Source organism: Syngnathus scovelli, chromosome 15, assembly GCF_024217435.2.
Source record: "Syngnathus scovelli strain Florida chromosome 15, RoL_Ssco_1.2, whole genome shotgun sequence".
In the NCBI taxonomy this organism is placed as follows: Eukaryota; Metazoa; Chordata; class Actinopteri; order Syngnathiformes; family Syngnathidae; genus Syngnathus; species Syngnathus scovelli.
Window position 1 is genome coordinate 9,504,767 of NC_090861.1, and position 66,456 is coordinate 9,571,222.

The 66,456-nt window shown below is 50.2% G+C and overlaps 5 protein-coding genes and 2 long non-coding RNA genes across 21 annotated transcripts in view; 4 read left to right on the top strand and 3 right to left on the bottom strand.

The window, feature by feature from the left end:
* Positions 1-6,612, top strand: part of LOC125982517 (uncharacterized) — a 6,846-nt gene extending 234 nt beyond the window's left edge. The window contains exons 1-2 of the long non-coding RNA XR_011088241.1: positions 1-3,234; positions 3,312-6,612. The exon at positions 1-3,234 is cut by the window's left edge and continues 234 nt beyond it. This is a non-coding gene — a long non-coding RNA (uncharacterized lncRNA). The remainder of the gene's footprint in view (positions 3,235-3,311) is intronic.
* Positions 6,613-14,957: 8,345 nt separating this feature from the next.
* fryb (furry homolog b (Drosophila)) lies at positions 14,958-40,061 on the top strand. Of its 7 annotated transcripts, none has more exons than XM_049743087.2 (65): positions 14,958-16,407; positions 17,953-18,146; positions 18,348-18,401; positions 18,475-18,614; positions 18,679-18,769; positions 18,855-18,934; positions 19,105-19,185; positions 19,346-19,514; positions 19,590-19,682; positions 19,844-19,942; positions 20,581-20,682; positions 20,742-20,845; positions 20,979-21,087; positions 21,167-21,253; positions 21,326-21,630; positions 21,734-21,841; positions 21,963-22,203; positions 22,402-22,566; positions 22,638-22,724; positions 22,802-23,061; positions 23,177-23,366; positions 23,440-23,564; positions 23,667-23,724; positions 23,797-23,888; positions 23,986-24,158; positions 24,320-24,480; positions 24,542-24,652; positions 24,798-24,952; positions 25,056-25,155; positions 25,231-25,402; positions 25,518-25,780; positions 27,452-27,598; positions 27,673-27,841; positions 27,911-28,001; positions 28,075-28,157; positions 28,233-28,383; positions 28,615-28,718; positions 29,015-29,106; positions 29,276-29,369; positions 29,437-29,650; positions 29,862-29,983; positions 30,095-30,282; positions 30,356-30,450; positions 31,092-31,290; positions 31,362-31,583; positions 31,695-31,893; positions 31,962-32,059; positions 32,132-32,302; positions 32,383-32,523; positions 32,621-32,806; positions 32,867-33,031; positions 33,132-33,206; positions 33,315-33,488; positions 33,668-33,676; positions 34,182-34,376; positions 34,677-34,817; positions 34,898-35,109; positions 35,196-35,400; positions 35,504-35,653; positions 35,721-35,819; positions 36,159-36,242; positions 36,789-36,806; positions 36,936-37,046; positions 37,124-37,353; positions 37,416-40,061. In XM_049743087.2, exons 1-65 carry the CDS (start codon positions 16,146-16,148, stop codon positions 37,672-37,674), a joined length of 9,324 nt encoding a protein of 3,107 aa, XP_049599044.1. In that variant the 5' UTR covers positions 14,958-16,145; the 3' UTR covers positions 37,675-40,061. The 7 variants fall into 7 exon arrangements, with proteins under 7 accessions (XP_049599044.1, XP_049599045.1, XP_049599049.1 ...); XM_049743088.2 differs by having other exon boundaries at positions 28,084-28,157; XM_049743092.2 differs by lacking the exon at positions 36,789-36,806.
* On the bottom strand, positions 16,683-17,956 carry LOC137840942 (uncharacterized). The gene is made up of 2 exons (XR_011088127.1): positions 17,840-17,956; positions 16,683-17,620 (listed from the first exon to the last, which is right to left on the bottom strand). It is a non-coding gene; the product is annotated as an uncharacterized lncRNA (long non-coding RNA).
* On the bottom strand, positions 38,555-40,040 carry LOC125982528 (zygote arrest protein 2.L). 5 transcript variants are annotated; one of them, XM_049743285.2, is made up of 4 exons: positions 39,501-40,040; positions 39,160-39,252; positions 38,906-38,980; positions 38,555-38,788 (listed from the first exon to the last, which is right to left on the bottom strand). In XM_049743285.2, exons 1-4 carry the CDS (start codon positions 40,038-40,040, stop codon positions 38,645-38,647), a joined length of 852 nt encoding a protein of 283 aa, XP_049599242.1. In that variant the 3' UTR covers positions 38,555-38,644. The 5 variants fall into 5 exon arrangements, with proteins under 5 accessions (XP_049599242.1, XP_049599241.1, XP_049599240.1 ...); XM_049743284.2 differs by having other exon boundaries at positions 39,105-39,252; XM_049743283.2 differs by having other exon boundaries at positions 39,081-39,252.
* A 611-nt stretch (positions 40,062-40,672) lies between the features above and the next one.
* pds5b (PDS5 cohesin associated factor B) lies at positions 40,673-51,252 on the top strand. 3 transcript variants are annotated; one of them, XM_049743129.2, is made up of 36 exons: positions 40,673-40,839; positions 42,464-42,592; positions 42,658-42,861; positions 42,930-43,016; positions 43,142-43,239; positions 43,320-43,446; positions 43,628-43,708; positions 43,783-43,923; positions 44,148-44,263; positions 44,334-44,428; positions 44,672-44,817; positions 44,888-45,039; positions 45,108-45,221; positions 45,305-45,386; positions 45,463-45,511; positions 45,600-45,739; positions 45,849-45,964; positions 46,033-46,138; positions 46,281-46,441; positions 46,569-46,692; positions 46,767-46,925; positions 47,031-47,099; positions 47,229-47,365; positions 47,440-47,563; positions 47,630-47,834; positions 47,917-48,031; positions 48,119-48,251; positions 48,325-48,444; positions 48,630-48,692; positions 48,778-48,923; positions 49,014-49,086; positions 49,188-49,597; positions 49,675-49,698; positions 49,853-49,933; positions 50,082-50,181; positions 50,739-51,252. In XM_049743129.2, exons 2-36 carry the CDS (start codon positions 42,485-42,487, stop codon positions 50,769-50,771), a joined length of 4,239 nt encoding a protein of 1,412 aa, XP_049599086.1. In that variant the 5' UTR covers positions 40,673-40,839; positions 42,464-42,484; the 3' UTR covers positions 50,772-51,252. The 3 variants fall into 3 exon arrangements, with proteins under 3 accessions (XP_049599086.1, XP_049599088.1, XP_068509159.1); XM_049743131.2 differs by lacking the exon at positions 49,675-49,698; XM_068653058.1 differs by lacking the exons at positions 49,675-49,698; positions 49,853-49,933; positions 50,082-50,181; positions 50,739-51,252 and having other exon boundaries at positions 49,159-49,370.
* Positions 51,253-53,512: 2,260 nt separating this feature from the next.
* kl (klotho) lies at positions 53,513-63,024 on the top strand. Of its 2 annotated transcripts, none has more exons than XM_049743167.2 (13): positions 53,513-55,700; positions 55,990-56,420; positions 56,718-56,797; positions 56,861-57,023; positions 57,354-57,459; positions 57,744-57,890; positions 57,986-58,209; positions 58,285-58,480; positions 58,554-58,732; positions 58,875-59,015; positions 59,085-59,190; positions 59,438-59,564; positions 59,755-63,024. In XM_049743167.2, the coding sequence occupies exons 1-13, from the start codon at positions 54,954-54,956 to the stop codon at positions 60,075-60,077; spliced, it is 2,970 nt and encodes a 989-aa protein (XP_049599124.1). In that variant the 5' UTR covers positions 53,513-54,953; the 3' UTR covers positions 60,078-63,024. The 2 variants fall into 2 exon arrangements, with proteins under 2 accessions (XP_049599124.1, XP_049599125.1); XM_049743168.2 differs by having other exon boundaries at positions 53,519-55,700; positions 58,908-59,015.
* Positions 60,333-63,067, bottom strand: rfc3 (replication factor C (activator 1) 3). Of its 2 annotated transcripts, none has more exons than XM_049743277.2 (9): positions 62,880-63,067; positions 62,131-62,268; positions 61,973-62,040; positions 61,792-61,889; positions 61,539-61,720; positions 61,279-61,415; positions 60,998-61,096; positions 60,715-60,784; positions 60,333-60,567 (listed from the first exon to the last, which is right to left on the bottom strand). In XM_049743277.2, exons 1-9 carry the CDS (start codon positions 62,964-62,966, stop codon positions 60,376-60,378), a joined length of 1,071 nt encoding a protein of 356 aa, XP_049599234.1. In that variant the 5' UTR covers positions 62,967-63,067; the 3' UTR covers positions 60,333-60,375. The 2 variants fall into 2 exon arrangements, with proteins under 2 accessions (XP_049599234.1, XP_068509160.1); XM_068653059.1 differs by having other exon boundaries at positions 62,131-62,222; positions 62,880-63,045.
* Between the last annotated feature and the right edge of the window lie 3,389 nt (positions 63,068-66,456).

Sequence of the window (66,456 nt, forward strand, 5' to 3'; positions counted from 1 at the left end):
CTGCACCGAGCCGCCAGCCGGAAGTGAAGTCTCATGACGTCCCAAGTTGTACGCGTTTAGCTTCAGTGAATGTAAACAAAAAGAGAAGAGGGGCCAGCGCGGACACGTCGGGCCAGGCTTGCGGCCAACGCAGCTCGCCCAGCCGTGCCTTCCATTCTCCTGGCGTACGTTTGTTCGCTGGACGACAAGATGGGTTGCGTTCGCCTGATAGGATCCACGAACCGGACAGTGCGTGCCTGCTGTGTGCTCGTGTTCACAGTGGCCTGGTTGACTGTCATCTTTCCGGACTCTGCTGTGCATCGGGAGCGGCTAGCATGCTATCACTCTTATTGTTCATCTTCTTGTTTTATTTTTCCTGTGTTGTTTACTTGTATGTATGTTGTGAACTCTGTCTTATCTTTCCGGACTCTGCTGTGCATCGGGAGCGGCTAGCATGCTATCACTCTTATTGTTCATCTTCTTGTTTTATTTTTCCTGTGTTGTTTACTTGTGTGTGCGTTGTGAACTCTGTCTTATCTTTCCGGACTCTGCTGTGCATCGGGAGCGGCTAGCGTGCTATCACTCTTGTTAGGGTTTTCCAGGTTATCTTTATCATAGGATTATGTTGGAATGCAACAGGTAATAAATACCTTACCTTGTCCTCCTTATCACAAGATCGTAAAACATCCCCTGAGATGTTTAGACTAGAGGACAAGGGCTTTCTATTCAGCCCACTCATACCCCCACTCTGTTCCTCCTAATAAATATGCCCTTGCAGGAAGGAGACCTTTCAGACTTCATTCGATAATCGCTGTTCAGACAGCGACGAATGGACTCTCCACCTGCAGGTGTCTAAAAGAACTTGCTTGTCTTCTGTTTGGTTCTTGCAAAATAAGTTGGAGTGAGCAAATCTCTAACATTTTGGTGCCGAAACCCGGGATCCTCATACCCACCATCTGACCGGCGAAGGAGGACGTGCTGCATTGTCGACAAGCCAGCGTCCATTAGGAGGACCTGGAAAAGAAAGTCCTGGGAAGAGAATTCTTCGCTGGGCCAGCATCTTAGGTCTGCCTTCGTCTGACAGAGGTGGATTGACGGGATCCGGCGGTGCAACGAACCAGGGGACAAGTAAGTTAAAGCGCTAAAGATACGGCTTTGGTTTGTCCGGGCTATGAGATTCGGCTTTGGTTTGTCCGAGCTATGAGATTCGGCTTTGGTTTGTCCGAGCTATGAGATTCGGCTTTGGTTTGTCCGAGCTATGAGATTCGGCTTTGGTTTGTCCGAGCTATGAGATTCGGCTTTGGTTTGTCCGAGCTATGAGATTCGGCTTTGGTTTGTCCGAGCTATGAGATTCGGCTTTGGTTTGTCCGAGCTATGAGATTCGGCTTTGGTTTGTCCGAGCTATGAGATTCGGCTTTGGTTTATCCGAGCTATGAGATACGGCTTTGGTTTGTCCGAGCCATGAGGCCTAAAAAAGCGCTGGAGTTAGTGTGATTGAGTGTGTGACTGGTAGGATAAATTGACTAAAAAGCAGTTCTAGCGTTGATCCATGGCAATAAAACAGGCTAGTAATTTGTTGAAAGGTCAATTTAAACCTGCATTGAGGATCCTCAAAGAAAAAAAAATTGAAAAAAAATTGTAAAACCTTAAGCGACTAAATTAAGATGGGAAATAAGAATGGTAAATCTCTTGCTCTGCTCTTCTTTAAAACGAGAAGTTCATGGCAAGTAGATTTCTTAATTGTATGCAATGCATGCTGAAGTGGAAGAAAATGTATGGAGTACAAGGAAATTTGACAAAGAATTCAGGGTGCATAGTGGCATCCCATTCAATGATACAGCTGAGAGTGCTTATCAACAACAGCTTAAAAATGCGCTCCTCACTAATTTCCGCCCTGAAATGGGCAGTTGGGTGAGGAAACACTTGGTGGAAGCGGACACTGCTTGGTTTACAAAAAACATGCAGTGGCCCGGAGACGCTGATAAAGGGATTGAGAAAGGCAAAAGTTCTGATGTATTTCATCTAGATGATGATAATGATCTAAATGAAGATACAACGATCTTCTTCCAAAGTTCCCAAAGGGGCAGAGGAAGAGTTAGATACCAACAAGGTCGCAGGCCGCCATATAATTCAAAACCCCCACGAGATTCTGACAACTGTTGGAACTGTGGGAGACGAGGACACTTCGCACGAGAGTGTCGTTTTGCAAAACAATATCAATCAAAGGGTGGAGGAAGGAGCAGAGAAAAAGCCAAATTTTTAGCATGACAAGCTTCCTCCTCTTTGACCGCTTATGCTCATACAGAGAAAGAAAGAATAGATGCCCATATGACAGCAAAACATGTCATTGTCAGATTATTAGAATTTTTTTTAGATTATTAGAAATCCTGTCCATCCAAGAAGTATGACAATGCTGTTTGTATGCCTAAATTACAAATGACTAGAGCTCAAATTGTGTTACACCGAAGTTAAAATATGCAAATCAAGTGGTAAAGGAATGCAACTTGCTTCTAGAAGATAAATAAATAAAATTAGAATGTGCTGTCCTCGTGTGCATGGGAGGGACCAGCTCATGATCGACCACAGGAAATGGCCAGCCTGTGACGAATCATTGTTGCTGGGAACTACCTTTTGCATGCGAGAGCTGTGCATGTGTGTGCGTATATGTTAAAATGATGAACATTGGCTAAAGTTTTAGTATAAAAAATTTTTGCTAGACTGTGGTCTATCCAATTTGCACCGCAGAACAGAAATGATTTTGAAAGATAAAAATGAGAGGAAAGAGAGAAATCTGTTTGCGAGCAGAAACTAATCCACACTAGTGCATGTTAGTGTCAAGCCCTCATGAGAAATTCGGAGTTAACAAAACAACGGAACATGCTTTCAGGAATTGGAAGAAGCTAAATTGTGAATTTAAGATTTTGCAATGCTACATTTAATAGGAATAATTGATTGGTTGTGTTATAAGATTATACAAAATTCTAAATGCAAGCTAAATCTGAGAGATTGAGTTCTTCAAATTTAAAAACAAAGGAAAAAATCAGATTAATTTGCCAGTTGGTTGTTTTAGTTAAGTCTTTTTTGAATTGGTGGATTGCTCTACCAGGAAACCTAAGTTGGAAATGATATATGAATGTTGTGTGGTGAGCTTGGATGAATTGGGACCAATGTGATAGAAAGACTCCTTTTTGGAGACTGCGTGTGAGATGCAAATGAACATTGATGAATGATAGCCTGAATGAAAAGAAATTACAGGTTGAATGGTTGAAGTTGTTGGCGACTACTATAGAAAATTAGTAGAGCGACTTTGATGAAAGAGTGATTTTGAGCAGGTTGAATGTTAGAAAGAAACACGTAGCTTTTGGATTGATAATTAACTAGAAAAAAAACTGGAGAACCAGTAACACATGTAGAAGATGTGTGAACTGAGAAATTGAGAAGCGTTTTGGAAAGAAAGTCAAATTAAATGATGATGGAATCGTATGTAGTAAAGAACGCATTCTCCCAAAAAGTTTGTCAAGGTGTGAGGCATGGGCGTTGCCAAGCCTCAGAAGGGGGGGAGTGAGTAGGACTAGGACAGATAGTGGAAGATAGTAATAATACAACACTTTATGACAATGAATTTTCGAATACATTTGGTGTTATATTGTGGTAAATTTTTTGTTCTGGTGTAGATAGTTTAGCAACACGAGAGATTTAGAGGTTCAAAAGAAAGACAGTAAAAAGAAAACATTTTTGATTTGGACAATTGCAGGCTAACAGGAACATGAGAAAGATAAGAACTACGAGGTGGGATCCAATTTCATTGGGGAGATTGAGAATTCACAGCACCATACTCTAAGTCACATTTTTGAGCAAGCATGACAATAACATGTGAGAGGTCAAGACATACAGATCAGGGCTTGATGTGGAAAGCAGACCTCGATGAGTTGATTTTCAATAATGATACTGAAGACAACATACTGTCCGATTAAATTGGAACTATAGATAAAATGTAGCTCAAAAATAGGATGAGTTGCAGGATTTACGATATAAAAACGAGACCGCTGTTATTAGGAGAATTTGAAGTTTGGTAAATAAATGTTACCAGCAAATTGATGGAAGCAGCTACATTTGGAAATAGTCTTACAAGTGTTCAAACCAGCCTGTCATTCTCAGTGTCAGGGCCCCTGAAACCCAATCCAAGACTTCGCCTGCAGCCGTGAACAACCACAAAATGGTGCCTGGCTCTGAAGCACCTTTGACCTTTGGCGAAGGACAAGAAAAGACTGCTGTTGTGCTTGGAGGAGGACAAGTACACTCCGGAGGAAATACAACATCCTCGGGGACGAGAAAAGACAGTGAAAAGCGGAGGAACTCACAATGATGAAAATTGACTCATTTGAACAATAGACTCATTCAAGAGTGATGGATGGGGTCACTCTGAAGCAACAACAAAAGAACACCAACTTGATAGGGTGAAGTGCGGCAAAAAGATATGGACTTGGAGTGTCTGACAACCAAATCGCACTCCTTGCTACGGCGTTCCCAAATTTGGTGGAGCTTGGTTCAAAGTGGAAGGGAGGTTCATTGTGCACTGAGTTTGACAGAACTGAGGAGATTTGATAAATAAATAATTAAAAATTTGAAAAATACGTAGGGGTACAGATTATAATCAGAGATTGAACGGATTTGGATAAAACAAATAGGCTAAAACGGTAGGAAACAAGAGCAAGATCTTATATTTTGGCTCATCAAGCTTAAGACGTAGAGGTCGAGTTCTATAAATTTTAGAACAGGACATTTGGCAGTCAGGAGGAAGCTAGGTTGCTCAATGTACCTACTCAATACAATAGTAAGTTTTTTGCACCACAGTGGAGGTTGGATGGTCAGAAAGTTAGGTACGTTCAATTTTTGACATTCACACAATCATGCATAGGAGTCACAAGGCAACAGTTAACAAGACAATGACTGCAATAGGGGCCACCTACGACTGCACCGACATGGAAAAGTAGAAGTGAGAGAGCAGAGTATGGGATTATATGCTAAAACGTCTGCTATACAGTTACCGATAGGAGATTCTATCAAGAGAAGCTACATGAGAGATGGATTAGAATCTCTTTGTCTGCGTGGGTGCGTGTGCGTGTGTGTGTGTGTGTGTTCACACCCTGTGTGGATGCGAGCGTGTGAGGAGAAAGAAGGCATGGGTAAGACAATCTCTTTTAAACCAGGAGGCAATAAATGGGAACGCCCCTGTCATAAATAGTTTTTGGTTAAAGGGAATCATTAGGAAGTGTTCAAACTCTTCCCGCAAACATTCCTATTTGCCAGTTAAATGGGCACTACAATTGACTACGAGAGTTGCAAACAACAGATGAAGAGCAGTCCTTGGCAGATTATATGATCAGGACGCTCAAACTGTGTCAAAGACAAATTTACTGCCGCTTGATCTTTCCTCCTCACAGGTCGACAACCCCATCAATCCAGGAGACTGGGTCTACATCGAGGTCATTAAAGGAAGGAACTGGGCCAGCCACGACGGGAGGGACCATTCCAAGTCTTGCTGACTACACATGTTGCACCCAAGGTTGCAGGACCCACAAATGCATTAACGATGACTGCTCTCCAGGAGGAAACTGGATGGGAGCTTTGGACATCACCGCTGTGTGCCAGGATGAGAGAGCCGTTTTCAAGGTGTAAGGGCTCTACTACCAACATGGCTGCACCATCGGACGGGACCTACTTCATTCAGAAGTTCAGAGGCACTGCCTCACCTGCATCCTATGAGTGCACGTGCCTGTTCAGTACGGATCATGGTTTTGTGGTCACGAGAGTTGTCCGATGCTGCCTGCCAACTGGACACGAGTGTGTGCGCCAGTGTGTGTGACAGACCTCACCTACAGACTAGAACATCAGCAGCTGACGAAAATGCGAGCACATATACAACTTCTTAGACGTGACAGATGTGATAATGATAATGAGACGTGGATTGCGTAGATGCTGTTCTGTTGAGCATGTATTACGGAAACTTGTTGATTTGACCATCAAATATGCTTCGCAAGTAATGGATACGCTGATGTACTGTTTCTTTGTTTTTCTTTTTGTTTTTATTGATAGCATTCTGGTCGCCTTAAGGCAAAGGGACCGTGTAAGAATTTTCCTGCTAATAACATCTGGCCAGCAGGTTTTTCGCTTACACAATAAGTTTGATCTGGGGTATTAAGGTAATGCCTCATCTTCACTGGAAAGTGTTGCTATCATTGTTTGTTGTTTTTATTTTTCCTATTCTTCTTTCTTCATTATACATATATATGTGTTTTTTTCTTACTTGTCTTTGTTGTTTGGGGTAGCATAATCATATGATAAAACAGGAGGGAGATGTTAGGGTTTTCCAGGTTATCTTTATCATAGGATTATGTTGGAATGCAACAGGTAATAAATACCTTACCTTGTCCTCCTTATCACAAGATCGTAAAACATCCCCTGAGATGTTTAGACTAGAGGACAAGGGCTTTCTATTCAGCCCACTCATACCCCCACTCTGTTCCTCCTAATAAATATGCCCTTGCAGGAAGGAGACCTTTCAGACTTCATTCGATAATCGCTGTTCAGACAGCGACGAATGGACTCTCCACCTGCAGGTGTCTAAAAGAACTTGCTTGTCTTCTGTTTGGTTCTTGCAAAATAAGTTGGAGTGAGCAAATCTCTAACAACTCTTATTGTTCATCTTCTTGTTTTATTTTTCCTGTGTTGTTTACTTGTATGTGCGTTGTGAACGCTGTCTTGTCACCCTGGGATAGTGAGAAACGTAATTTCGATCTCTTTGTGTGTCTTGACATGGAGACTTTGACTTTGAAAAGTATGTGGAAGCGTGACGGGAGGGGCACAATTCAGAAAACGTGCTCAGCTCGACGGAAAAATGCGATTTAAGCAATAAAAGTAAAAATGTGCCTAAAACCTAAACCAAACGCTGCAGATGTTCATTTCTCCATGCGCAGTGGTCAACTCGGCACTCTAAAGCCCCGTGAGAACTTTTTACTATGCCAACCTAACCACAGTGACGGGAGAGACACAATTCAGAAAACGTGCTCAGCTCGTCGAGAAAATGCGATTTAAGCAATAAAATTAAAAATGCTTATAAAACCTAAACCAAACGTTGCAGGTGGTCATTTCTTCATGTGCCGAGATCAACTCGGCACTCTAAAGCCCCCAAGAGCACTTTTTACTATGCCAACCTAACCAGAGTGACGGGAGGGGCACAATTCAGAGAATGTGCTCAGCTCAGCCCAAGTGAACTGCTAGATTCATCATATTCTGCGTCAAAAGAGGTTTCTGAATCGGATAAAATGATGCTAATATTGCCGCAAGAAACGGAGCTGTCGCTATCATCTGCCATATTGTTTGGGTTTGTTGTTGACATCCAGATGTACAACTTGTGACATCACAGTAATGGCGCCGCCAGTGTGGCTTCGTGCGGGACCCGATCGATAAACTGGCATTTCATTTTAGCTTTATTCTTAGTAATCGGTGTCCATTTTTAATTTCCAATGCGGCAAATGTGTTCACTTTATACATTCTATCAAATTCTGTTCTAATTGATTGCTTTCTTTGCTATGGAGGCATGATTAGGGGTTAATACAATCCTCAAAGTAACGAAAATACACTAACAACGGAGTCAGTCGGCATCCGGGCTGCGTGGTCGGGTTTTCTTGGGTCGAGGTTCGACCTCCGAATTTTGTTCGACAACCGAAGCAAAAAAATCTCGAATTTTTTGTTCGAATTCCGATTTGTTCCGGGACGTTGGAAAACCGAGGTTTGACTGTAAAATAAATAGATGCAGCTCACTGACAAGTGCCGCTATTTGAGCTCATTTTGGAACAGTCCTACGGGCGACCTGGTGCCCGCGGGCACCGTGTTGGTGACCCCTGCAAGACTGACACCGTCGGTCTTATCTGATGCATACACTTAAAAACAAATAATTAATCTCTATTAACTTGTCAGTTGCCTTATAGTTAACAGAATTAGCTTACAATAACATCAGTCTGTATTACACACATATACAACTGTACTTAAAGAGATGTGTCATCAATGTACAACTAACATGTAAGCCTGGAGCCTACTGCCTAGTCATCGGGCAGTAAGCGGGGGACACCCTGAACCAGTTGCCAGCCAATCGCAGGGCACACAGGGGCAATTTAGAGTGCTCAATCGGCCTACCAAGCATGTTTTTGGGATGTGGGAGGAAACCGGAGTGCCGGGAAAAAACCCACGTGGCATGAGGAGAACATGCAAACTCCACACAGGGAGTGCCGGAGGTGGAATCAAACCACCACCCTCGTAACTGTGAGGCGTACGTGCTAACCAGTGCGCCACCAAGCCGCCCAACTTAATACAGCTAATAAAAATTCATTCAACTTTCATAAAATTGTTTATTTGTAATTAATTTATTATTATTTTAATCTTTAACTTTTCCGGTAGTGCAATTGACAATAGATTCTCATTTGCAATATCAACATATCTGTAGACAGCAAAGGATATAGTTACATATTTACAAGTTTATTTACAATGGTTATGGTTCGAGGAATGTCGGTGTGAATGGTCGGCCCCTATAAATTTTCATCGAAGCAAATCTGGCCAACTTTGCAAAAGGTTTGGACACCCCTGCCTTAAGTGTTTTACCCAGAGTTCATTACGGATTTGCCCAAAATAGCGGGAAACTGTCGACGTACGGTAACATTTTATTTGTTAGGCGTTAAAATACCACCAATTATAGGGGTTTCAAATGACATTTTATGGAATTACAAGCTTTGCTTACGAAGGTTTAAATTATGATTTAAACCTTCGTAAGGAAAGCACCTATGTATTTTGTCCTAGTGTAGTCTCCGTTCATTACCGACCTTGTGCGCAGGCGGCGTACATCGCGCAGAGACAGCAAACAGTGCATCAGTGGAGCCATGGCCCCCCCGATACTGGGGGTTTGACTTTACTACGACTCTACTGAAGTTTTAACATTATTTTAAGCGGCAAAAGAACCTAAACAAAGACCGGTTGCTGCATGTTTGACGACACAGATCCAAAATGGCGGCAAATCGATGACGTAACACACACTGCACTGTGGTATAACCGCTATTCGAAAAAAATGTATTTACTGTCCAAATTCCGTAGTTTTCGCAAGCTTGCACCATGTGCGCTCACACACTTGGTGCACTTCCACTAGAGGAGCGTAAAGTGTAAAGTGCGCCCCTGGGCATTTCCTTAGGTCATTGAAAACGAAACGCCCGGCAGTCTGCCATTGTACTGCCCAAATACAAGTCAGCCATATTATTTGTTTGCACAGCTGCTTTGCTTCAAATCCAGAAACACATTCCGCCTTTCCTTTTTGTCCGCAGGGCTTTCTTCCATCCGTTCGCCGCCTCGCTCAGCATCCTCCATAGCAGGTGTCCTGCCCTTGGACCGAGGTGCGCCCCTAGCGACACGTTGACGAGCACCTAACACCAGCCAATAGGAGACGTTCCTGGTGCCAGTTTCCCGAACAGGAGCCCTTGATTGGTTGCTAGGGGCACGGCCCGGCCATCTCCATGTCTTGTGCTCGTCGTTGCTGTCGTGCTGTTAGCCGGAGCGAGGAGGCGAAACAACCGCAAAGACGGAAGGACGGGTGAAAACAAGCCAGACGAACTGCACTATAGCAGTCTGAATAGATGTCGCAAGATGGCCCAGTGACCGCACACGTCGACGTCGAGAAGGTAAGTTGGAATTTCGTGTCACGTCGGGGCTGTTTAGCGTGCCAGTGTGCCTTGGCGCTGCCCACAAAAAGGCTGAGGCGGGCGATGTTTTGGTAGATGTGTCGACCACCGGGGCTCTTTGCTAGCTCGGTGGCTAACGACGTAGCTTCGGCCACGAATGGTCGAAAACGAGAACCCTTTGTAACATTGAAGGTGAATAATGCCGACCGGCTGCGAGAGGAAGAGCTACGCGAATCGCACATTTCATGATAACGGTGCCCGTCACCAAAAAGGGACCAATTTAGCATTGCCTATTCCTAATATGTAAGCGGAATGGAGACAACACCAATGTAAAATGAGTGTCAACGGGCCAGGCTTTCAACTGCTTGTAAGAATTGGTTGCTAAGTGTTGCCAAAATAATTACGTGATTGCATTGTGTGACAAGTGCAGTGATTTTATTGGGGGGGGGGGGGGGGGGGGGGGGTTAAAATTGGTGTAAAATGAGTGACAGTACAGCTTGCCAAGTCATGTCATGAAATAAACTCAAAAGTTTCACAAATTAGTGATACCGGACAATATATCTTGTCTTTGAGGGACACCTGGAAATGGACAAAGTGACCCTAAAATGGCTGCTTCAAAGCAAAATGGCAGACCTCCTGTGTATTTTCACGCAGGCCTTCAAACTTGTAGGTGTCTACTTGACATATCACCCAACTGTCAGGCTGTTAAGTGAAACTGGCTTCAGGGGCTGCATTTTCTAAAAATGAAGGCCAGTCATCCAACTTTGCTGTCAGTTCCATGTGATGAAATGAAAGGGGCTGAATTCAAAGAATCAAATCTGTAGCAATAAGAGCCAGGAAATGGCCAAAGTGACCCAAAAATGGCTGCTTCAAAGCAAAATGGCAGACCTCCTGTGTATTTTCATGCAGGCCTTCAAACTTGTAGGCGTCTACTCGACATATCACTCAACTGTCAGGCTGTTAAGTGAAACTGGCTTCAGGGGCTGCATTTTCTAAAAATGAAGGCCAGTCATCCAACTTTGCTGTCAGTTCCATGTGATGAAATGAAAAGGGCTGAATTCCAAGAATCAAATCTGTAGCAATAAGAGCAAAATCTTGTCTTGACATGGCCAAAATGACCCTATAATGGGCGCTCCAAACCAAAATGGCACATGTCCTTTGCGCTTTCAGGCATGGCTTTCTCAGACGTTGAGTTTACCTGCTGCGAGCTTGCAGTTTGTCTCTCTACTGGCAAGTGTGCAGAGTTGCTACCAGATGTAACATGGATCACGTCTTGGTTTTGATTTTTTTGATATTGCCACACGCATCACCCATGCACGTGGCAGGCGGCATAGAAGCGGCTCACCCGTCCATGATGACGACGGCGATGTGGGTCATGAGTGGGTTGTTTGCTCCCACCCCCGGGTGGCACTGATGTTGCTGAGTTTGTGTTTTTGATGTTGTTGGTGGCCGCTCTTTGTTGCTTGCAAAACATCCAGGTTGTACATTTTCTTTCGCCGTAGGGACGGCTGTCTCGTGCAGTTTTCAGAAACAGGCAGATGATCTCACATGACTTGGTTGGTAAATTTCACTTGTATATACAAACAACATTCAACATTTTACTGAATATGTCCCTTCAGATTGTTTTGCGGGCCTTAAGAGATTGAGCGCCACCGGCTGGTGGGTTCAGGAGCAGACTTGAAAAAAAAAACCACCCCCACCACCGTGTTGTGAACTCGCGCCCATCTTTACTCATTGTCACCCTTGTTGCCATGGATACCACTTGGCAGCGCGCAGCCACCGTTTTTTTCGATGTGGTTTTTCTCCTGGGCAATTCTGCGTGCGCACACGTGCACATTCCTCGGAATCCACTGCATGTCCTAATCAGGCTGATCAGGTGCCGCAAATGTTGGCCCACAAGGCAAGTGTGTTTTATGGGCGGAGTAGATGATGAACGCAGCAGAATGGGTTGTTACTTACGCCCACCGAGAAGCTTGGGTCTGCATTTCTGCTTATTGTAAGTTTTGTAATCATTTTTTCCTCTCCATTTGCCCCAATTTCTCACCGTATGAAATTCATTGACCAAAATCTGCCATTTTAGTTGAAGTGTCAATTTTAGGACCCGCAAAAGTTTGAATTCAGTTCTTCGGTTTTGGATTTTAGCATCCACGTACATTTTGACATCAGCGTGGTTGTGTCAGCGACATGGTGTCCATTTCCATGCAGGAGCTCCGATGGCTGAATTCAGCCGTTTGTCATAATTGAAGTTTCCATTTATGGAAACTATTTTGTAACTGTTTTGTTTTGGAGTGCCCATTTTGAGGCTGCTTGCCGAGGTTATTGAGGTCTCCGTCACCTTGACAATAACGAACGTGAATGGACTCAAGCGGGCGCCATCGCCGTGTTCAGAAATGAGGCCTGCTCACGGCGACAACGCGCAGGGTGCGGACACGACCGGTCAACTTAAACAGGGCCGATGTTTGGATGACGCATGGAGGTCGAAGGAGCTAACGACCCGATTGTGACAATGTAAAGTACAAATATAAAACAAAAAAATAGAGCGAAAAGACTTAGACGAAAGCAAAATAATTAACTTCATCGTTCCGAGCAAGCCCGTTACGCCGGCCAAATGAAACGGCAGTTGCCGCTTGCAAAAGAATGAAAGAACTGCTGAGGGAGCAAGCGCCATCGGCACAGCCGCTTCAGATGAATTCCAATCACGAAAAGACACAGCCTTTGCTTTCATCATTACTTTCAAGGAATCATTTCAAAGTTGGATCCTGAAGAATAATGTATGTATGTCTAAACGATTTTGTTTTTGTCTCTAATGTTTTCCATCTCGTTCGGCTGAAATGTCAAGTGACTTGTTTTCACACATTGGTTCTCTTGGGTGTGACACTCGATGGGGGTGATGTCATGACAATGGTGGCATCAACAGCGAGGAGAGCCCCGCGGAGGTTGGATGTGGGAGATTTTCTCCAGAGAAACAGAAGCTGATGTTTTTTGTTGTTTTACTGGGACAAAGACCCTCTGCAAACGCTTGATGTTTCTTTGCTTGTTGGTGCTCAATTGGAAAGTGCCAGCAGAGGCATGGGGACCATTCCTTCTTTTTATTTCTGCTTTTGAGAGAAGTAGAAGGCATCACTTAGGGTGTATCCAAACCAGAAAAGTCCTTTAGTCCGCTTATTTGGTCCAGACCAAAAACGAACTTAATTTTTTTCTTTTGGTGCGGTTCCTATTCAGACTGTACATTTTGCAAGCAAAGTACTATATTTTGTAAACACATCCACGCTTGTGACGATCTGTGCTCCTATTGGACAGCAATGACCAGAGCGGCACACAGAGCACAGACCTGGAATTGGAGGAAAGCATGCGGGTCCTACGCGTTGGATTCCTGCTCTGCATATTTGTGCTGTTGGTTCGGATCTACGCTGTTTGTATTGAGACCTGAAGCGAACCGCACCAGAGTTCATTTGGAAGCGAACTGAGACCACTTTAAAAAGTGGGTCTCTGTCTGTTTCTTTAATCCACACCAGGATTAATTTGCGTGTATTCACACCTGCACAAAAGGTCCAGACCAGCGTTACAATCGAACCCTGGTCCATTTAAAGTGGACCAAACAGTCAGGTCGGAATATACCCTTAAAGGGCATGTAAAGACACTATGGGGTCCCAAAATGTATTTGATAAAGATGGACTTGTATTTTTGGAAACTGATGTGAATTTTTCAATAAAATTGCGAATTGAGGAGTAATAGATGAAAAATCAACGGTTTGTATGTGATCGTTGAAGTTCATCCCGGAAATTGACGAAGTGACTGTGACGTAGATTATAGGAGGCCGAGCGTTGCCGAGTTACTTAGCCCATGTAAGCATAATGGCGGATACAGAAGTGGAAGCGATGTCGTCTGATGAATCTCCCTCAGATGATTCTTCACCTTCTGACGAAAATGAAGAAGAGTATGATTTCTTTCTTGGGGTACAAGGCTACCAATTTGAACCAGTGAGAAGTACCCCAGCGACTGAAGCATCGCAAAACAAAGGCGCGGAAGGTATAGCCGGAGAAAATCAATGGCTTTATTGTCATGGATCGGAATGGAGCAGGGCGACCAAATGCAGTTTGGACCAGGGTTTATTGAAGCAAACTCAAAAGACTCGACAAACTGACACGACTTAACAAACCGACAGGGACGCGAAACAAAGTACGTGAAGACATTAAGACAACAGGAACCAAAAAGACATCAAGACAACAATGATCCGACAGGGTGTGAGGGGCAGACAGGACTTATATACATGACAGGTAACAAGAGGCAGGTGAGAATAATCGAACTAATCATGGGCACACAGGAGGGGAGGAGCGAGCACACAGACAGAAACCATGACAACAGACACGTAGTGGAACGGCTGGGGACGAGACGTGACATATATACTGATATTGTTTTGGGTGCCCAATTTAATAAATTCTAAGAAAGTTGCAAAGAAAATTTCTTTTAATAATATATTCGGCAACATATTTTTTCATAGGGTAGAAAACAGTAGGAAAATTAATTTTTAGGACTGGGAAAACCCATGAACGACTAGTCAAAGTCAAAGTCCCAATGATCATCGTCACACACACATCTGGGTGTGGTAAAATTTGTCCTCTGCATTTAACCCATCTCCATTTGATCTTAATCCATCCCCTGGGGGAGAGGGGAGCAGTAGGCAGCAGCGGTGCCGCGCTCGGGAATCATTTGGTGATCTAACCCCCCAATTCCAACCCTTAATGCTGAGTGCCAAGCAGGGAGGCAATGGGTCCCATTTTTATAGTCCTTGGTATGACCCGGCCGGGGTTTGAACCCACAACCTTCCAGTCTCAGGGCGGACACTCTACTACTAGGCCACTGAGCTGGTACTATTACTTTTGGTGTGCTAATTCTTATTTTCCCTTTGCACACAGTATGTTACTACCTAAGTTGGAATTGGGGGGGGGGGGTTAGATCACCAAATGATTCCCGAGCGCGGCACCGCTGCTGCTCACTGCTCCCCTCTCCCCCAGGGGATGGATCAAAATCACATGGGGATGGGAGGACAAATTTCACCACACCCAGATGTGTGTGTGACGATGATCATTGGGACTTTAACTTTAGCGCCTATAGTTATAAGCCTAAACTTTTTTATTTTTCAAATAACATAAAGGTAACATTTTCATACCCCAAGAATCTCCCTTTTGGCAATTGCACGGCTCTGTCTTGGCACTTTCGAGGAGGGGTGGGTGAACTATGGGGGGCTCCGTTGTCTCTATTATGCTTATATGTGAAGTATTGGGCCCTGCGATTGGCTGGCAACCGGTTCAGGGTGTCCCCCGCCTACTGCCCGATGACGGCTGGGATAGGCTCCAGCATGCCCGCGACCCCCGTGGGGACTAAGCAGTTCGGAAAATGGATGGCTGGATGAAGACAAAACACCAGGAAATTGTATGGATCTTCGTGCTATCAATCGGTAAACAATGGGGGGAGTCCTATCATCTACGTCACGGTACCATGTGATCCAAAATGGCGCGGTTCATGACAGGGGCAGGAAAGATCGAGAAATACACACAAATTGACTGCGTTTGGCTCACGAATGCAATTTTATTTCAAATTCTATGATATTATTTGGATACAGGTGAATATAATCGAACATTCTGAGTGGTTTTTAAAACATGTTAAAGGTGCGTTTACATACACTTTAAGTAGCTCAATTTCATACCGACTGTCAGGATGAGTTCTGTTTGCTGTCATGTTATTGTTTCCGAAGCTTCTCCAGTTGAACCGTCAACATGCAGTTCCTGTTTGGGTTTGGCTCTGTCCCACCCTCTCTGCCGAGGGATGTGTCAGCTGGGCTCCCGGTAACCCTACACCGCCGACACATCGAGGTTACTGTAACTGGCTAAACTGCCCTGACTGGTCAGCCCCAGGAACGCTTGCTCGCAACCACAAATCGCATGCGTCTGCCATTTGGATCCGGCCAGCGTACGCATGCCCTTCTATCGTGCTGCTGCGTCGGGAGTCCTTCTTCACGTAGGATCTGTGGGAAAATCCCCAAAGAGGGAAGATGAAAAGACAGCAAATGGAAAAAGAAAGGCCAGGGAGATCCACCCAAACGTTTTCATGAAACCAATCACATCGCGCTTTTGGAGCAGGTTCCCTCCCTTGTTCACCACCTGAGACTTGAGAATTGTGCCTCGTGAGAGAGAGACGGACAACAAAGGCCAGGCCTGACACATCCGCTGAGCTTTGACAGAAAACAAGGAAGATCTACAGCCACTCGGGACTCTGACAGAGCTGGAATCCTCTCGGTGACACTGAGGAGATGGACGATTTATGAACACTTAAAAGTTTTCCAGAGCCAGCTTTTCATGGTTCCCCTCCCAAACATTATGCAAGCTCTTCCTCTGAAGGGCGACTTAACGGCAAAGCACTGAGAAAAGGACTTGCCCAACAAGGATGTCCTTGGAGGATTTTAGAAGCATCGCCGGCCTCGTGGCCGAAAGCAGAACATCAGACTACGGCGACAGCCTCTCGCTGAAGAGCCAGAGCCCAAGTCTGGATCGGGACTCGGATGATCAGAGCCAAAGCCAGGACGGCATCGTCATGGAGCGCATCGCCTCGTTGCCGTTGCCTTTGCACATGTACGATCCCGTTGACTTTGTTGGGAGATTTCCCAAGTTCCAGTCCAGGTCCAGAAGGCGAACACGGCTCATCGTAGGTAGGTGACCACATGCAAGATTTGGATGTTGGGACGGACACGGGCAAGGAGAAGCTCAAAGTCGTTGACCTGGTTTGAGTGTGATGCACCACAGCAACCGCGAGCCCAGCGGGATTCAGGCTTCTTTGACGTCTGCCTCATTTCTATTTTGCAGCGAGATAACTTTGATTGGCATCGGGACCATGGATCAAAATTCCACCAAAGGTTTGAAAATCCCCGGTCTCCCGTGGCGGGAGGGCCCCCCGAGCTCAGTGAGCGGAGCCATTGTTAGCAGGTTGATTGATTGATAGAACTTTATTCATCCCACAGCGGGAAAATTCACTTGTCACAGCAGCGCATATGAGTGCAAGACTAATACGAGTGCAATAATAAAACAAGTGCCAGAATTACAAAAATGGTAAATAACAGACAAGGACAAACACAAGTGCTGCTAGTAGAGACGAAACACATTCATTTTATCAGGTGGCATGCATGTTGTAAAGTCTGACAGCAGAGGGAATGAAGGACCTACGGAACCGTTCCGTCCTACACCGAGGGTGCAAAAGTCTGCCACTAAAGGAGCTGCTCAGGGACCGCACAATCTCATGGAGGTCTTTTCATCCGCTGCATTTGATTCTTGGTCCAGTTTCCTTTGGTCCACATGGCTCGGTTTTGCACGTGTACACTTGTGTATGAGGTGGGTGTCGCGGGTGTGGCGCTCTAAAAATAGTGCCCCCCCCCCCCTTCCTCGTGCTTCTCTTCGGGCAGTGTTGAAATTCTTCCGCTCAATCCGCACAGGGGGACTCGGAACACGACCTGGGGACAGTTTGAAAACTCAACAGCGACGCGTTTCCAGTTGACTTTCCAGGCGGCAACCGTGCATTTCAAAGTTGAGGTGGCGAACTGAAAGCCCAAACGCGACAACTGCTCCGAGGGCTCACGTGTGCTGCGCCAAGTTTGGCGATCGTTTGTTGACGGGTCCTTTTCCTCCGAGTTGAGCTCACCTTGGCCTCGGAATGGGGAAGAAATGCGCCGTTAGCAGACTCTCTGGAGTTTTGGGAACTTCCCTGCGAGATGATGGAGCTTCTCACCCTTAGATTTGGGTAGCCATGCCAAACAAGCCGGGCAAATCTTCTTTTTGACTCGCTTCTCAGCAGCCAGGATCTTGTATTTTTGCGCCGTTACGAAGGGTGTACGCTGCAGACCTCTCCCAGTCTTCCACCGTGGCGTTCCCCTGCAAAAACACAGAGCATCATACCAGCTGCGCCATGGAAGTCCCGGCGAGGTGGAGCAGGGCTAGTGTCATTAGCTTCATCAAGGGTCTCGGTAAGCCCTCGGGGCGGGATTGCGCCAGCGCACGCTGTCCCGCTGGCCAGAGAGATAATGTTTCATGAAAACAGGGGCCAGCCTGGGGGGATGGGGGTGACCTCTTTAGCAATTAGTATTTGCTCACATCTGCACGAGCTCCGGAAGCAAAGGTCACTGTGACACAAACATGAGTTTGTGCCAAATAAATAAAGAAAGAACACAGTTGGTAGTCGACGTTGAATTTGTCCCTTTGTCCAGCTTTGCCGGTGGGACTGAAGACGCCCATCCCATCTGTCACAGCAAGCCAGGGAGCGAGAAAAGCTAACGTCGTCATGGCGCCCGTCAACGTGGACCCAGAGAGCAAGCCCGGCGAGTTTGTCCTCAAGAGCCTCTTTGCCAACTTCACACTGCTGTCTGAGCGCAAGATCCGCATCATCATGGCCGAGCCGCTGGTGAGCCGCAGTGTGTGCGTGTGTGCGGCAAGTGTGGCTCAAAGTATTCTAATATGAACGCAGATCGAGAGGCAGCGCCCTCCGTTTGTCTCATTTGAATCATGCAAAATAGGCGTCATCAATTTAGCCCAATATAAAATTACAAAACGTTTTCAACGCTATTTTTTGTGCAATTAAATTTCTTATGTGTGTTTTTTGTAGGAGAAGCCGCTCAACAAGTCTCTGCAGAGAGGAGAGGATCCACAGTTTGACCAGGTTTTTGGCCACACAGGATGATGACAGCACACTGTCAATCACTTTCCCACTTGCTCCATGTTTGTGTTTGCAGCTGATCAGCAGCATGAGCTCCCTGGCAGAGTACTGCCTGCCCTCCATTCTTAGGACACTCTTCGACTGGTACAAGCGGCAGAACGGCCTGGAGGACGAGTCGCATGAGTATCGACCCCGCGCCAACACCAAGTCAAAAAAGTTAGCAAAACCGCCGCTCACTCGGAAAGAGTAAGAGTTAAAGACTGTTTTGTTGACCTCTCAGTGATGAGCAGCAGAAGGACTACTTGCTGGAGCGGAGGGATTTGGCCATTGACTTCATCTTCTCACTGGTGCTCATCGAAGTGTTGAAGCAGGCGAGTGTGTCTCGTCGCCGCCGTGTCGCACCGCCGCCGCCGTGTCGCGTTACCGTCGGACTCATCTTTGTTCCTCCCGCTTCAGATCCCATTGCATCCCCTCCTCGATGGACTCATCCAGGAAGTAATCAACTTGGCCTTCAAGCACTTCAAATACAAGGAAGGGTAAGGAAGCGACAGACGAGGCGCTGCATGTGTCAAACGCCAGCTCGGCACCATCTTAAATACACATCGTGGATAAAAGAATCGGGGCTGCTGCCACCTGGTCCGTGATGTTGATGTTGGTGCGTCCCGATACTTTTGTCCATCCTTTGCTGATCCAAAGTGTGTCTCAGGTATCTGGGACCCAACACGGCCAACATGCACATCGTGGCCGACCTCTACGCAGAAGTTGTGGGAGTGGTGGCCCAGTCCAGGTGCTTGGCTCTGTTGCCCCTTGTTTGCCCCGCCCTGCCGTCTTGGTGTACAGTCGAATGTTTCCATTTTGCGCACCTCCGGCCACCCTCCGCATGCCTTCCAATGTTTTGTACAATGTTTGCTGCACGTGGTTTTGGACCTTTGTTTCTTTGCGGCCAGATTCTCGGCCGTTAGGAAGAAGTTCATCTCGGAGCTGAAGGAATTGCGACAGAAGGAGCAGAGCTCCTACGTCCTGCAGTCCACCATCAGCCTCATCATGGGCCTCAAGTTCTTCCGCATCAAAATGTACCCCGTGGAGGACTTTGAGGCCTCCTTCCAGTTCATGCAGGTAGCGCTCTGAAATTGCTCCAGGGGGCCCTTTGGCTGGTGGAACTAACCTCTACTGCTGCTGCTGCTCACTTAGGAGTGTGCGCAGTATTTTCTGGAGGTGAAGGACAAGGATGTTAAGCACTCTCTGGCCGGACTCTTTGTGGAGATTCTGGTGCCTGTCGCTGCTGTGAGTACCCGTGCAAATGATGCTTGCCCTTTTCAGCTCATCCATGTATGGAAAGTTCAATTGGCCCGGGAGTGGGAAAGATATATTTGTAGCTCCAAAGCCATAGTCAGACACCGACATATGTCCAACCCTCGAGTCCCTCTCTTTCCATCTTCTGGCAGACGGTGAAGAATGAAGTGAACGTGCCGTGCCTGCGCAACTTTGTGGAGAGCTTGTACGACACCACGCTGGACCTGTCCTCCAGGAAGAAACACTCCCTGGTGAGTGCCTGTCGCTGCCTCCACATGAGCAGCTATTTGCTTACAAGCGGGAGGGGGAGGAGCCCAGTCTGAGAGCGATTGGAACAGATGTTTGTTTGCCTCCACGTTGACTTGCAGTCTTTGCACTCAATGTGTGTGCCAAGAGCACGGTCTGAAGGCTGACTTTACAACCTTAAGCCTTGCTTAAAAGCTCATTTGAAACACTGGCCCATGTATGATTCCGAAAGCGCGGCGTGCGATTATTATCATCTTTACTGCCCATCCTTGTTTGGGCAACCTGCCCGTCAACATGTGCCGTTATTGTTGAAAGAGATGAAAGGGTCCAATAACCGCGTCTTTCTGCTAAGGCCGGGTGACCCGGCCTGAGAAAAGGTAAATCGTCAATTGTTCTTGGACAGTCGACGTTTAAATAGTGAAAACCGATGAGCCCCCGTCAACGGGCTGGCAGTTCCCCAGACGCGAGTCTCTCTCGCTCTCTGTCTCTCTGTCTCTCTGTCGCTCTCTCGCTCTCTCGCTCTCTCGCTCTCTCGCTCTCTCTCTCGCTCTCTCTCTCGCTCTCTCGCTCTCTCTCTCCCCCCCCTCTCCTCCCCCCCCCATCTCTCTCTCTCTTCTCATCTCTCCTCTTTCTCGTGTACCAGGCGCTGTATCCTCTGGTGACGTGTCTGCTGTGCGTGAGTCAGAAGCAGTTGTTTCTCAGTCGCTGGCACATTTTCCTCAACAACTGCCTGTCCAACCTCAAGGTAAAAAGCAAACAACAGCAATTACGTGGGTTTGTGTATCAAGTCACTGTTGAATGCAGAATAAAGACCCCAAGATGGCCCGCGTGGCCCTGGAGTCGCTCTACCGCCTGCTGTGGGTTTACATGATCCGAATCAAGTGCGAGAGCAACACTGCCACACAAAGGTACGCACATGGAGACGCGTAAGGTATTTGTCAACAAGCCGCTCACGGCGTGTTGCACGTCAAGCGTCAACGGGTTTCCACCTCACCGCAGGCGACACTTTGTCTAGTTGGTTCCTTGTGCCTTCCCCCGCAGCCGCCTTATGTCCATCACCTCCACGCTCTTCCCCAAGGGGAGCCGCAGCGTGGTCCCCCGAGACATGCCACTCAATATCTTTGTCAAGATCATCCAGTTTATCGCGCAGGTTCGGAGGGTGTTCTCAAAGCTATTTGAACGCTAGCAAGCGAGCATGCCTTTCACGTTTGATGTCCACTTGTTCTCAGGAGAGGCTGGACTTTGCCATGAAGGAGATCATCTTTGATCTTCTGAGTGTGGGGAAGCCCGCCAAAGCCTTCAGCCTTAATCCAGAGGTATGCCATTCCTCCCGCCGCTTTCCTTGTTGAAGAGACTGTCCGCCTTACTCACTCCGGCTTTCGTCCCAGCGTATGAACATCGGCCTACGAGCCTTCCTGGTCATCGCTGATGCCCTGCAGCAGAAAGACGGCGAGCCTCCCATGCCCAACACGGGCGCCACGCTGCCCTCGGGCAACTCTCTGAAGAAGAAGAAGACCTACCTGAGCAAAACCCTCACAGAGGAGGAGGCCAAGCTCATTGGCATGTCCTTGTACTACTCGCAGGTGCGCAGGGCGCTGGATAGTGTCCTCAGGCACCTGGACAAGGAGGTGGGCCGCTGCATGATGCTCACCAGCGCGCAAATGCTCAACAAAGAACCTGAGGACATGATCACGTAGGTGGCGCTCTCTGGCGCAATATCCCTGTCTGCTTCCAATCCAAATGCTGGCCATTTTATGTGGCATACTTCATGTGGCTTCGTTGTCATCTGGGAGCAGGGGTGAAAGGAAGCCCAAGATCGACCTGTTCCGGACGTGTGTTGCTGCCGTTCCTCGGATACTTCCCGACGGAATGTCTAAGCCCGAGCTCATTGACCTCCTTTCACGGTGCCTGATTTTTTTCTGTTTGACCGCCTCTGCAAATCGGCAGGCATGCAAGCGAACGGGCAACGACGATGTGGAGCTCCTGCTCTTCTTCACTTTTCCTCCTTGTGTTGCATTTCCTCAGACTTACGGTGCACATGGACGACGAGCTACGTCTTATTTCCCAGAACTCCCTTCAGAGCCTCTTGCTAGATTTCGCCGACTGGAGGGAAGACGTGCTCTTCGGCTACACGCATTTCCTGCTGCGCGAGGTGCAAGAGACCCAGCAGGGTCTTCAAGACGCGTCGGTGAAGCTCTTGCTGCAGCTTCTCACTCAGTGGAGGCTGGCGCTGCAACTACAGGGGAAGATGCGAGGCGGCGTGGAGGTTGGCTTCTACTTCTTTGCACACTGAACACAGACAGACAGACAAAAAATATCTTCTGACAGCTTATGGTTCTCAGGAAGCACAATATTAGACAGAGCGATTTTGGGGCAGCATATCTCACGGCACTCACGACACTACAACTGCATGGAAAAGATGTGATATCGTTCTTTGGAGGCAATGTGGAATTTTATCACTTAGGCGAGCCCCAGAATGTCTGAGCGGAGCCCGCACTGCTCGGTTCTTCACGCCGTGGAAGGTCTGGCTTTGCTGCTACTCTGCTCGTGCCAGATAAGCACCAGGAAGCTAGCGGTGGGCGTGCTCAGAGAGATTCGATGCCTGTTCGCCGCGCTCGGGCACGCCGAGGTACACCATGTCAATCCACATTTTGTTTTACGACTTCTCTCCCAAACCAAGTGACAAAATCCGTTCCGCAGGATGAAGACAAACCCATGATTGAAGTCATGGACCAGCTGAGTCCGGCTGTTCTGGACAGCTTCGTCCACGCGGCCGTCTCCGACTCGGTGTGTAACTGTCAGAGAGGCGTCATTCGCCCGAGCCCGTAGCCTCTCACTGGGGACGCCGCTCTTCTCCTCCATAGTCCACGCTACCCATGAGTCACCACGTGGACCTCCAGTTCCTGGTGGAGTGGACGGCACGACTGGTGAGCAGCTCTTATGACGTGAAGAGCCCCAGCCACGTGTGGATCTTCGCCCAGTGCCTGAAGGACCCCTGGGTGCTGTGCCTGCACATTTTCCTGCGCCAGGAACACCTGCCAAAGCACTGCCCAGTGGCCCTGAGCTATGCCTGGCCCTACGCCTTCACGCGGGTGCAGCTGCTGCTGCCGCTCATCGACCCCAAGTAAGCTTGCTTTGCCAGGGTTACAAGGAGTAAGGAAAGGAGACAAAAGAGATGCTGCAAGCAGGTAGGCAGAGATAAGGCAAGTTAGTACAGGCGAGTTCTCTCGCTCACGCAGCAGCCCGGTCAACACAAAGAAGACCAGCACGGCCGGCTCCTGCGACAACTCCATGTCTCTGTGGCGGAACTACCTCATCCTGTGCCTCGGGGTGGCTAAGCCCAGCATCATGTCGCCCGGACACCTCCGGGCATCCACGCCCGAGATCATGGCCACCACGCCCGACGGCAGCGTCACCTACGACAATAAGGTGGTGCCAACCCGCCTATGCTATTTTTCACCCCCGTGAATGGACTGACGTTGTCACTTGCGTGCGCACGCAGGTGATTGGCACGCCGTCAGTCGCCTGGCTTCTCAAGCAGCTCGTTCCACTGATGAGAGCCGAGAGTCTGGAGATCACCGAGTCTCTGGTGTTGGGCTTTGGCTGCACCAATGCCCTCGTCTTCAGGTGTGACGTCCAGCTGAGCTGGCACGTTATTGTATTTTCTAATCGGGAGTGAATTTTTTGGGGTGGGGAGTTGATGTCATTTTGCTATCTATGTTACTCTAGGGAGCTGATGGAAGAACTGCATCCACTCATGAAGGAGGCTCTAGAACGTCGACCTGAGGTATACGGAGATGAGGGAGTCCTTGTCACTGTCGGCCTCAGCTGACTTCACAAATGTGCGTCTGACTGTCAGAACAAGAAGCGACGAGAGAGGAGGGATCTTCTTAGGCTGCAGCTGCTGAGAATCTTTGAGCTGTTGGCCAACGCCGGTGTCATCAGTGATAGGTGCAATAAAACAACAGCAAGCAAGGCCATGTGAAATGTAATGGTTCAGCCGTGGCGCAGCTGTATTCACGGCACCTTTCTGCCCGACGGTTGGCAGCACCAACGGAGCGCTGGAGCGCGACTCGCTGGTGCTGGGGGCCTTGTTCCTGGAGTACGTGGACCTGACGCGAATGCTCCTGGAGGCGGAGAACGAGAAGGAGATGGACGTGCTCAAAGACATCAGAGCTCACTTTAGCAGCATGGTGGCCAACCTCATCCAGTGCGTGCCTGGTGAGTCACACCTGAGTCGTGATGGAAGGAGGACATTGGCTTTATTTCCCCCCTTGATTCAGAGAGGGGAGTGGTGAGCACTTAGACACCGGTGGAAGGAAGAGGCGAGAGGAAGACTAACGTTTGTCATGTTCTCTCTGCGTGTGTGCGTGTTTATGTAGTCCAGCACCGTCGCCTCCTGTTCCCCCAGCAGTCTCTCCGCCATAACCTCTTCATCCTCTTCAGCCAATGGGCCGGGCCCTACAGCGTCATGTTCACGCCCCTAGACCGCTACAGCGACCGCAACCATCAGATCACTCGCTACCAGTACTGCGCTCTCAAGGTCAGCTTTGATGGTTGGGGGGCTTTGGACGGTCCTGACGTTTTGCTCTCTTCCCGCCCAGGCCATGTCGGCTGTCCTGTGCTGCGGTCCCGTGTTCGACAACGTGGGTCTGTCCACCGACGGCTACCTCTACAAATGGCTGGACAACATCTTGGCCTGCCAAGACAAGCGGGTTCGTCCGACTTGTACACTCGGAGTGCCGTGCGATGGCGATTATTAAAAAGAGCCGGCAGCAGTAGTTGTGCAAGAAGTCATTGTCGTGGTCATGCCGCATACACTCCAGGTTGTTCCCGATTGTGCGTGTTCTCCTGCCGCAGGTTCACCGTCTGGGCTGTGAGGTGGTGATTCTGCTGCTGGAGCTGAACCCGGAGCAGAGCAACCTGTTCAACTGGGCCGTGGATCGTTGCTTCACCGGATCGTACCAGCTGGCGTCCGGATGCTTCAAGGCCATCGCCGCCGTGTGCGGGAACAGGTAGAAGCTGAACAAAATCATCTTAACACAAAATATCCTCTTGAAATTCTTGAGCTTCTTTTGATCATTGCACCATGTGTGTTGTAACCCCACGACTGGCTAGGAACTACCCGTGTGACCTGGTGACGCTGCTCAATTTGGTGCTGTTCAAGGCGTCAGACACCAGCAGGGAAATCTATGAGATCTCCATGCAGCTGATGCAGGTCTGGTCCTGTCCTTGAGTTGGCTGCTTGACATGAACGATATCGATGATCCGGAATGCTGCCATACGTGTTCAGGTGCTGGAATCCAAACTACGTGCGTACTCCAAGCGCATGGTGGACCAAAAGCCTGGTAACATCTTGTACGGCACACATGGGCCTATGCCGCCTCTCTACAGTGTCAACCTATCGCAGCTCTCCAACCAACTGGCTAGCATGTACCCAGAACTCACACTGCCTCTCTTCTCGGGTCAGTCACATGACGTGGTGGTGCTCGAGGAAGTAGTTTGGGTTATGTTCTGCAGTAACGTCTTTGTCGCACTTGTTGTCTGCGTGCGTGTGCGTTTGTCTGTGTTGGTGCGCAGAGGTGAGCCAGCGCTTCCCGAGCACCCACTCCAACGGGCGTCAGATCATGCTGTCTTACCTGCTGCCCTGGCTGGGCAACATGGAGCTGGTGGACACAGGCCTCCTGCTGCCGGCCTCCAGCCCCTGCACGCCCGACGAGGAGGTCTCTCGCGGGCCCCAAGCCAGTCTGGCGGGCGTGTCACTCTTCCTCAGGGGCAACGGCTGGGGCAGCCTGCAGGCCACCTCGCTGGTTCTCAACAACCTCATGTTCATGACAGCCAAGGTGGGACACGCCGCCACCATATGCCGCCCTATGTCGGCATATGCTCTATGCCGTCACTCTCCTTTCCCTGGATGTACACACGCTCACCAACAAGTCCCGTTCACGAAGGGACGATTTTGCCGGGAACATAAAGCGAGAGCAGTGTCCCAACTCGCTGGACTTTTAAAGTTTACATATCACGTTAATAATGTCTTCCGTTTTACTCATTCAGTTGTGGTCTATATAAAGTGCTTTTGTCTGAATTTCTCATTTTGATAGCATCACGGGTCCCTCATACTTTTTCTGAGGTGCGACTCAGAGCAAGCCATTTTGGTGCGCTCTCTTTAAATGCAAATAAGATACTTCACACCCCACTCCCTGCAGGCCGCACTCCCTTTCTGGTCGGACATATTTGTAGTTTTTTAGCCGAGGTAGAGTTTACTTGCGCCCCAGACTTTTTGATTGATTAAAAGATGTCAACGGCAGAAGACTTGACCATACAACCATACATAGCACGTAACAAAATAAATCCCCTGACATTATTTATGAACACGTCTTGGAAACAAGCACTGCGGTCAACTTAACCAGTAAGCTAATGCTAGCATTAGTGAAAAGCTAACAAATGCGTTTAACACATTGTGTTACCCAAGAACAATACAGCACCTTCGATGCAATTCATCTGATACGACTCAAAAGCGCACCAGTCCAAATGGCCTCACCGGCCATGCCAAAGTCCTAACCGCGCTCGGCGGCAACTCTGGGGACATGAACCGCAATCGGCGGCATTCGGGGGAGTCAGAACCGCAATCAGCGGCATCCGGGGGAGTCAGAACCGCATGGCGGCCGCGGGTCCGGCGACGCGGGAGCGAAGTCCGAGCGCGGCCGTGGGTCTGGCGTCGCGGGAGCGAAGTCCGATGCCGGCCGTGGAGCCCATGGCACTGGAACAAGCTCGGACGACGGACGTGCCTTTGGCGTCGCAGACGGGAGCTGGTGGTGGAGGAGGGTCCAAGCGCTGGTCGCTGTAGTGGTCGGATCATTCTGTCACAGAAGGAATGGAGCAGGGCGACCAAGTGCAGCTTGGACCAGGGTTTATTGAAGCTCAAAAAGACTTGGCAAACTGACATACATGACTTACTAACAAAACCAACAACAGGACTGACCGACAAAGGCGTGAAACATGAAGACAATGATCCGACGGGGCGTGAGAGGCAAACAGGACTTATGTACACGACAGGTAACAAGGGGCAGGTGAGAATAATCAAACTAATCATGGGCACACAGAAGGGGAGGGGCGAGCACACAGACAGAAACCATGACAACAGACACATAGTGGAACGGCTGGAGACGAGACGTGACACATTTTGATCTCTCCACTTTGGCATCCTTGAGTTGTTTGGACTCCAAACGTCTCTCAGAGTAATAAAGATGGCGGATTTGCAAAACCGTTTGGCCACACACATTACCTTGTTTGGTAGTAATAGATAAAAATACGTAATAAAAAAATGGAGTAAAACTGAACGGAGTAAAATTTAGCCCCCAAACAGATCATAAAAGTATCTCTGTAACACCTGGAGGGATAGATTACACTTTTTTACAATCTTGAAGACTCCAAGTGCACAATAAAATGAATATAAAATCGAAAAAGTGGATGTTCCATGATATGTCTCCGTCCGTCCTCTTTTGTTTCTGCAGTATGGCGACGAGGTGCCCGGGCCGGAGATGGAGAGTGCTTGGAACGCTTTGGTGTCCAATGAACGCTGGAGCAACAACCTGAGGATCACCCTGCAGTTTCTCATCAGCTTGTGTGGAGTCAGCAGTGACACCACACTCTTACCTTATGTCAGTCATCGGCGCCACCATTTGCCACCTTGCGCTGGCATTTCGCATTCAACGCTAAACGTGTGCGTTTGCAGATCAAGAAGGTGGTGATCTACTTGTGCCGGAACAACACCATCCAGACCATGGAGGAGCTCCTGTTTGAGCTTCAGCAGACCGACCCTGTTAACCCCGTGGTACTGCACTGCGACAACCCGCCTTTCTACCGATTTGCTGCCAGCAACAAGGCACCCACCTCGCAGACGGGTGAGCCCCCACCCCGCGCGCCATCCTCCTCCCGATACTTGGACTTGACACGCACATGCGCTTGTGTAGGCACTGCCTCCAGCAGCAACACCGTTGTGGTCGGACAGGAGAACCTGCTGGACACAGATGAAAGCAAACTGCTCAGGGAGAGTGATGAGCGGTCAGTCTGCATTGTACTATTTTGATATATCTCATATGGACTCAGCATGACAGCAATGTGTGCGTGTGGGGAGCTGTTACAGGAGGGCGAGGGCGCACAACAGGCTGGAGTCCCGCTACAGCAACAGCTCAGGAGGTTCCTACGAGGACGAGAAAAGTAGCCAGTTTGCCGAAATGCTCTCGTATTGTATACGCATTGGGATTTGAACGGTTTTAACGTTTCACCCCCCAGCTGACCCTCTCCCGCCATACGCTGCCTGGCTGCTGAGCGTCCTGGAGACGAACCGCCCTCAGCCGCTGCCCATGCCCGTAAATGGTGGCTGCTGGGCACCGCTGGTGGACTATCTGCCCGAGACCGTCATGCCCAGGGGACCCCTACACAGGTGCGCCTGACAAAACTGGCTCACGTGCGGAAGTAAGGTCACGCAGAGAACTTAAGACGGGAGCAAGGATCACTCGGGTTGGAAAGCTGCTGAAAGTGAAAATGTCATTAGGCAGGGACGTCATCGAAATATCATGCTAGCAAAATGCTTTGTCCGTGAAAATTGTTGCCCCACGATTACATTTTTGATTTTGATGTGTGTGTGTTTTGGTGTGTGTGTGGGTGTTTTTAGGTGTAATGTGGCCGTCATTTTCATGACAGAAATGGTGGTGGATCACAGCGTGAGAGAAGACTGGGCTTTGCACCTTCCCCTGCTGCTGCACGCGCTCTTCTTGGGTGCCAACAAACTCACACATGCACACACGCACATAGATTGCATCCAAGTCTTGTGTAATGCCCTCACTGATAAGATGAGACATGAAATGATGAGTGGCGTTGGTGTTTGACAGTGAGGTCTACCGCTCACATGGCAGCACCCAGAGAAAAGCACACGTGGTGTTGTGCGGCTGCAGACAACTCGCCACAAAACACTGCCATGAAGCAACCGAGTCCATCTTAGCTCTCAAAAAATGGGTCTGCCTTTTTGGTTTGATGCTGCGGATTGTTGAGCATCATGGTTGTGTCATTGTCAGGCCTGGACCACTACAGGCCGGAAGTCTATGAGCACAGCAAGCGCCTCCTTCTGCACCTCCTCATAGCGTTGTCGTGTAACAACAACTTTCAGGTGAGGCTCGGAGGGCCCTTCTTTCTTCAGCAGCCAACTTCCCACCTACCTCCAGCACCCAATTTCAGCTTTCTCTCCTCCCCACCTTCCTCATGTACCCGATTTCGGCTTCCTCTCCTCCCTACCTTCCTCCAGCACCTGATTTGGGCTTCCTCTCCTCTCATTTCAGGTGATCGCCTCGGTCTTGATGTTAACCAGAGAGAGCAGCGACAACAAGACCCTGACGGTTAAGTCCGGCCACCACAGCGACCGCCGGCGCTCCAGTAAGACCCTTGCTGTCCGTCCTCCGAGCTCCGAGCGCTTGGGACAAACAGCCCACGTCTGTTTCAGACGTGCCTGACTTCCTGCGGGAGTGCCGGGCGTCGCCCGCGGCCGATTCGGGCCTGGGCTCGGCGTCCGACTCATCCAGCCTGGGTGGTGTCAGCGCAGCGGGCAGCGTGGCCAACCTTCCCGTTGTCACGCCAGACGACCTGGAAGACCTGGAAGACGCAGGCCTCGAAACGGACGAGAAGACCAACAAACTCATCGAGTTTCTCTCTACCAGGTACGCGCGCGTCACCCTTTGCTATGACAGCGGCAAAAGTAATCTGTCTTGTTGATTTTCTCGACAAGTGCAGATCAAAAATGCCTTTGGGAATGATTCATTACACACAACACACTGGGGGCGTTCTAAAAGTGTACACGTTGTAACGTGCTGCGTAGTGTTATCGGTGCCGGATGCCTAGTGCCTGGAGTAAAGTGTTTTTATTGCTCAGAGTCGTGGGGCCACTGTGGGTGCACGAGGACATCACACCCAAAAACCCAAACTCCAAGAGCACCGAGCAGCTCTCCAACTTCTTGCGCCATGTCATCTCCGTCTTCAAGGAGTCTAAGTCAGGTGAGCGTGGATACAAATTTGCCAAAAGGAAAGGTACAAACTTGGATCCAAGCAATACAAAGACATCTGAGACTCCCACCGTAAGAGTGCCGACTTGTGATTGCGGCACAGACTTCCACCTGGAGCAGCAGCTGAGCGACGTGGCGCTGCAGACCGCGCTGTGCAGCTCGTCTCGTCATTACGCCGGTCGCTCCTTTCAGATGTTCCGGGCGCTGGGGCAGCCCATCAACAACCACGCCGTGTCCGACCTGGTGTCTCGCCTCGTAGAGGTGGTGGGCGAGCACGGGGACGAGGTGCAGGTGAGGGGCTCACTGCCAAGAAAGGGGCTGGGAGCACTTCCTCCGCTCCAGCAAGCCTCTTTGTGTGTGCCAGGGCTACGTGATGGAAGTGCTGCTCACGTTTGAATCGGTGGTGGTCAACCTGGCCGAGTGTCTGAAGAACAGCGACCTAATGGCGGCGCTCACCAGGTTACCATCTGCACTTACATGCCTTCATCAAATGCAAACGATTGCAAGTAGGCTCAAGTGCGCCCCCGACAGTGGTAACATAGCGCTCCGGGACTGCTGACGCTGCTAACAGGCGGTCTGCCGATACAACACGTGCAAGATGGATAGAGGATTTTTTTTCCTCTACAGTCACGCTTGTTAGGGTTGACAAATTATTTTGAACGTATGATTATGTTAGAATGTTGACTAGAATAATTAACTTTGTTAAAACCTTCCACTTTTTCTTGACTCGTTGAAAGTCCCTGCAGTTGTTGAAAATTTTCAAATGATGTGGGAACATTCTTGCTTAGTTATCTAAAATGCTCCTCTAGTTTCCACAACTTGTAAAACAAAGAGGTAAGACCCTCTGCACTGATTAACCGGTTTGCGGGGTGACCACCGAAACATGTTCACTCTCACCCCCAGCCTGCTTTCTCTCAATAAATATTCTCTTGCAAGAGGCAAAAGTTGGACTGCTTTCAAGCACCACTTTACCACACAGGGTGCTGATGGATTTCTCCACTTGCAAGCATAAAATGGGCAAACTGTCTCACGTGTGGTTCTTGCATAAAAGATAGAGTGGGGAAAACTCAACGCTAACATGCTGTCATGCTCACTCACAGGACGTCGTCTCCCGACTTTGCACTGAGCGACAAGCTGATGAACCGGAAGAGCACGGGACAGCTCAACTTCCCCGGCCCGGGGCTGGCGGCTCTGTCGTCTCAGCGCCACCAACGCTCCTACTCGGTACCCAAAAAATTTGGCGAGTGTGGCTACCAGTCCGGCGAACCCCCTCGCAGTGCCACTCTGGACCGTATTCAGGCAAGGATTTGCTGGTTTTGCACATTTGGCACGTCCATTTGCATCACGTGGTCTTGCGCATGTTTTGCCAGGCCTGCACCAGTCATGGCCTGGCACGGGCGGGCAGGGGCCCGGGCTCCTGTGCCTCCTCCACCAATCGCATTGATCCCAGCGTCCTGTCAGACCCTGCCCACGTGTCGCACCCGTCTTCCATACTGGCCACTGTCTTCTGGGTGGCAGTCTCACTCATGGAGTCGGACTTTGAATTTGAGTACCAGATGTCACTGCGCCTGGTGCACAAGCTCCTGTCCAAGGTACAGTCTGCCCGCTCAAGCATCAGAGGAGGCTGAGCGCAGCGTGCCGTGGCTTCTGAATCGACGAAGACGCACTTCGGACTCTGCATCCTTCTGGACTCTCTTTGCCAGGTGCCTTTGGACCGGGCAGAGAACCGTGAGCGTCTGGAGAAGCTTCAGGCTCAGCTGAGGTGGAGCGGCTTCTCGGGCATCCAGCAGCTCCTGCTGAAGGGCTTCACCTCCCAGGCCACATCCGACCTCACCCTGCAGCTCTTCTGCCAGCTCACGCCCGTCTCCCGCGTACCGGTGGTGGACAGCTCGCAGTCTCTGGGTAGGACAGTCCATCTACGTCGCCTTCTTTCCGCATGGCGGCACTGACTGGAGATGGCCCTGCCACAGGTTTCCCGCTCAACGTGCTGTGTCTGTTGCCGCACCTGGTGCAGCACTTTGGGCACCCCACGCAGTTCTGCAAGGAGAGTGCAGAGAGAATTGCACAGGTGAAGGATACGCAACCTCATGTTAGCTTTTGGCTGGAGGACATCCATCATCTGCTCCTTCCCGGCCGGCAGGTGTGTTTGGTGGAGAAGAACACCAAGCTGTCCCACCTGGCCCACGTGATGACGCTGTACAAGACGCGCTCGTACACGCGGGACCCCTTCTCCTGGGTCAGCGTAGTGTGCCGCTACCTCCACGAGGCCTTCTCCGACATAACGCTCAACATGGTCACCTACATGGCGGAGGTGCGGGCTCTCATTTGGCATGTGCTGTGGCGACGGCGCGCCCGTGTAACCGTCCATCCGTTGCTGGCCTGTCCTTGCAGCTACTGGATAAAGGCCTTCCCGCCATGCAGCAGTCGCTCCTGCAGATCATCTACTGCTTGCTCAGCCACATGGACCTAAGCGCCGTGCACGTCAAGCAGTTCAATGCCGATGTCACCAAGACCATCGAGAAGTTTGTGCAAGTCAGTGTCCGTCAATTGGGAGAAAAGAACCACAAGAAGAAAAAGCAAGCCAGCTAGCCAGCAGACAGTTTGAGCTGAAAAGTGCACGTCCCCACAGACGGTGCACTGGAAGGACGCCCTGAACATTCTGAAGTTGGTGGTGTCGCGCTCAGCCAGCCTGGTGCACCCGGTGTACGGCCAGGCCCACGGCGACATCTCCAACCTGGAGGTGAGCAGAGTGTGGGACGGCTCGGCCAAGGCGCTGCCTGGGAAAACCCTGGACTTCACCTTTGACATCTCCGAGGTGAGGACGGCTCCCGTGAGCTTTTGAGGCCGCTGTAGCTGACGCCGCTTCTCTTTGCAGACGCCGGTGATTGGGCGGCGCTTTGACGCGCTCCAGGGCTCTGGCGTCAGGGAGGGCAAGGCCCGAGCCATGGCCGTCACCCGCAGCACCTCGTCCACCTCTTCGGGGTCCAACTCCAATACCATCCTGGTTCCTGTCAGCTGGAGACAACCTCAGTATTCTCAGGTCGCTACCCAATCTAAAATGTGTTTTTAAAAGCTGTTTTTGTCTTTGTGCCCTTCGCAAGGTTTTGACTTTGATGATTTTGTTTCCATCTCTTCCTCAGAAGCGGACCAGAGAGAAGCTGGTGAACGTTCTTTCACTGTGTGGACAAGAAGTTGGACTGACCAAGAACCCTTCAGTAATCTGCCTCACTTTCCTCTGGGGCGACGGTGGAGTGCTTTTTGTGGGCAACGGGGGAGTGCATTTCTGTGGGCAATATCTCTGCCTTTTTTTTTTCCACCATCAGGTGATCTTCTCATCCTGCGGCGACCTGGACATGATGATGGAAGTGCGTGAGAGCGGCGTGTCGTCGGAGGAGGGCGGCACCAGGGAGGACACGCTGGAGGACACGGCCAGCGAGCAGCAGTTCAGAGTTTTCAGAGACTTTGACTTCCTGGATGTGGAGCTGGAGGACGGCGAGGTGAGCTCAACCAGCCCAGGCTTCTTTTATGTTAACCTCTCATTTTCTCATCAAGGTAATATGACTTCATCCCCCCTACAACACAAGTACACAATATATTAGAAATGTTGGCTTTATGGCTCTCACTCTCTGTCTCTGTCTAACCGAGTGTCTCTCTTTCTCCCCCTCGCGCTGCCCAGGAACTCCAGGTAAGTTTTGCTCACATTCAGCATCGACATGAGCTTTTACTCTGGTCCTTGGGCTCTTTTGCCAATGGTTCAAACAAGCACGTGGGGCACATGCATCCCATCGCTCGTGTAAAAGTTGCAAAACAACAGGACGTAAGCTCACAAAAGTGGACACACCTTGATAAACATTTGATGATGGCTCTTCTTGGGACTATACTGGAGAAATGAGCACATTGTAAAGTTGTCAGTGCACAATTACTATAGCGGTGTGAATTTCCTGCCCCCTACGTACAAGGCACGTTACCAATGTCGAAAGCGCAGGCAACAAAAGTGAGCACACCTCTACGTGAATCTGTCGACTGGCATATTTGTGACTCGACGCTTGCGCTCGGCGGTGGAACAAACCGAGGCGTAGGCCTCATCGACACAAATCTTAATGAGCCAACATTGGGCGCCGTCACCGCTTCTCCCTTTTTCTTTGCTTCCCCTCCCCGCCGGATACTGTTCTTGTGTGTGTTCCCTCAAGGGCGAGACGGTGGACAACTTCAACTGGGGTGTGCGACGCCGATCCCTGGACAGCACCGAGCTAGGCGACCTGCTGGAGGAGAGCCAGCATTCGGGGAGCACGCCTAGCCTGGGACACGAAGACCCCCATGATTTCGAGGAGTCCTCAGAGGAAGAGGAGTCTTCCGCCAGCCGGAGTCTGTCGCATTCGCAGCGGGTGCGTAGGACCCGCTAGCGCTACGTAACGGAGTCAATGGTGTTAAATGCTGCCCCAGATCACAACGCTTCAACATGGCTCTTTTGCACCAAGATGGCAGCAAAGCTCAACTTGTGTCTAAAAGAACCTACTCACCATTGTTACAAACATAGTTTGCAGCCCCTCCAGAAAATGTGCGACAAATCCAGAAAGAAATATTTCACGGAAATGTATATCCAAAACAATGACTGACTTTCCCCGAATATCTCAAGGCGTCATATGCCGTGTTTGTCGTCCCACACTGCCGATTTTCGCTTGCAGACCAATCCGTCTCCATCGGACGAGACCAACCGCACGGACTCTCTGTCCACGTTGTACGATATGTCTGCCGAGCCGCAGTCCTTGGGCGTCGCCGCACCGGTCCCGGGGGTGCTGCTGCATGACCACCTCAGTGGCCTCCATGTAGGAGTCCGTGCAACACTTTGCAATGGCTGGGACAGTTTGTTTGTGTGCGCTGACGGTGTGCACTGTGTCCTCGGCAGGCGAGATCGTGCGGTGGTGACGATGACGACACTCAGGCTCAGGAGGACGAGCTGTCCCTGAGCACCAACGAGCTCGCCGCTGGCTCCGACTGCGGGGAAAGCTTCACCTTGGAGCTGACGGGGCAAGCGCAGGTCCGCACATCTCATCCGGAGCGTCGGCCTGACTATTGCCAACCGCCGCTGGACTTTCTAGACCCCAACAGTCTGCCTAGGTGAGCGCCATGTTTTGTCGCAAGTTCAAGTGAACTTGCTAGTGACAGATCTAAGAGGATGCTAACCCAGTCAACCGCGGTGACAGTCTACGTGACGACGTGGATGACTTGGAGGACCTGGGCTTCCCGCCGCCGCCGTCCCCGTTTTTCTCCGCCATCTTGGCCGCCTTCCAGCCGACTGTATGCGATGACGCGGAGGAGGCGTGGCGCTGTCATGTCAACCAGTTGGTGACCGACTCGGACGGCTCCTGCGCCGTCTACACCTTCCAGGTCTTCTCGTCACTCTTCAGGGTGAGCCCCCCCAAATGTTTTTCCTGGCTCAAATGGAGGTCCATTTGGAAAAGCATGGCTCCCGATCTGCTTTCCCGCCTTCTTGTCATCTCACCTTTTTCAGAACCTCCAAGGAAAGTTCTGCACTTTGACCACAGACGTGGCTTCCTACCTTGGCGAGGGCTTGAGGGGGATTGGTTCCAAGTTCCTCAAGTCCTCTCAGATGCTGACCTCCTGCTCGGACTGCCCGACCATATACATTGATGCAGACACCGTGAGTTCCACGTGCTTGCCGTGAGGCGCTTGCTGCCGACATTGGCTTCACACCTCCTGCTTTTTAGATCATGTCTTATGGCCTCCTGGAGAAGATGAAGTTCAGCGCGCTGGAGCTTCAGGAGTACCTGGACACCTACAACACAAAAGAAGACGCAGCAGTCACGGTAAAAATAGCAAGCAGCTTTCAGAGCAGCATTGTGTGTGGAACCGCTGTTGAAATGTACTCCGAGCTGATGGCCCAGAGCAGACCTTGTACGGGACCTCTGGAGCGAACAGATCCGGTTGCCGCCTTGTAGCACAGCAATTATGGTACAGCTTCTGCACCCGTGAACGAAAAGTTCCTGGAACGGAAATTGCCAAGAATTAAACAGGAACCAAAGGGGTGCAAATGTTCTTGAATCTATCAAAAAGTATCAACTGAAAATCCACGCAAGGGCCAACACACAGAATATTAACCGCGATGACAAGATGACCCTAACCCTGTCCTTTGTTGTGTTCTTCAGTGGCTGCGCAGCTGTAAGGACACATTTCCCAGATGCCCCGGCGACGGTGTGGTCACGTGCCAGCCTGGAGACTCTGAAGAGAAAGTAGGCAACTCTGTCCCTTCATACTCGGTTCCTGTTTGTGCTGGGCTTTATCAACAATCTGAATTATTTGTGGCGGTCGTGGCTCAGGCAATAGAGCGGGTCGATTAGTAACCGGAGGGTTGGCGGTTCTACCCTAACTTTGTCAGTCACGTGTCATTGTGTCCTTGGGCAAGACACTTCACACACCTTGCCTCCAGGTCGCCATTGTAAATGAGGAAGTGTTCTCAATTGACTTACCAGCTAAAACATTGAACATAAAAATAAATAAATAAATAGATAGCCAGATTCGGTCTGCTTTTAGTCTTGACAAAGTCTTGAGTTTGCCCTTTAGTCCAAGTCGCCGGATGTCTCAATCGTGTCTGTTTGTCAAAGCATGACAAACGTGTTCAATTGCATTTTGTTTGATCACCAAGCCACCAAAAGTAGCAAACACAAATATCCCCTGGCCCCCCCATTATTGTCACTGAGCGGAAGCTAACGCTAGTCTGGGCGAGTCTGTGTCTGACTGATGCTATTGTCTTTCTCTAACACGCTCTCACACTCTAGCAAATGGAGTCTCTGGCCGTAAGTTCTTCTTCTCCTTGCTATGGCGCATGTGATTTCAGCATGCGCGCTGCAATCGCGTTGATGCCGTCGTTGCCGCCACGGTGGTGCCCTTCACATCCCGACCGGTATTCCGCTTGACTTTTGCAGCAACTGGAGTTGTGCCAGAGGCTGTACAAGCTGCACTTCCAGCTTCTGCTGCTCTTCCAGTCCTACTGCTCGCTCATCGGCCAAGTTCACGCCATCAGCTCCGTGCCCGAGGTGAACATAATTCCACGGGAGTAGCTGCTGCGTGTCCTTCCTGCAAAGAAGTCCCGTTTGTATCCTTGTCATTTTAGCTGCTCAACATGTCCCGGGAGCTGAGCGAGCTCCGCTGCTGCCTTCAGGCAGCGGAGGCGGCGGTGGCCAGCGACCTGGAGCGCGAACACCCGGCCCACTCGCTTCACGCCCACGTGGCTGCGATGGCCGTGCCCACTTTCCCATCGTCGGAGGCGGCGGTCAAGGCCATCCTGGAGTGTCTCAGGAACCACGAGTTCACCAAGGCCGTCCGCTACATTCAAGAGTGCAGGTAGGCAAAAAAGGGAGCAAACGGGGAATCTGAGCCACATTCGAGGTCTATGCTCGTTCCAGGCGGCGGTGGCCTCACAGCGTGTTCGGTGGCGGCGCCGAGAAGGAAGTCCAGACTTTGCTCAATGTGTACTTCCGGCACCAGACTTTGGGCCAGACGGGCACCATCGCCCTGGTGGGCTCTCGTCAGGACCTTGGCCTGATCTGCTCCAAGCTGCTGGAGCTCAACGGCGAGATCCGCGACATGATCCGCCGCGCTCAGGGCTACCGCGTGGTCACCACCTACCTCCCCGACTCCAGCGCCTCTGGCACCAGCCTCTGACATTGGAGTCAGCCACCTCCTAGCAACACTTCCCGGCGCCTTCTCTAACCGCTTCTAGACTTTCCCCCGGTTGTTCTTTGTTTGCCCGCCCACAGTAACGTTGCAACCAAATCTGCCCAAAGCCCGACATACAGACCTGATGCTAGCGCTAACTGCGATGCCAAGACGAGGACGGCCGTCAAGGCACCCGTCCCAAATTTTCCCCATTGTACTAAACAGACCTACAGGAGGAAGTGTTAGTCTACTGTAAGAAACAGCACGCTGGGAAAACGTGACCCGAGGTGACAGAAACAACAAAGACTTTCTGCGTTACCGCCTAAACCCTGTAGCACCTTCGTACTGTCACACTGCCAACCCTCCCCTCCCCTTCCAATCTTAGAATGGATGTCAAAATTGTAGCAATTTCCATGCGTCTTTGTATAGATTAATAATTGTGCGTGCGTCTGCTGACATTCAGCACTGACAAAGTGTGCGACTGCTGATCACTCCCCCGCGTCCCGCATCAGTCATGTGACCTGCATGCGTCCCAGAGGGTGTGTTGCAAATATTTATTAGAGAAATCTGAAACTTGATTTGTTTGACTGCGCTGCTGAAGTATGTATGGAGTGCGCGAGTGAGCACGCATGCTGACGAACAAGAAGTTGCACATTTTTCAAAATAGAAAACAAGCTTGTTAGATTGAAGTTGGTTTTCTCCACTTTGTAAATACTTTTACAGCCGTTGTGTGACAGCCTTTTCAGTTCAGAGTAAAAGTTGAAAGAAAGCATCAGTTTTCTCACAAAGCTAACCCTCATTTGGGTCGCAGGTGAGCAGCAAAAAAACCCACATTTTTTTTCTCCAGGGAAGGCAGTGCTTTATCAAGTAAATAACAAGACAAGAATTCAGAATCCACCCTTGAGATGCACTTAGTTTATTCTGTGGAAAAACGACAAGGAGAGCACCCGCCCAACACGTCATGGCCGTCACAACATCAGACGATGTATTTGAAGCTGTAGGTGGCGTCGCAGGAGAGCTTGGTGCCCCGGCATCGGCAGCACAGATCCTGTCGGTGAGGCCTGGTCATGTTGATGTGTCTCTGCTTCTTCTCGCAGCTGCAGCACGTCTCGGAGCAGCCCTGGAAGAAACACCACATGGTGAAGGTGCGCACTTCTTTCATATTGACACCACGTACAAGTGTCAAAAATGCAACACAGGAATGAGGCGCCTTCCTCAATCATGCAGCTCTGCCTACCTTGCATATGATGGACTCCACTCTGTAGGGGTTGAAGCCCACCTGACACTTCCGGCAGAGCTGCTTGTAGTACACCTGTGGTGATGCATCACATGGTTAATACTCTCATGGAATAATTAACATTCAAACAAGCCAGGTTCAAATCGGTTACACTTTTCAGGGTAATGTATCTCACTCTTTTTCTGCATGTTGCAAGAACCTTGCATTTGAACAGGGGTGTGCAGACTTTTAGTGTCCTCATTCGGTGACTTAACCTTGTTGGTTCCCGAGATGCACCACACGTAAGCACTCTCCCACCGGATGTTACACTTTTTGCAGTGGAAGAAGCCGTACCTCTGGTCCAGAAACTACACAGCACAGACGCACACATTCACATCGTAAATGAGTTGACCCACTAAATATTCAACACCACGCCAATATAAATTAGCTGTGTAAATTCCACCCACATGCACATTTCTTGAGCACTTCTGTTATACAAGAAGTATGCACTGTACGTGAATGTAGTTTTTGTTTTAAACCTAGAATGTCGCCGGTGCATTTTTTTCCAGATCCTATCACTAATATCGAATGGAATTTTTGGGAGAACGACAAAAACCTGTAAATTGGAGCCCCTGTTGGCCCGATGAACAGTGGCCTTGTGGACCTGTTCCGGATGTTTGCTCCCCTCCTGCTCGTGCTCCTTTTCCTCGTCACGCGCCTCTTTCTCTGCGAGCTCCATGTGAAAGCCGCGCTCGAGCACGGGCGAGTAGATAGACACCGGCCGGATGAAGAATCGCAGCTGGCTCACTGAAGGCGTCTTGTAGCTGCTGCCACCAGGGCAGTCTTCGTCCCTGTCCTCCTCTTCCTCCCCCCGCTCCCCTGAGCCAAGCAGTGTCTTGGGCCCCAGGGAGCACTGCACTGTCTTGTCCACTTTGGCGTTCACCTGCACGCCGCAGTCTCGGGTTCGGGCTGCGGGGGCCGGCCAAGCCTGGCCCAGGATGGCCTTGCACAGCTCTAGGTAGTTGACACCGTGCGGCGTCACGAAGCGCGCCTCCCGCCTGGGCCAGCAGACACTCCCCGGGGTCGGGATCGGGCCCGCGGCTGGGGCGCACACCACGCCGTAGGGCGGAGGGAAGGTGGTCGGGAAGCCCTCCATCCTGGAGCCACGGAGTGAAAACTGAGCAAAGCGTGCCCGTTTGGGTTTATACCACGTGATTAGACGGAGCGGACGCCAATTAGCTGATTGGGGACAGGGCCAGTGTTCCAAAGTTCCTTTAAGTGGAATGGGAGACTGGATTTTTAGAAATCAGCCATTCTTAGGTTAGACTCGCTGAATCAAATGTTTATCTTTATACAATTTAATCTATATTAATATTTCCTGGATACTCAAGTACATACGGTTCCTCATTTGTGAACTCCTTTGTCACTATTATAATTTTTAAATAGAATGCTCCCATTTATTAGTAAATGGCGTTCCTTGAAAACAAATGCCTCGTAAATATTTGTCATCTCGGTTTTCTGCAGCGCGTGCGATGCGCCTCAAAATGTTGTGTTGGAGCGCCCCCTATCACATTACTACGTTTGGCTTGAGACAAAATCAAACATCGATTCACTTTATTTTCAGGCAGGTTTCCTTGTATTTTCTTTTTACGGGAACTTCAAAAGTCATTCGCTGCAACTCTCCCAGTAAGACTTAGTATTTGTCAACCACGAGATGTATTTGAATTTATGTATATAAGTTATTCAATGAAAGCTGTGTATATTTCGTTAGACCTTTTGCATGCTTTTGACTGAATCGCGAGCTTCCCCGGAGCGCCTGCGGGGGACGCTCCACGCCCGGCCGGGGATGCTCGGCGATGCAGTGAACGCTCGCTCGCATATTGGCGCCATTTTGGAGCCAGGAGGGGTAAAATTGCAGCAGAGGACGGCGGCCGAGCTCAATTCAACACAAACAGGTAGCGTAGCGAAACGCCGCCATCGCCGCCTGCATTGCAGTCTAACACATAAACACCGTGGCTCGCCGGAGCGCACTGGAGATACCTGGGGAGGGGGGTAGAGGGGGGTGGGGTGAGCAAGACTCGGCTAAGACGCCCTGCTTCCCGTGCTTGTGAGCCGGAGCACAGCCCGCCTGGGTCCGCAGCCTTGTGCAAGCCTCCGCGCTGAGCGCGGTGGTTGGTCCTCATCCCTCTTGGATCACATTGATTCCTTCGCGCGCGAGTATCGCCGAGTCTCCCGGGTGTTTAACCGGCCGCGGTCGTGGGGTGTGTGGCGAGGAGGTAGTGGCTACCCGCGGGGATGTTTTTGTTAGTGGCCGTCCGTTCGCCCTCTCTGTCACCACAGAGCTTCATGCCGCTAGCTGCGTTAGCTCCTCTGCTAGTGACGGTTAGCCACCTAGCTGCTAGCTGAGCTCGGCTCGCTGCATTTGCTCTCTTAGATTCAAGGTTAGGGTTTTAAAAGCTCCCCGAGGCTGCTCGGTTCCTCACGTAAATAATAAAAAAAAAAGCTTTCTTTTTTAAAATCATTTATACATTTGAATTCTATCGATTCTGTCGAATTTAAAGCTTTGCTAATGTTCAATTTAACCCTCTGAACAGAACACGAGGCTAATTTGTTCTCTGCTTATTTTCGACTTTTTTCATCGCAGCAATTTTCACGCATGTATTCTTGATTTAATAATTTAGAAGTAAGCCGAGAAGAGCACATATCAACGGCACAATTTGAGAGGTATTACAATGTAAATTTAGTCTACATCAGGAAATAAATCAAGATGTATAACATTCATGAATGCAAATCAATAATAATCTGACGCTACTGTTATTCCTGCAAAGTGGGACGTAGAACAGAAAGTGTTGACAGACTCAAGAATGATTGTATCAAATATGATGCATTGAAATTCCAATCAAATTGATTTCTTGATGCAGTAATTAATACCTTTTTAGCACAGTACAGCAGTCAGTGAAGTCAAGTCAAGTTTATTTGTATAGCCCTAAATCACAAACAGTCTCAAAGGGCTTCACATAGCCAAAATTGACAATTATTCTCAAAGCATCCCCTGATCTTAAGCTCCCAAAAGGGCAAGGAAAAACTCAAAAAACCCCTGCCAGGGGAAAATGAGAAATCTTGAGAAGGGACCACAGATGGAAGGATCCAACATTTTTGAAAATTTTTGTGACACCTCAAAATATTTTTGGACGTAGCGGCATAGAAACACATGCTCATTTGTGGGACGGGGGCTCCCTGAAAATGTGTTTGTTTTTATCTATCAATAATCAAAGTCTGCGTCGTTAACTGACACAGCTGTGCAATTGACAGTTGGTGGTTGGGTAAATGGAACGCTCTATCTTCCCCTACTGCTTGACCTTCCCCATAGAGTGGCCAAAGTGCTTTCAGGACGAAGACTCGCGTTCACGCGTCTTTATGCACAAGGACCCACTGGCCACCAGTTAAGGTGTCAGGACAAGGACACTTGATCAGTTGACGGTCAGCGCCTTCAGTCCTCGGATGACCTGCTCGACCAGTTGTTGTTGGATTAATTGTTTTGGTTAATATTCTGCTGTTTGTTTCCGTTTCTGTGTTCAGGCAGCGAAGGGCATCCAGAGGATGGCTCACTCTAAAGCTCGAGCCGCAGACGGGAAGGTGGCCTACCCCCCGGGGGTGAAGGAGATCTCTGACAAGATCTCCAAGGAGGAGATGGTCCGCCGCCTCAAGGTGAGCCCTCCCTTGCGCTGCTTTCGGTTGAGTCTGCGGTGACGTCCTTCGTCATCTTCCTTCAGATGGTGGTGAAGACCTTCATGGACATGGACCAGGACTCGGAAGAGCAGAAGGAGCTCTACCTGAACCTGGCCCTGCACCTGGCCTCTGACTTTTTCCTCAAACACCCCGACAAGGATGTGCGGCTGCTGGTGGCGTGCTGCCTCGCCGACATTTTCCGAATCTATGCTCCCGAGGCACCCTACACCTCCCCCGACAAGCTGAAGGTGCCGCTGCATCCGGCTACCGGGCCAGTTTCCGCTACCTCGGCTTCATGGGTTCTCTTTTCCTGCAGGACATTTTTATGTTCATCACCAGGCAGCTCAAAGGTCTGGAGGACACAAAGAGCCCTCAGTTCAACAGATACTTCTACCTGCTGGAGGTGCGCGCCGAGCACACCACTTTCACCGTTGTCTTCCAACGCATTTGTCCTCTGCGTCGGTCGCTGTCATCGACTGAAATCTTATGATTGTTTTGTTCCTCACGCGCAACTGTTTTTCTGCGCAGAACATTGCCTGGGTCAAGTCGTACAACATCTGCTTTGAGCTGGAAGACAGCAACGAGATCTTCACCCAACTCTACCGCACGCTCTTCCAGGTCATCAAGTGAGTCCTTCCTGCCCGGCCCACTTCCGCCCGGGCACCTTTTCATAAATGACTCCCCACTCAACCCTTTGTTTCCATAGCAACGGCCACAACCAGAAGGTGCATATGCACATGGTTGACCTGATGAGCTCCATCATCTGCGAGGGCGACACCGTGTCCCAGGAGCTGCTGGACACGGTCTTGGTCAACCTGGTGCCAGCCCACAAGGTGTGTCGAACATACTTAGACGCACGGGACGGGCACACACGCATAGACTGTTCCTTGAATCTTAGGGTTACTGAAGAAGAAGAAAAAAAAAAAATATATATATATATATATATATAGATCATTAATATACACACACACACCTAAATATGACCCATTATTTCTATGTGGTCTTTGCACGCAGAATTTGAACAAGCAAGCGTACGACCTGGCCAAAGCGCTGCTAAAGAGGACGGCTCAGGCCATCGAGCCATACATCACTAACGTGAGATCGGCTCCGCTCAGAATCTTTTGTCCCGCGTGTCATCGATAGGCGCCTAACGTCTGCGCCTCGTTCAGTTCTTCAACCAGGTGCTGATGCTGGGCAAGACATCCGTGAGCGACTTGTCCGAGCACGTCTTCGACTTGATCCTGGAGCTCTACAACATTGACGGCCACCTCCTGCTCTCCGTGCTGCCCCAGCTGGAGTTCAAACTCAAGGTAGAATTGAGCAAAAGGCCTTTGGAAGGGATGTTTTTGTCACAGGCACAATGGGGGCACACTCACTTGACTTGTGAGTGCTATTAGCGGGAGAGATTTCAGTCTGTGTAATTTTGCCAACAGCGTCTCAACGGCAGACGGAGAAAGCTCATTCAGCGCTGTCCCCCTCTCGCTTCCCTTCAATTTCCATAACGGTGAAGGACTTTCTCCGTCTCTCTGTGCAGAGTAATGACAACGACGAGAGGCTGCAGGTGGTCAAGCTGCTGGCCAAGATGTTTGGCGCCAAGGACTCTGAGTTGGCGGCGCAGAACAAGCCGTTGTGGCAGTGCTACTTGGGCAGGTAGATCTCAGAAAGCCAAATCGATGCGGTGGCCGGCGTCCGACTCCAACACCGGTGTCCTCTCGCAAAGGTTCAACGATATCCACGTGCCCATCAGACTGGAGTGCGTCAAGTTTGCCAGCCATTGTCTTATGAACCACCCTGACCTTGCTAAAGACCTCACAGGTATCCGACACGTCCGCCTGCAAAAAATGTGCGCGTATACAAACAGCCTCGAAATATTAAAAGAGCGTGTCGTGCGCTCCACCCACTTTGGATGTGGTCTCCCTAAAAGGGCGGGCCTGTCTTTTGAGCACAACGCCAATCGTGGCTCGTTTTCAAATTCATCAGCGTTCACCGAGATGGGTCAGCTCGCCAAGATTGCAGACTTTGTACGCGCGGCTCCTGTGTTTTCGCATGTGTCGGCAGAATTCTTAAGGGTGCGTTCGCACGATCCGGAGGAGGCCATCCGCCACGACGTCATCGTCTCCATCGTCACTGCCGCCAAGAAGGACCTCTCTCTGGTGAACGACGCCCTGCTCAACTTTGTCAAAGAGCGTACCTTGGACAAGAGGGTAAAGAAGTGTCAGCTGAGGCTTGACTTTTGAACAAGGTGTCTTATTTACTGCGTGCCTCCCCTCTCAGTGGCGTGTACGCAAGGAGGCCATGATGGGACTGGCGTCCATCTACAGGAAGTACTCGCTGCAGGGCGAGGGTGGGCGCGAGGCGTCCAAGCAGATTTCCTGGATCAAAGACAAGCTGCTTCACATCTATTACCAGAACAGCATCGACGACAGGTGCGACAGTGGTCGGCAACGAGCTGACGTGGGCGTTCCTGACAACCCCCCCTCCTCCTCAAATACAGGTTACTGGTGGAACGCATCTTTGCCCAGTACATGGTCCCTCACAGCCTGGAGACGGCAGAGAGGATGAAGTGTCTTTACTACCTCTACGCCACTTTGGACACCAATGCTGTCAAGTGAGTTGTCCCCGCCGGACGGATGGACGGACGCCCTTCCTTGTTACACATTGACCAACGCTGCATGAATTCTCTCCCTGCAGAGCCCTGAATGAGATGTGGAAGTGTCAAAATCTACTGAGGCACAACGTCAAAGACCTGCTGGACCTGGTCAAGAAGCCCAAGGTGGGTGCCACAAGCCTGGATTCTCACACTTGAGGCAAGTAAGTGTGTTTATTTGTATTGCTTTTGCTTTTTGTAGTCTGAAACTTCCAGCAAAGCTGTTTTCGCCAAAGTCATGGTCATCACCAGTAAGGAGCCACTTTTTGAGTACTTTTTCTGAAGGAGCCGTCTTCAAAGTTCCCTAAGATGCCCGTTGTGTGTGCGCATGTGTGTCAGGAAATCTTCCAGATCCAGGCAAGGCTCAAGATTTTGTCAAGAAGCTGGCCCAGGTGCTGGAGGATGACGAGCGCATCCGAGACCAGCTGGAGACGCTGGTCAGCCCTTCATGCTCCTGCAAGCAGGCTGAGTTGTGTGTGGTGAGTTCTAGGGCACGTTAGCACACAAGTCCAGCTTTCTGGCCTCGTCGTCAGCTCCGAGCAGACGGCACGCGAAAAAATTATTTTTCTTTTTTTTTTGCCAATTCAGCGAGACATCACAAAGAAGCTAGGCAGTCCCAAGCAGCCCAGCAATCCTTTCCTGGAGATGGTTAAGTTCCTTTTGGAGAGAATTGCTCCCGTGCACATCGACACAGAGTCCATCAGGTAGTCGCAGAGCGAGCTGTGGGCACCTGTTAGCCAAAAAGGCGAAATAAATCCCGCTCTCTTGGCAGCGCTTTGATCAAACAGGTCAACAAATCCATAGAAGGAACGGCCGACGACGACGAGGAGGGTGTTCTCACAGACAGCGCCATCAGAGCCGGCCTGGAACTGCTTAAGGTAAAAAGTCAGTCAAGGAGGTCTCACTCGCCACCCGATCATTGACCTTTCCAGATACACGCCTTTGCCCCAAGTCAGAATTGAATCGGTAACCCTAGTAGCATGCCTGGATGATTTGAGATGTCCTTCCGGCGGCTCCCAGGTGCTGTCCTTCACGCACCCAGTGTCCTTCCACTCGGCCGAGACCTTCGAGTCCCTGCTGGGCTGCCTGAAGATGGACGACGAGAAGGTGGCCGAGGCGGCGCTGCAGATCTTCAAGAACACAGGCGGCAAGCTGGAGGAGAGCTTCCCGCACATCAAGTCGTATGTGCCGCGCGCGCGCTCTGCAGCCTTTGACGAATGCTGCTTGTTCTTGCTTGTGCGCAAATGTTCCTGTCGGCCGTTATTCTCTGCGTCAGAGTGGCCTCTGATTCTCGGCTGCCTCCCTTAGTGTCTTGCTGCCGGTGCTGCAGTCCAAAGCCAAGCGGGGCCCGCCTCGTCAGGCCAAATACGCCATCCACTGCATCAATGCCATGTTTGCCAACAGAGACACTCACTTTGCGCAGATCTTTGAGGTCAGTTCACATTGTGGCGAGCTTGCTTCCGCACGAAGAACTCGACTCAGCGCTTGCGCGTCTCTGGTGCGTAGCCGTTGCACAAAGGTCTGGACCCAGCCGACCTGGAGCAGCTCATCACCCCTCTGACCACGCTCGGTCACCTGGCCCAGCTGGCCCCCGAGCAGTTTGCCGCCCCCCTCAAGTCGCTGGTGGCCAACTTCATCGTGAAGGATTTGCTCATGAATGACAGGGTATGTACGCGTCAAGGCGCCTTTTTGGAGGCACAGCACACCACCTACCTGTACATTTGAAGCGAGGACTGCCAAAAACATGGACCACCACGGTTTTGTTTGTAGATTCCAGGCAAGAAGACCACCAAGCTTTGGGTTCCCGACGATGAGGTTTCTCCCGAGACCATGGCCAAGGTTGGTGACTCAGCGCGCGTCCCTAAATGTGGACACCCACTCGCAAACAAACAAACAAAAAAAACAATAACCAAGTTGTTCCCACTTGTGGCGAATCCGCCTGATGATGTGAACGCTGTGATGTTTCAGATCCAGGGCATCAAGCTGATGGTGCGCTGGCTGCTGGGCGTGAAGAACAACCAGAGCAAGTCTGGCAACTCCACGCTGCGCATGTTGACGGCCATCTTGCACAGCGACGGAGACCTCACAGAGCAAGGGAAGATGGGGTATGAACGCATGCCTAATGTATTTTTTAATTTATTAGTTTACTTGTTTTCAATCCTCATTTGTTTATTGTCAGCAAACCCGACATGTCGAGGCTCCGCCTGGCCGCCGCCTGTGCCCTGCTGAAGCTGGCCCAGGAGCCGTGTTACCACAAGATCATCACGCTGGAGCAGTACCAGCTGTGTGCGCTGGTCATTAACGTACGTGGGCTCCACCGATAAACTGCCCGGGCTTCCCGAGCGACAGTCTTTTTTTGTGACTTTCAGGACGAGTGCTACCAGGTGCGTCAGGGCTTTGCGCAAAAACTGCACCGGGGCCTGTGTCGCCTGCGCCTCCCTCTGGAGTACATGGCCGTGTTCGCCTTGTGTGCCAAGGACCCCGTCAAGGAGCGGCGGGCTCACGCGCGCCAGTGCCTGGTCAAGAACGTCAACATTCGGCGCGAGTACCTCAAGCAGCATGCCGCCATCAGCGGTGAGCGCCGGCAAGCGGACTGTCCTGGCCTTTGGAACGGATGGCCTGGCCGTAACGCTCTGATCATTTGGGATCCAAACAGACAAGCTTTTCTCGCTGCTGCCCGAGTATGTGGTGCCTTACGCCGTCCACTTGCTGGCGCACGACCCAGACTACGTCAAAGTGCAGGACATCGAGCAGCTCAAAGACATCAAAGAGTGAGTCCGGCCGGCTGTTGCTTTTCATTTGCAGCGGGCGGGCAGCGCACTTTTCGCTTTTGACTCTCCTGTGCCCTTCTACGCCAGAGCGTTGTGGTTTGTGCTGGAGATCATCATGGCCAAGAACGAGAACAATAGCCACGCCTTCATCAGGAAGATGGTGGAGAACATCAAGCAAACAAAAGACGCACAGTCGCCCGCTGACTCCAAAACCAACGAGGTACCTGTTGCCGTGTTCTCCCTCGCTCCTGTCTCAAGCTGACAGTGCGCCGACCACCTCCCTCCCCCGGCAGAAACTGTACACGGTGTGCGACGTGGCCATGCACATCATCATGTCCAAGAGCACCACCTACAGCCTGGAATCGCCCAAAGACCCCATTCTGCCCAGCACCTTGTTCACAAAGCCCGATAAGGTTGCCACCGCTATCCAAACATCTTTAAATCATCTCCTAACATCACATTTCAAAGATGAATAGAAATAGTTTCCTTGTTGCTTGGCAAAGTTCGTAAGGTTCCATCAAAGTGTGCGCATGACCCACTAAGCACGAGCGACAGTTGGCTCATACTTGTTGCAATTAAAGTGCGCTTCTCATTTCAGAATATCAGCAACACAAAATATTATCTTCCGCCTGAGATGAAGTCGTTCTTTGCGCCGGGAAAGGTGAGTGCGCCTTTGCAGTCATTGTCCAGGAAAGGTGAGTTTTGCTGTCGTCGTCCTCATCATTCTGACGCGTCATTCTGCGCAGCCCAAGTCTGCCAATGTCCTGGGCGCCGTCAACAAACCGCTGTCGTCGGCCGGCAAACAGATCCAGAGCAAAGCGTCCCGCATGGAGACAGCCAGCAATGACGACTCCTCCTCCAGTCCGGGCTCGCCGCAACGCGGCAAGAGCAGGTAGAGGCCACGCCCGGCGGCGGCCCCGTGAACTGCAGCCTCATTTGGACATTCTCATTTGTCACCCTTTGTCATTTGTCGTCCTCTCAGGCACGACAGCGTTGAAATGGACCACAGTGAAAATGAGGACTTGAGCAGAAAGCGAGCAGACAGCGCCGATAAGGTAACACCAAAAACAAAATGACCTCAACATAAGCAACAACATTGGCGGGAGCCGACAAGGAATAAGAGTTAGGTTTTGTCCAACTCTTGGTGTCTTTCCAGGAGAGTGAGAAGCCTCGTGGTCGCAAGCGCGGCCTGACGGCTGGTGACGACGGCGACATCAAACCCAAACGCGGACGCAAGAAGGCCACGGCCGTGACGGAGGCTGAGGACATGTGGGGGGATGATGACAACAGGCCCGAGGACGAGCAAAACAGTCCTCCCAAGAAGGGACGCAGGGGGCGGCCCCCCAAGGCGGCCGCATCGGGCAATCAGGACGCATCGCCCGCCAAAGGGAAGAGAGGGCGCAAGAAGGCAGCGCCGCCCCCAGGGGACGACGACGACGAAGAGGACGACGAGGAGAGGCCCGACGAGGACGACGATGACAAGGAGGACGGCGGCGGCGGCACTGAGAACGTGGAAGTCAAGACCCGGGCTGGACGACAGGCCAGGACTCCCAGACGATCACAAAGGTGAAAACGCCAGTGACGTGCCGCTTCCTGCTGTGTCTTGGCCACATTGTTTCTCATAGTCCCTTTTCCCACAACAGAACATATCCATTTGCACGAGGCCTGTGAGTGTTGTTTATTGTTCACTGCATAAGTTGTGTTCAATTGCCGACGTTGATGCGAGCTCTGCGGAGAGGGTTTTCTGTTCTACGTTTGCATTCAGCTTAGCCAACATTTGAAGTTGCTATGACATATTTTTGTTGTTTGTTGGCGCGCCAGCTCCGACGTGGTGGAGTTGACGCCGCAGAAGAGGAGAGGACGACCGCCCAAGTCGGCGCAACCTCCCCCCAAGAAACCCACGTAAGCCCACGCTTTGGACAGCATGAGACTTTACAGGGCTGTTGAACTGAATTCTTCAGTTACCAAAAACAAAATGTTACCTGATGTGCACAATGGCTTACTAACAGAATTTGTTTGATTGCTGGGAATGTTTCTTTATTTGATTCAGGCGGGGAGGACGGTCAAAGGCGGCAGCCGCTAAAGACGACACTGAGGACGAGGAAGACCAGGAGGATGATGAAGTGCAGGAGGAGGAGCCCACGCCTAAGGTTGGCAAAAAATACCACTGCTCACCTTCAGCGCTAACGTGCAACGGTCGACATGTTTACGACGTTAATGTCTGACATGTTTCCATTGTTGAGGACGGCGGTTTCCTACGTTTGGCAGTTCAGCATTAAAACGCGATTGCGTCGTCAGCCCAAGTATTGACTCAACTCAAAGGGACAGCGTGTAGGATTTTTTTTGCCATTGTGCGGTCAGTTGGAAGTGCGTGCATTTAGAAACAATCGCAGTTTGTGAGCTGTGTGACAAAAGACTTGCGCAAGTGACAGCACTTTGCGTTTTTGAGACATTTGAGACAATGATCCCATTGTTTCCGTCATCTTATATGGCAACCTATGTCATATGACTCGCCATGACCAGATGGGAAAGAAATGTGCGGAGGTTGACGCCATATGACGTTTGGTTGCATCCTATTCAAACAAGAAGTGGCTTTTTAAAAAGTGCCACATTGTCCCTTTAAGACGCATCAAGGTTGTTTGTGACGTTTATTGGACATGGTTTGTGGCTCCGTTCAGACTCCTTACAAGCTGCTTTTTTCGCTCAGGGTCGCAAAAAGCCGGCGGGCCGAAGAAGATGAGTTAGCCGGCGGCTGGGGGCCAAGGAACGAAATCTGAAATATGGACAAACCACACGAACTTTTCATACGTGCTTTATGGCCACTGCCGCACGGGCCTGCACGCATGCGCACCTCGCTAGTTGCTGCGTCCCACTTCCTACTCGCTGTGTTCCCGCCCCGGCTGCGTCGTTGTTGGCCTCATGTGAGTTAGCTAGATGTTCATTTTTAGCACAACGATACAATCAATGTGCTTGTAAATACGTAGTTTCTTTCTGTGCGATTCATGTGTTGGTGTTTGTCGTGTTCGATGCTGACTGCAGGGGGCGCTTGCCTTATTGTTGTTACTAGGAAAAAAGCAAAGCTTCCCCCACGGCTTTCCTCCACCTGCTCTGAAATTGATCACCTGTTTTCGTGATGCCCCCTTTCAAACATGTTTTGTTTTGTTTACAGCCTGTACATTAACAAGACCTTTTTTACCATGGATTAAAAAATGTAAAAAAGATCATGTATTAGTTTATTTGAAGTCACTTTTGATACGTCATTATGACAGTAACTTTTTTTCTATTACAATTCGTGCAAATTTCGATTGTAATCAAATTACTTGATTGTCATTGACTGTAACACTCGAGCGAATGACTTCCACCAAGGCTTCTGCACACAACTCAAATGCTTGGAACGGTTGTCATGACATTTTTGAAAATTTGTATTTTGGTGCAGGGTCCCTTGGATGAGGTCAGAACAATCTTCTCTCGTCACCCATTGGGCCTGTGTGCTGAGCAGTAATAAAGTGTTAATGGTCCTTTATTGCCCCGGGGTAAACACGTCTGTGTTTTATGGCCAGCAAGAGGCTGCTGTTACTTGGGAACCGGATGCAAGGCAGCAGGAGCATCGACGGCCCGGCTGTAAATTTGATGCATTAAGGCCTCTCCACCACCTGTGTCACATTACAAACATCCACGCAAAATCTAAAGCCACAGGGCTGTTTCCTTAAAAACATGGAAGCAGAGATTGAAGATTCAAGAATTTTTATTGGCCATGTTTGAGCATGCCAGACAAGGAATTTGACTTCGGTACATCTCAGCCTCTGTTCAACATTTAGATGACTAACAACACTCAGGGCATGTGCGAAAATTGACAAATATTTTCAAACATCCCCTGATCTTAAACTCCCAGGAGGGCAAGGAAAAACTCAAAACTCCTACTAGGGGAAATGAGAAACCTTGAGAAATTAAAAGTTAAAAGTCCCAATGATCATCACACACACATCATGGTGTGGTGAAATTTGTCCTCTGCATTTAACCCTTCCCCGTGTGATTTTGATCCATCCCCTGGGGGAGAGGGGAGCAGTGAGCAGCAGCGGTGCCGCGCTCGGGAATCATTTGTTGACCTAACTCCCCAATTCCAACCCTTGATCCTGAGTGCCAAGCAGGGAGGCAATGGGTTCCATTTTTAGAGTCTTTGGTATGATCCGGCCGGGGTTTGAACCCACAACCTTCCAGTCTCAGGGAAGACTCTACCAATAGAACACAGATGGGAGGATCCCTCTTCCAGGATGACCAGGCTGCAACGAATGCAGAGTGGACACATAGTACACAATACAGACAATTCAAAGATAAAGCGTCGAGAGCAGGATGTTATTGCACAGCAATGTCTCTGAGAATCTAAGAGTGGTGTGAGTTCATCAGAGTGACAGCCTGGGGGAAGAAGCTGTCTCTGTGTCTGCTGGTTTTGGCGTACAGTGCTCTGTAACGCCGTCCGGATGGGAGTAGTTCGAACAGACTGCAACCTGGGTGAGAAGGGTCTGTAGAGATGTTACTTGCATGTTTCCTGGTCCTGGACAGGTACAAGTCCTGGATAGCTTTGAGGTTGGTTCCGATCAGGGCTGTGGACTCGGTCGGATTTTTGCACCGAGTCCGAGTCCGGCTGTCCATTTTTTTTGTTAATTCATGTGACTGCTTAGTCTTTATTCAAGACTAATTTAGATCAAAACCAGAACGAACGCAACTGCTTTCACACTGGCTGGTTCGGCTTATATAGGATCGCTTGCTGAGACCGCGGACGTAAAAGTGAGGCGACGTTCCAATCGGACGTCGGCTCGATAACGTTTTCCCTGCACTACTGGAGTTGTGCTAGTTCATAACGTAGATCACTCATGGCGTAGTCATAAATGTACGGTTGACAATTTAACCGATAGAAGTGGATACATTGGAACATAACCTACAGTCTAATATATTATTTGACATGGTATTAAATGCGTGGCTTTACAAAAATAGTCATTGAAGCCCACCCTTAGCCCTGAGTGCCATTGGCATGAGCCAAAACACCTGAAAACACACACTCTCGCCCAATTAAATAACCATTCTGAAACACAGGACATGTAAGATAATAATTTTTAATCATTAATTACACCATTATAGCTCAGACATGTATCTAAACACAAATAATTAGTGACGACCCCACAACTATCGAAACACATCAATGATATAAGCTGGGTGACATAATCGTCCTTGACATTGGTACATAATGTAAACATTAGCCTAAGTGCAACTCAACGTGGCCGCATTGATCGTAAGCAGGGCTTACGCGCATTCTCAGCAGCATGATGAAAATAAAATTGAACGTATTTTTTTTATTGTCGGACTCGGTGGACTCGGTCAAAATCAGCACCGAGTCCGGCAAAAATGACCGAGTCCGTCCGAGTCCCCGAGTCCGACAATAAAAAAAATACGTTCAATTTTATTTTCATCATGCTGCTGAGAATGCGCGTAGGAATACTGTTAACGAATAAGCCCTGGTTCCGATTATCTTTTCTGCAGTCTTGATTGTCAGTTTCAGTCTGTGCTTGTCTTGTTTGGTGGCTGATCCAAACCAGACAGTGATGGAGGTGCAGAGGATAGACTGGATGATGCAGTATAGAAGGTCTTCAGCAGCTCCTGTGGCAGGTTGAACTTCCTGAGCTGTCTCAGAAAGTACAGCCTCTGTTGGGCCTTCTTCCGGACTGAGTCTATGTGGCTGGGCCATTTCAGGTCCTGAGAGATTCTGGATCCCAGGAACTTGAAGGTGTCTGTGGAAAGAATAGTATAACTGTGGATAGTGAGGGGTGAAAGTGGTGAAGGGTCTCGCCTGAAGTCCACTGTCATCTCCACAGTCTTGAGCGGGTTCAGCTCCAGGAGGTTTTGGCTGCACCAGTGGACCATCCGCTCCACCTCCTGTCTGTATGCAGTCTCATCACCGTCCCGGATCAGTCCGATGAAAGTGCTGCATACTTCAGGAGCTTCGCAGAAGAGTCGCCTGAGGAGCAATTGTTAGTGTAGAGAGAGAAGAGCAGTGGGGAGAGGATGCACCCATGGGGGGCGCCAGTATTGGTGGTCGAGGTGTCGGATGTGATGGTGCCCAGCCTCACATGCTGTCTCCGGTTGTTCAGGAAGCTGGTGATCCACTGACAGGTGGAGGCAGGCACCGCGAGCTGGATGAGCTTCTGGTGGAGGATGTCAGGAGCGATGGTATTGATCGCTGAGCTGAAGTCCACAAACAGGATCGTGGCGTACGTCCCTGGGGTGTCCAGGTGGTGCAGGATGTAGTGCAGTCCCATGTTGACCGCATCGTCCACCGACCTGTTTGCCCGGTAGGCAAACTGCAGGGGGTCGAGCAGGGGGCCCGTGCTGTCCTTCAGGTGGTTCAACACTAACCTCTCGAAAGATTTCATGACCATAGATGTCAGGGCGACAGGTCTATAGTAATTCAAACCTGAATCCACTGTGGTACAAATGGGCACGGTGGTTGCTTTCAGTCTTCCATATTTCTATTTTGCCACTCGTGCTGCAATGCATGCTGATCTAAATGAGGCCCATTGGATTGAGGTCTGCGCGAGTCAACTCTGCGTTTGGCAGCTTGGCCGCTGACCGGCCGGCTGGCATCAATTTAAATGAGCTTGTTGTGTGGCTCCCGAAGGGGAGGGGAAGCTCTAATCTTGTCAATGCCAAGCATTCGCCCGGACAGAGCCTCACACAAGCCACCTGTGGCGCTCTTCCAGACATTAGAATAATGGCTTCATCGTAACAAATAATGTCACTTCAGCACTTGCCGTGCTGCCGGACACTGTCTCCTCATCAGCTGCTCTGCAAATGATTGACCGAGCCAGCGGGCCCCTCTTGGCCCGGCTTCCTCCTCCTGCGCTCGTCAAACATCAAACCGCGCCAGAGCATGGTGCACCGCAGCTCGGCCTCGAGAGCCGGCGCCTGGCTAGCCGCCTGGCTGGCCTGCGCCTGGCTGGCGTGCACCTCCGGCAAGCCGGGGGCTGGCCTGCAGACTTGGGCGCGCTTCAGCAAGCTGCCCTACCCGGGTGACAAGGCCTTCCTGTACGGCACCTTCCCTCCGGGCTTCATGTGGGCGGTGGGCACGGCCGCTTACCAGGTGGAGGGCGCCTTCGACAAGGACGGCAAAGGCCCGTCCATCTGGGACACGTTCACGCGGGATGGCAACCGCATGGCCACGGGTGATGTGGGCAGCGACAGCTACCACAACACGGCAGCCGACATGCGCGCCATCCGCCAGCTGGGCGTCAGCCACTACCGCTTCTCGCTGTCGTGGCCACGACTCTTCCCCAACGGTACCCACGGGAGCCTGAATCAAGCGGGCGTGCGCTACTACCGTGGCCTGCTGGCCCGGCTCAAGGAGGCCCGTGTGGAGCCCGTGGTGACCCTGTACCACTGGGACTTGCCCGAGGCGCTGCAGCAGCGGCTGGGCGGCTGGAGCAACCCAGACATGGTGGAGGTGTTCCGGGACTACGCCGACTTCTGCTTCCGGACATTCGGCCACGACGTGCGCTGGTGGATCACCATCGACAACCCCTTTGTGGTGGCCCGACACGGCTATGGGACCGGGGTGGTGGCCCCGGGCGTCAAGGGCGATCCCGACCTGCCCTTCAAGGTTGGCCACGTACTCTTACAGGTCAGACCCTTATTTTGTCATCATTCTCTTTTGAAGGGGACAATGTCATTATACCATTTTAGCTTTTGCTGTTCATTTGAAATGTTAACCCCTTGTTCATGAAACCCTTACCTGGCTTTTAAACCCCAACCCCAAATTCGAATTGGAAACCCGAACCCAGATTTGAAAACCTCATTTGGAACCCACCCAACTCCAAACCGTAATCTGATCCGAATGGAAACGAAAGAAACTCCCCAGTTCTGAGGGTTTGAAAGCACGGCTGACCCGTTGCTGTCTCGTTGCTTTGGAGGCTCACGCGGCGGCCTGGCACACGTACGACCGCGACTACCGGCGGCGGCAAGGCGGGCGCGTGTCCATGGCGCTGGCGTCCCACTGGGTACGCCCGAGGCGGACACGCGTGGAGAGCCTGCGCGAGTGTCAGTGCTCTCTGGAGCACGTGCTGGGCTGGTTCGCCGGGCCACTGTTTGGCGACGGCGACTACCCGGCCTGCATGAAGGCCCGCCTGGGCCACCGGCTGCCTGCCCTGGGCGAGGAGGAGCGCCGTCAGCTGCAGGGCACCGCAGACTTCTTCGCACTGTCTCACGGCGCCACCCTCAGCTTCCAGCTCGTCAATGACAGCCTCAAGTTTGGCCAAAGGGAGGACTTGGACCTGCGCATGCTCCTCTACTGGGTCAGCGCCGAGTACGACTGGCCCGACATCTTCGTGGTGCAGAGTGGCTGGTAACCGCGTTCCGCCGTTTTCCCCTCTGGCATCTTTTTATGCCGCTGCTCTTGTCGCAGAGGCTTTCACTTAGGTCGACTCAGGCACTTTCCTTGGAGTGGCCGCCCTCCATTTATTGTGGAAAATGAAAATCGCACTGAAAGATGTCATGGCAGGATGGCAGACATTGCTCACCGACACCTATTAAGTTGTAATTGTGAAGAACCCGTCATGGCCAGCACCGTCAGCGGTGATTAGCTAGGACACCTAGCACCCCGGTAATGAAGTGGGAATAAAAGCAGTGCGTACTCTTTCAGGTATGTGTCGAGCAGCACCAAAACTCAGGACCCCAAGCACATGTATTACTTGAAGAGGTTCATCGCTGAAGCTCTAAAATGTGAGTGACGCCGCTGCTTCGGCACCCCGCCTGTGGCTGATAACGTATGCGGCGTGCGCGCAGCCATCGCAGTGGACGGCGTCAAGGTACTGGGCTACACGGCGTGGTCCCTGATGGACGGCTTTGAGTGGCACCGTGAGTGTGGCATCCGGCGGGGACTTTACTACGTGGACTTCAACACACCCGACATGAAGAGAGAGCCGAAGATTTCGGCTACCTTCTACAAGTAAGCCCATGTGACCTTGACGCTCCACATGTGCCGAGTCAGCAAAGAGGAAGTCGCCGTCATGGCTCGTGAAACATTCACTTGTAGTTGATGATTGACTTTTTATTTTTTACTTTGGATGCCCCCTTCTCTTGGGGTCACGGACTGATGGCCAAACATCACCGCTAGCCAAGATTGCTGTTTTAGCCACTACACGGGCACCTCTCACTGCTCAATTCCATGGTTAGCAACGATTGTCCATTCATGTGACGAATCTTGTGTTTCGGCTGGGGTGTTGCATTTGCCGAGTGCCAAGTTGTTGTCCGTAGCGCTATTGTCCGTTGCCAACAGAAACGTGATCCAGAGAAACGGCTTTCCGGAGCTTCCAGAGAACCGTCCTGCTCAAGGTGTTTTCCCGTGTGACTTTGCTTGGGGGGTCTCCGCCAATTCCATCCAGGTTAGTGGGCAACTGATAGCTTCATCAACAAACATTTTGCGAAACGTTCACTTTTGTTGCTTTTATTGGCTGAGACAGACTGATTCTCATGCAAACAATCCAGATTTTCCATTTTTAAAAAGAAACTGACTCATGAACCACAAATACAACATTTACAACATCATGATGATGGCTGATGGCGCCACTAACTTCAGTTGGGCCCGTCTCGTGGAACAAAGTGCTTGGCCGCCATCTAGGTACTCGCAGAGATTCAGGGCTCCGTCTCAAACACACACATTCTTCAGGTGGAAAGCTCTCCCAGTCAGTTTGCGGACCCCAATTTGTACGTGTGGAACAAAGCCAATGGTGAGCTGACCCAACTGGAAGGCTTGCTGGCGCCACCTGCACAGCGCGATGCACACTGCGCCGCCTACATTAGCATCAGACAGCAGGTGACCTGCAACCGCAACGCCATGTGTCTGTGAGAAGGTCGTGCTGCCAAAAGTGACAGTTGCTGCCGTTGTACTGTCAATGTTGGTGGTATCAGGTGGATGAAATCCAGGCGGTAGGCGTGAGCCACTTTCACTTCTCCCTCAACTGGTCAGCGCTGGTGCCGACAGGCAACGCGGCACGGCCCAACGCCACCCTGCTGGCTTACTACCGCTGCTTCAGCCACCAGCTGCTGTGCGCCAATGTCACGCCCGTGGTCACCCTGTGGCACCACACGCGTCAATGCAGCAGCCTGCCGCCGCCACTCGGGTGGCTCAACAGGTAGCCGACTTCCGGCGACGCAACAGGCCCAGATAGCATCTGAAGGTGTCGGTGTGGATCCGGGCTTGTGTCTAGGGAGACCCCGCAGCGTTTCACTGAGTACGCCCGTCTGTGCTTCCGCGAGCTGGGTGAGCATGTGAAGATGTGGATCACGCTCAACGAGCCCAACGATGAGACGGTGAGCTACCAAGAAGCTCATCGGATGCTGCTCGCCCATGCACTTGCTTGGCGCGCCTATGACCAAGACTTCAGGCCCGTCCAGGGGGGTCAGGTGGGTGCACCCCGTGCGTGCGGCTCCGTGCATGCGTGGAACATCCTGCTCTTCACGCGCGCGTTCATCTCAGGTCTCTCTGGCCCTGCACATGGACTGGGTGGAGCCGGCTTTCTCGTACAGCCGCGAGGACGTGGAACCGGCCAAGAGGGTTCTGGACTTCCGAGTGGCGTGGTTCGCCGAGCCAATCTTGGGCAGCGGAGACTATCCTCCTGGAATGAGAAGCTGGCTGCGTCAACTCAACTCACTTGAGTGTGTAGGCCGTCCGTGCAAATTAATCCACACTCAGTCAGGAGTAGACCCACCATTCAGACATAGCAAGTCAGCCATTTTGATTTGAAGCGGGCATTTGGAGGTTAAGCTGTACACACTCCTCGTGACCCAATTTGAAAAGGCTCGTAAGTGACTTTGGACGGTCCTGCTGCAGACTCCCGGTGTTCAACGAGGACGATCGGCAGCTAGTGAAGGGCACGTACGACTTCTTTGCCATCAGCCACTTCAGCGCCGAACTGGTGACGCGCGCCAAGGAGGACCCGTAAGAGTGAATGCGCACCACCGCCGTGCCTCCGCTGCGCCGCCTGTTGAGCGTGTGGCGCATCCGCAGGTACACGTACACATCGGAGCTGGAGGTGCAGCACATGGTGGACACCACGTGGATCAAGTCGCCCCGGCCTGTGGTTCCGTGGGGCCTGAGGAAGGCACTCAATTGGGTGAGGCGGATGTACACATTCAGGACCTGCCAGTGCATTCAGTCAGGCATTTGTTTACCCCCCGAAATGGCTTGATTAGAATAAGTGGATTGATGATTTGAAATATCGGGCAATATATTCAGGTCAAATTTATGAGCTACAAAGTAACCCGTTTGGAATTGAAACGTGGCCCTTCGTCGTCAAGTTTGCCCGTAGTGTGTAGGGTTAAGCGTGCTGACGACAACTGTCGTGGTGATTGAAATTGCAGGTCAAGGAGCACTACCCACACGTGGGCATCTACGTGATGGCCAACGGCGTGCAGGAGGACACGGCCCGCTTCAAGGACAGCCTGAGGGTCTTCTACCTGTACAACTACATCAACGAAGCACTCAAAGGTAAGCGCCCGTCTGTCTGATTACGCTGGTCCGAGGTCACTGGCCGGGTTGTGGACACGGGAGGGTAAAGTCACTCAACTGTGGTCGAGGGTGGTACTCGCCACTGGTTTCTTAAGCCAGCCAACTGAAAAAGTGGTTCTTGGGGCAAAATCCAGCATGTGGAATTGATATGGAATAATTTTTCTGGCAGCGATCACTTTGGACGGCGTGAATCTGAAGGGCTACTTTGCATATGCCCTGAATGACCAGCGCGACCCGGGCTTCGGTCTGTACGGCTATGTGCACGGGGAGGCGCTGGCCAAGGCATCGCTGGCCAACTACCGCAACATCATCCGCCATCACGGTTTCCCTGCGCAGGGGGCGCCCGCGCAGAGATGCCCCCGCACCGCCCGACCCTGCGCTGCCTGTCGGGCTCTGGCCAAGCGACCCGTGGTGGGCTTCCTGACGCTGGTAGGCTCGGTCGCGCTCGTCGCCTTGGCTCTCATCGTCTACTACGCCTACGGGAGGCGCTAAAGTGCTTACTGACAGCCTTGTATGGAGGAGTGCTTGCTTGTGTGACTTTTTCTAATTTATCGGGAACCAAAGTTTATTGCAGTAATCTTGTGCACTTGTGTGTTGTTGCGCTTGGATCGGCCTGTTCTCAGCGAGTGCTACACTTGGCATAGGACTGTAAAGGTGGGAATCTCATTCGCGTAGCCTGGCTAGTGCACCATGGCTAATGCGCATCAGCGATGCGGTGCATTTGTGTCAATAAATGTCCAAACAATATCAACAAGTTACTTTTAATCTGAGCGCATAACAGCGTCCGGCATCAGAATATCATGGTGTCCAGCCCGTCCTCCATGAACTTCTTGTAGACGGCCATGAACTTAGCGGTGAAGGCCTCCAAGTGGTAGATGGCTTTGCTACCCCGCTGTAGCCGGTGCTCGTAGTACGCCGCCAAGTGCGCCACCTCCGGCTTTAGGTGCCCGTCGCAGTTGTTCAGAAGCTCCCTGACCAAACCCTGCCAGGAAGAGCTTGTTAAGAAGAGTCCCACCTAAATTGTCTAGTTCAAACGGTGGCCAGACAAGTGAGCTACATTTTGGAGTCAGGCCAGAAATTTGGTGACAATTATTCCAGCAGAGATCTTTTTTCATGCGTGTCCACTAACCTTCATGATGATGTCAGCAGGGATGCAGTGAGTCAGCAGCTCGTACAACCGACCTCGCACTTCCAACAATCTGCTCCAAACAGAATGAGCTGAACTTGGAGTATTTCCACTGCCCCCCGGTGGCCTTTACTTGTAGTTGCTTGCAACTTAGCAGGAGTGGGCAGCTAGGCCTTAACAAATGAGCCGTACCAGATCCTAGCCGGCCGGGTTAGCTAGGATTTCAATTTGGGGGTGGCATGTTGCATGCTTGAGCAAAATGGCTGCCACCCATGGACCCTCTTACCTCTGTGGGGTCTGCTGGCTCACGATGTAGTTGGCCGTTTCCCGGAGGAACACTTCCCAGTCGGGTTCTGTAATTTCCTGGTCCGACGAGAAGGGGTACCTGTAAGAGCAGGCCGTCAAATCATCGAGCGACAAACAATGCGTCGGAGCTCGATAGCTCCGTGGTAAAGACGTGTTATGGACGTGCAGGCAGCGCTCGTTGTGAGGTGATGGATACAAAGGAAATGTTCTAGCCAGACAAGGAATCGGAATGGCATCCCGGCAAGCGTTTGTAAGGCTCACCGCTGCGCCCTGCAGGCCTCACACATCAGCAGGGCCTTGCGGAGGTTGCGCCCCGACTTGTCGCTGATCCGCTTGGCCAGCTCAGGCAGCAGGAGGAGACCCTCCTTCTTACACGTCGACGTGAGGACGTGACACACCTAGGGTATGAGGGGGAAAAATGCACACAAGATGACTTTGAAACGACGTCTGTTACTCCCGAGTCCTTTTCCTCTTGGCATCCCTGACCCAGCCGCTGACACGGGCCATCTCCGTGACGTTACCTCCTCCGTGCTAGGCAGAGGGACGCGGACGGCCAGGCAGCGGCTGCGTATGGGCCCAATGAGCCTGGAGGTGGAGTTGGCATAGAGCACCAGGCGGCAGGTGGTCATGTACTTCTCCATGGTGCGGCGCAGAGCGTGCTGGGCGTCCTTGGTCAGGCTATCCGCCTCACTGAGCAGAACCACTGGCGAAGAAAAGGGTGGCGGCGTCACATCACGCGTGCTCCTTGAGTCGGGTGGCGCCCGCGTACCTCACCTTTGAACTCTCGCTGCGTGCCGGACTGGATCTGCTGGGACTGGGCCATGGTCTTGATCAGTTCCTGGATCACCACGCGGTCCTGGTTGCCCGCATCACTGAACAACGGTCAACGTGGTACTTTCAGACAAGTCAGGAAAAGAAAAGAGGGCTGCACTCACTGTAAGCGCTAATGCGTTACCTGGGGTTGACCTCCAAGTGGTAGTTGCTGGCTATGGTGTTGATCTCAATCTTCTTCTTGGAGGGAGCCTACACACCAGAAGAGCCCGCAGAGGTGAGCGCGCTGTCTTGGATGTTTTCTCCTGTCACAGACACCGTTGCCCCAATTGATGTTCTCACCACAATGGTCTGGTGCTCGATGCGAAGCTTCTCCACGCCTGCGCCATAGAGCTCCCTCAGCAGACACATGATACGGGTCTTTTTGCCCGCGCCTGAAGGACCATACACCAGCAAGTGCGGGAAGTCGCCGCATTGAACCTCAAACACACACACATTTTACATGTTGCTAAATCACTCATATCATCTTGGCACCTAGGACATGCCCATGCGAGGGAATACGCTTGCAGTTTCACCTAGAATAATCTCATTGTCATTTGCTTTTTCTGTAGGTGAAGGGGAACACAGCTCAATTAAGTTGTCTTTTACAAGTTCAACGATACTAAAACCAAAGTAATAGTAATCGCCCATGTTTGCTAGTGCTGATAGGGATTGAGACCTGCAGCAAATGGTAAAATTAAATAAAAAAAAAAAAACACACGGTCACGGACTCCTGCCTCAAATGGTTTGTAACGGCTTATGGATGCCACAATGCCGCGGCAAAGCACTACTTTAATATTTGACGTACCTAGTACGGTGCGATACGCAACTCCCACAGAGATGAAATAAAGAAACCGGTTTCAGAAGTCGAAAAACGGAAGCTATGTGTGAACCAGTTTGTTGCAGCTGTTGTGAAATGCGCTGTGTAAATAAATAAAATTAATAATAAATAAACTATTGTTTTCTACATAGTATTAGCTTAGAAGCTAAGACACCGAAGGAGGACAGCGCCGCCAAGGCCGAACTTGTGCCTGTCTTCGTGCCGTCCTCACCAGGTTCTTGAGTTGGGATGCTTGCTCTTTGTGGTAATCGAGTTTGCCGAGCGACGTGGGTCGGTATTTGTCCACCCACAAACTCATTTTGGTGTGACTAACGGCTGCGCTTCTTGTAGTCGGCTAAAATATTTCCCGGGGAAAAGCTTGTTTGCAGTGCGACTTCCGCTTCAAGTACGGAAAGTGAGAAGGGTAAAATGGATAACGCAAACGCGCGAGCTAATTACAATTCTACCAGTCATCGACCACGCAGGCATTGAGATTTGGGTTTTTGAGAAAGAGGACAGATTTTTTTTTTTCGTTCATCGATGTATCAGTGCATCTTATGACACAAATGACATGGTGTCTGTATAACAGGGGTGTCCAAACTTTTTGCAAAGCGGGCCAGATTTGCTTAGATGAAAATGTATAGGGGCCGACCATTCACACCGACATCCATCCATCCATCCATCCATCCATCCATCCATCCATCCATCCATCCATCCATCCATCCATCCATCCATCCATCCATCCATCCATCCATCCATCCATCCATCCGTTTTCTATACCCCTTGTCCCCACGGGGGTCGCTGGAGCCTATCCCAGCGATCAATCGGGCAGTAGGCGGGAGACACCCTGAACCGGTTGCCAGCCAATCACAGGGCACACAGAAACGAACAACCATCCGCGCTCGCACTCACACCTAGGGGCAATTTGGAGTGCTCAAATGGCCTACCAAGCATGTTTTTGGGATGTGGAAGGAAATCGGAGTGCCCATAGAAAACCCACGCGGGCACGGGGAGAACATGCAAACTCCACACAGGGAGGGTCGGAGGTGGAATCGAACCCACACCCTCCTGTGAGGCGGACATGCTAGCCAGTGCGCCACTGAGCTGCCCCTCCTCAGACCGTTACCATTGTAAATGAACTTATAAATATGTAACTATATCCTTTGCTGTCTGCAGATATGTTATTGCAAATGAGAATCTGTTGTCAATTAAAAGTTAGATTAAAATAATAAATTACAAACAATTTTATGAAAGTTGAATGAATTTTGTATTAGATGTAATAAGTTGGGCGGCTCAGTGGTACACTGGTTAGCACGTCCGCCTAGCAGTTAGGAGGGTGCAGGTTCGCTTCCACCTCCAACCCTCCCTCTGTGGAGTTTGCATGTTGCATCTTCTCACCATGCCTGCATGGGTTTTCTCCATTGAGTTGTTTTTACTCTAGAGAAATTGATCTCCGTCCATGCACTTTATTTAAAGAAGATACAACATCTCTACATTATTTATACAACTTACATTATTTATACAACTTACGGCTGGTTTAGATTTTAATATTTCATATTTGCTGGATTTGATTTCATCGTCTATTTCAGCTACACATTACTACCAATTATAGTGGTCTAAACCATGTTAAAATAACTTTATACAGATCAATCGTTTAAAATGAAGCAATACAACATCTCTACATTATTTATACAATTTACGGCTGGTTTAGATTTTAGTATTTCATATTTGATGGATTTAATTTTGTCGTGTATATTTGGGCTACACATAGACCAATTATAGACATCTAAAATCGGGCTTAACTTAGACTAGTTGTCTAATACAGTGGTTCTCAAACTTCTTTGAAATATTTTTTCAGCCAGCGCAACACATTTCTGGTCGAAAAGAAAGAGGTACAAGATTGTCCCATCAGTGTTTGATTTATTAAAGTTAAACAACTTGTAGCAATGTACCTGACAGACACATTTATGTTTCAAACATTGCATATAGAAACAAAAACGATAAACAGTAAACAGTGACCACCAAGAAGGCATAAACCCTTTAAAAACTCAAATACTGTATGCAGAACACTGCTCATTTATATTAATCTTTCTTGTAATCTCTTGCAAGGAAATAAAAATATACATAACTAAAAATATGTTCACAAAAATAAATTAACTTAATTATAAATAATATCTTGTTTACATAATAAATTGATAACTTAATAATAAATAAAGATTTGCTCATAAAAAATAATCAACTTTACCTCTTTTTGGATAAAAAAAAGGAACTTTTTTCCTCTTAAAATTGAATTGTTGCATTGAACATTTCATTTTGATTTGACAAGCATTGAACAAGCATTGAACAATCTTGAAGCTTGTAGGAGTCTTTTGCACTCATACTACATTTTAGAGAGAAACAAGCAAAGAAACCGCATAAGAAGCCTTCAGGGCTTTGGCTGATGTAGTGGAGGCTTTTCGCATTGTGTCTTAGGATGACTTGAAGTCAGAAAGTTTCCTCTTGAAGAACTCCGGTGGCATCCGTGTTTTGTGGTGAGATGCCGCTGGAGATGTGCCAGCTTCATGCTAGCATTGGCTAATTTCTCCCCGCAAAAAAAGCACAGCGCTTTGGGTGGGTTACAACTTGTAGACGTAAATCTCATCAAACAATAGTCTTCCATGTACTGTTGGTACTTCGTCGGCTCTGGTTTTGCCTTAATTTTTACTTGTTTCTCCGTGTTTTCAACAGCAGCATCGCTGCTACGCTTTAGCCACATCTCCGTGTTACAGTGCGTCATCAAGGCAACCGAAGGTGACTGCTATTGGTTTGTGGAGAGCCCGTTTATTAAGGATTAAAATTGAATACTGGATATAAAACATACATTTGTATTTCATCAAACCTTTTATAACTAATTCTCAAGACAATCAGGCTTACTGTTTTTTTTTTTTTTTTTTAATACCGGTATATATTTTTGTAAAATCTCACGTACCCCCTGGAGTACCTCCACGTACCCCCATTTGAGAACCACTGGTCTAATAGATGTCTATGCCTCAGTGGGGTGTACGTGGACGCGCCGCTGTGGCGAATGAGGATTGTAGGTCAAGGTAAGGTGGCTCCTGAATTTAATGGAAATAATTTCCGCCCGGCGCACATGGTGCATCCATCTTGTGCCATTGCGCGTGGGTGCGTGACGTACGCGTTGCGTGTGCAATGCCCAAAATAGACTCCGACCAGCAGAGACGAAGAGCGAGGCAGATGAAGAAGAGGCCTGAAATCGACTGCAGACAATTTTCCGAACCAGGACTGGATGGTATCATCCAGTAGGATATCCTATGAATAATAATGACAATGATGTACTCGCTCGTGCACCTGGACAGACTCGTGTGAGCATGTGGAACTGCTTTGCTTTAGAACCAAAGTAATAGATGACACCTCTCGAGCAATCCGAAATCAATCAAAAGGTTTCGTTCCTGTTAAGAATTCTTCATGTTAGTTATAACATATATGTTATTCAGCCGTGCTTTAATATACCCTTTCAGCCATAGACATCTATTACACATCTGGTCTATGTATAGACCTAATTTAGATGTATAAAATAGGTCTCGGTATAGACCTAAAATAGACGTCTAAATTAAAAACATCAAATATTATCATATTATCATTATTATCAATATGATCATATTTCGAAATTTTAAAGTCTGAACCAGCTGTAAGTTGTATAAATAATGTACAGAAGTTGTTTGGATTTGTGTTTAACAAGCATATTGATCCGTACATGTGAATTGGTTATTTCTGTAACCAATTTTAGGGTTATAAAATAACCTAAAATA

Excerpts from the sequence above, each read along its gene's own strand:
- fryb (XM_049743087.2), top strand. The coding sequence starts at position 16,146 with ATGTCCTTGGAGGATTTTAGAAGCATCGCCGGCCTCGTGGCCGAAAGC. Across the intron at positions 21,254-21,325 it reads CCTTCAGCCTTAATCCAGAG|CGTATGAACATCGGCCTACG; the intron begins GTATGCCATTCC and ends CTTTCGTCCCAG. Across the intron at positions 23,062-23,176 it reads CTGCCGCTCATCGACCCCAA|CAGCCCGGTCAACACAAAGA; the intron begins GTAAGCTTGCTT and ends TCGCTCACGCAG.
- LOC125982528 (XM_049743282.2), bottom strand. The coding sequence starts at position 40,040 with ATGGAGGGCTTCCCGACCACCTTCCCTCCGCCCTACGGCGTGGTGTGC. Across the intron at positions 39,253-39,500 it reads ACAGGGGCTCCAATTTACAG|TTTCTGGACCAGAGGTACGG; the intron begins GTTTTTGTCGTT and ends TGTGCTGTGTAG. Across the intron at positions 38,789-38,905 it reads TGGAGTCCATCATATGCAAG|GGCTGCTCCGAGACGTGCTG; the intron begins GTAGGCAGAGCT and ends TGTTTCTTCCAG.
- pds5b (XM_049743129.2), top strand. The coding sequence starts at position 42,485 with ATGGCTCACTCTAAAGCTCGAGCCGCAGACGGGAAGGTGGCCTACCCC. Across the intron at positions 43,240-43,319 it reads ACGCTCTTCCAGGTCATCAA|CAACGGCCACAACCAGAAGG; the intron begins GTGAGTCCTTCC and ends TTGTTTCCATAG. Across the intron at positions 45,387-45,462 it reads ACCTGGTCAAGAAGCCCAAG|TCTGAAACTTCCAGCAAAGC; the intron begins GTGGGTGCCACA and ends TGCTTTTTGTAG.
- kl (XM_049743167.2), top strand. The coding sequence starts at position 54,954 with ATGGTGCACCGCAGCTCGGCCTCGAGAGCCGGCGCCTGGCTAGCCGCC. Across the intron at positions 56,798-56,860 it reads CATCGCTGAAGCTCTAAAAT|CCATCGCAGTGGACGGCGTC; the intron begins GTGAGTGACGCC and ends GCGTGCGCGCAG. Across the intron at positions 57,460-57,743 it reads TCTCCGCCAATTCCATCCAG|GTGGAAAGCTCTCCCAGTCA; the intron begins GTTAGTGGGCAA and ends CACATTCTTCAG.
- rfc3 (XM_049743277.2), bottom strand. The coding sequence starts at position 62,966 with ATGAGTTTGTGGGTGGACAAATACCGACCCACGTCGCTCGGCAAACTC. Across the intron at positions 62,041-62,130 it reads TCGAGCACCAGACCATTGTG|GCTCCCTCCAAGAAGAAGAT; the intron begins GTGAGAACATCA and ends TCTGGTGTGTAG. Across the intron at positions 61,890-61,972 it reads CACTTGGAGGTCAACCCCAG|TGATGCGGGCAACCAGGACC; the intron begins GTAACGCATTAG and ends ACCGTTGTTCAG.